This window comes from Gouania willdenowi, chromosome 16 (genome assembly GCF_900634775.1).
Source record: "Gouania willdenowi chromosome 16, fGouWil2.1, whole genome shotgun sequence".
NCBI classification, from domain to species: Eukaryota; Metazoa; Chordata; class Actinopteri; order Blenniiformes; family Gobiesocidae; genus Gouania; species Gouania willdenowi.
This window is the reverse complement of record NC_041059.1, coordinates 17,919,486-17,971,586: the sequence shown is the minus strand read 5'-3', so window position 1 is coordinate 17,971,586 and position 52,101 is coordinate 17,919,486. Positions and strand designations below refer to the sequence as shown.

General features: G+C 37.8%; 4 protein-coding genes across 5 annotated transcripts; all 4 read left to right on the top strand.

Moving 5' to 3' along the window:
- Window positions 1-1,137: 1,137 nt before the first annotated feature.
- LOC114477698 (maternal B9.15 protein) lies at window positions 1,138-7,624 on the top strand. The gene is made up of 5 exons (XM_028470191.1): window positions 1,138-1,274; window positions 4,112-4,299; window positions 4,402-4,539; window positions 5,260-5,563; window positions 6,432-7,624. The coding sequence occupies exons 2-5, from the start codon at window positions 4,127-4,129 to the stop codon at window positions 6,636-6,638; spliced, it is 822 nt and encodes a 273-aa protein (XP_028325992.1). The 5' UTR covers window positions 1,138-1,274; window positions 4,112-4,126; the 3' UTR covers window positions 6,639-7,624.
- A 5,235-nt stretch (window positions 7,625-12,859) lies between these two features.
- On the top strand, window positions 12,860-31,527 carry kcnn4 (potassium intermediate/small conductance calcium-activated channel, subfamily N, member 4). 2 transcript variants are annotated; one of them, XM_028470159.1, is made up of 9 exons: window positions 12,860-13,451; window positions 19,501-19,596; window positions 20,285-20,727; window positions 23,731-23,866; window positions 25,662-25,772; window positions 27,703-27,824; window positions 28,897-28,966; window positions 30,962-31,131; window positions 31,387-31,527. In XM_028470159.1, exons 1-9 carry the CDS (start codon window positions 13,059-13,061, stop codon window positions 31,388-31,390), a joined length of 1,545 nt encoding a protein of 514 aa, XP_028325960.1. In that variant the 5' UTR covers window positions 12,860-13,058; the 3' UTR covers window positions 31,391-31,527. The 2 variants fall into 2 exon arrangements, with proteins under 2 accessions (XP_028325960.1, XP_028325961.1); XM_028470160.1 differs by lacking the exon at window positions 30,962-31,131 and having other exon boundaries at window positions 31,387-31,482.
- A 4,220-nt stretch (window positions 31,528-35,747) lies between these two features.
- On the top strand, window positions 35,748-44,390 carry smg9 (SMG9 nonsense mediated mRNA decay factor). Its single transcript, XM_028470165.1, has 13 exons — window positions 35,748-36,086; window positions 36,184-36,258; window positions 37,339-37,573; window positions 37,675-37,772; window positions 37,855-37,967; window positions 39,085-39,196; window positions 39,289-39,384; window positions 39,560-39,645; window positions 40,697-40,803; window positions 40,896-41,003; window positions 41,320-41,445; window positions 41,540-41,684; window positions 43,535-44,390. Exons 1-13 carry the CDS (start codon window positions 35,940-35,942, stop codon window positions 43,611-43,613), a joined length of 1,527 nt encoding a protein of 508 aa, XP_028325966.1. The 5' UTR covers window positions 35,748-35,939; the 3' UTR covers window positions 43,614-44,390.
- A 3,821-nt stretch (window positions 44,391-48,211) lies between these two features.
- On the top strand, window positions 48,212-50,753 carry LOC114477705 (phospholipase A2 inhibitor and Ly6/PLAUR domain-containing protein-like). Its single transcript, XM_028470201.1, has 5 exons — window positions 48,212-48,303; window positions 48,523-48,585; window positions 48,694-48,840; window positions 49,087-49,197; window positions 50,471-50,753. The coding sequence occupies exons 1-5, from the start codon at window positions 48,258-48,260 to the stop codon at window positions 50,677-50,679; spliced, it is 576 nt and encodes a 191-aa protein (XP_028326002.1). The 5' UTR covers window positions 48,212-48,257; the 3' UTR covers window positions 50,680-50,753.
- The last annotated feature ends 1,348 nt before the right edge of the window (window positions 50,754-52,101 follow it).

Genomic DNA, 52,101 nt, shown 5'->3' with positions numbered 1-52,101 from the left:
CACTTTTTTTTTCTTATCTTGACACATATTTACACATTGTAACTATTATAAGTGCTAAATTCTCCAGGTGTTCAAATGTAACAGACTTAACTTGTTTCCATGTACCAGTATTTCTACAAGTTCTTAGAAAAATATAGAAAGTGTCTATTTGTACGGTTGTCGTTCGGACAATCCTCGGTGCTAATGGTAGGGTTACTGATGTACAGCGTTTTGGGGTTAGGGTTAGGTTTAGGGCTAGAATTAGGATTAGGTTTAGGTTTAGGGTTAGGTTATTACCCAATATCGCAACAATTTTTAGGGTTAGGGTTAGGTTTAAGGTAAGGTTTAGTCGTAGTCACGCAACCTAATCTGGCCAATGACTGACCTATCACGTGACCTAAACTGGCCAACATGCGTCCAGATAAAATGTCGGTATATTTATACGCAACCGTACGGATTGCCACTGACAAAAATTTAAGATACGGAAATATGCTGGTTTAAAAACCCTGTCTTATTACTGAAGGGACATTTGTTTTACTTTTTTACTTAAGTACATTTAGCAGCATGCACTTTTTTTTTTCTACTTTTACTCAAGTCAGGGAGCAACTTCAATACTGTGATTTTTTTTTATTCAAGTATCTATACTTTTGCTTGAGTACTGTGAACATTTTTAAATCAAAGTTAAAGGCACTCTTTTTTACTGCATATGATTGAGAGGGAGATTTTTTGCTCATGTTGTTGATGTAATGTGTTTGTTGATCATTTCAAATGTTTTTACTGATGATTTTAAATGTTCTTGTTGGATTTTAAGCTGTTGAATGTTTTCTGTTGCACTTTTTGATCATGTAAAGCACATTGAGTTGCCTTGAGTATGAAAACAAGTACTTTTGCCACCTCTTCCATCTTTTCTTTTTGTTTGTCTTTATTGTTTTTACACACGGGTGACAGTATTTTGTCTATGATGACTATCCCTTTTTTTTTTTACATGGTCGGAAAAATAAAGAAAACTCCTTTGTCATTCAAATGGTGAACTCGGTTGTTGCAACTCGGTGAAATCTTGCTTTCAGCCGCTCACCTTGAATGACCATATATGGCGATGACGGGGCGGGGCCTGTTGTGACTAAACAGCGTTGTCTCATCGCGCTGATGAAGGAAATGAGTCACGCTGACGGTAAAGCAACGTTTCGCTCACGGCAGCAGCAGCAACAGAAGAACTCACAGAGAACAAGGAAACAGCGAGAGCTGCTGACCACAGGCACTGAAGACTCTCTAAACAAAGAAACACGCTGGAAGCTGTGAGTACAACGGTTTAAACTCACCTGGCAACATCCACACTTTTGACTTTTTTTTTTTTTGGTTCATTGTTTCTTTACGTCTCACTTTTGTCTTGAAGTTATATCAGTGTTTTTGTTTTGTTTTTTTCCCCCTGTTTGACTCTAAACTTCCAAACTTTGGCCGAAAGGGGAACTTAAAAAAAAAAAAAAAAAAACCCACAATAATTTAAACATTTGTTTGAAACAAATGTTTAAATGAAATTAAAGCGTGTTTGTGTGCGCGTGTGTAGGCTAGACGTTGTCTTCACTTTCCACGTTTACCCCTGAGGGGGTTTCCCTTCCCTTTTTTTTTTTTTTTTAAATTTTCCTTTTTGTCAACAACGCGTCTTTATTTCCGTAAAACCAACAGGAAACTTTTCTATTTCATTATTTAACTGTTTCGTGACGGCAGCAGAAACACACGATCAGAGACTAACTGGCACACGTGCACTATCCCCCCCACAGTCACGTTGTGACCCCGCGATTTGTTGTTTTGTTCTTGATACAAAAACAAAAGTTGAGCTTCGATCCAAAGGCGATGAGGACGCGACCACAATCATTAGGAAACATTCACCCGTGAAATGACCGACTTTATTATGGCACATTCAGGGTAAAAGTTTTGGCGAATGTAGAGGCAGACAATAAAACAACAACAGATGCAATACTAATGCTAACCTGTAGTTTTATTACAGTGAGGGCCACATAATCAACAGTCATGTCAGTATTAACAGTAAAAAACTATTTCTGTTATTTGATATATTTTTAATTTATTAAACAATTTCAGATTTATTTAAACTTTAACTGTGAAATTTTAAAGCACAGATTACAACAATAACGCAAACAAATCTGTGGCTTTACCTATTCAACATGTCTGACAAACTTCACGTTTCATCAAACATGTGGACTGCACTCCTAAAACAGTTTCTGATCTCAACAGGACAAGAAAATGTAAAATTGCAGCCTTTTGCGATTAGAAAATCACGTTTAATGATATCACAATAATATTCCAAATGGAATTAATCATTCAGCCATAGCTGTGAGTCAATTTGTGTGTTTTTTTTTTTCCTCCAGTTTTTGTGTATTTTTTAAGAGTTTGTTCTAGTGTGTACTGTATTTTTATTTTGTGTTTACTTTGGGGGCCGCAAAAAAATGCAACTAAAATCTGCATGTGGCCCCCGAGCCACCAGTTGCCCCTGTTTGCTGTAGTTAGTTTGTCAATAATGTCCTAGATTCAAATTACCTACACAATATTTGTAGATGGCTTATTACTACACAAGTGCAACGAACACTACAAAAGAGCATTATTATGGCGCAACTAATTTAACATTTTAAGTTTATTGCTGCAGATTTATCTGACGCGTGTATGCAGTGCTTACACTAGGGAGATGCATTATGGACTTTCTGCTGACTCAGAAAGATAAATAAGTAAAACAAATACACACTTAAATCCTTTTAGAATATGCAAAGCGATTTTACCCAGAAAGATGTGACACATTGTTTTTGTCAGCAATGCAGTAGTAAATGAATAAAAAATGAAAGATGGGTTATGCTGCAATATTTTTATTCACGCTTGGTTCAATAACTTTTTTTTAGATGGGTTGCGTTGTTTTTGATATTTCTTTTTAGCTGTAGGTTACCACTCCTCCAACATGAGTTTGGTACCCCTGGCTCAAACATCTAATTTTATGTTTTTCAGACTCATTTCAGTAAATCCATTATGTGTGTTTTCTAGAATTTCTCAATACGAGCAAATGTGTGATGCAGTATTTCTGCTGTAAATTAGCAGAGTTTCACAGATGTCATAACAAAACAGCAATCTTAGCCAATTTTATTCAGTTTCACTTCATATGAACTATACCAAAGTCATCTATTTAGCATGAAAACACGAACGCGACTATCGGCGAGCAACAGACGAGTTGTGGCAAATGAGTCAAGTTGTTTTGTTCTCATGTAAAATACCGACAGTATCAGCAGAGGTTCTGATAATGGGAACGGGCCATTATCAGCAACTATATACCCACAACAAACACAGGGAGAAGATACAGAAACCGTGGCTCAGCTTCTAAGAGCTGAGTGTGCTTGGGAGTCTTTAAATAGTCTTTCATCCTTTGATTAAATCAAAACTTAGTCCTTTCATTTCATTCTGCATTCTGATTCAACTTGAGGATATCAAGGAGAGTGAAATAAATAAATATATATATATATATAAGCAAATAACCTGAAATAGGTGTGATTTCACTGTAATTTGCACATACACAAATAACCCTCCACCAGAGTTAACAACACTATAATAGTTCAGCAAAAATATTTTTCAAAGATATGAAGTTACATCTTGTTGTGTCCTCGCCACTGTGGCTTCATCCTCTTTGTAAATACCAATTTTCTGTCACAACACATTACACAGTCCAAGGTAGTTATGGTGAGTCTAAAAACCGCATCAACAAATGAACGTTTGTGCCTCACGGTGCAAGAACTTCCAGTCAGGGACAGCAGCTGGATGTTAGCATGCTCAGCGTCTGCTCACTCAGCTGCAGACTTTAAATTGCCTTGGGCTTTGCTGAAAACTCTTTTCTCTGGTCAGGTTGACACTGGCGCCCAGCCCAAATAGACATGCTATCTGAAGATAAACAACTGTGGGCATCAGGGAAATTTGCATGTGCCGATGCTTGTTTACGGACGCTACGTTTGCATCCTTTTTTACATGTGTATAGACTTTAGTTTGTTTGTTGGGAGACACCTGTAGAATGCCTTGTTCAAAAAAAATACACACAGAAACAAGAACGTTGTCTGAAAATAGGTTGATGTTTGTGTTTTTTCAGATTTCTACAGACACCATGAAAAGGGAGGTGAGAGCTGGTGTTGACTTTCTGAAACGCCTGGCTGTGACGCGAGGGGAAATCAACCAAGCAAAAGCAGAAGTGTTTGCCGAGAAGCTGCTCACACTTTTATGTGATAAATTTAAAGACCACTGGTACCCAGAATGTCCCAGCAAAGGCCAGGCATATAGGTAAACATCCATATAAACAACGGTAGTTAATCCAAAGTGTTTGTTTTTGTGTTTTTCTCTGTTGGAGCATGTTGTAACATCTTAAAATGTGAACTTTTGCAGATGCATTCGTATAAACGTCGACACCCCCTGTGACGCAGTGGTCCAGAAAGCATGTGATGAGAGTGAAGTCACTATCATCAACCTGGGACTTCCACCTGAGATCACCCTGTGGATTGACCCACAGGAAGTGTGTGTGAGGTGAGTCACTGAAACACTCATTGATGCATACAATGATGGAAAGGGGGGGGACTTCATTAATTTTGCCAATCGTGAATGCACCATTACAGGTTAAAGCTGCTTGAGACACATTTTTTTATCAAAGAAATGTATAGTGTATCCCTCATAAATCAAAATTGCCACTGAAAAGTTTTCATCTCCACTGTAAACACTGTTTATTGTGCTACGAGATGACTATTGTTGTAATTAGCGCTATATAAATAAAGTGGAATTGAATTATTGACTTTTTTTTGGAAAACGTGTCATGCATTGTGGGATGTGGAGTCTAGTAGACGGATTCAAAGAAGTGTTTTTTACTTTGATCCTGCTGTGATTTCTTGTGTTTGCCCACAAAAAACTGCCAAAGTGACTTCCCAACATTTTTTTGAGGTTTTTAGACTGAAAGTTGTGGCGTAAGGGACTCCAGATCCCACAACGCAATGTGCAAAACGTTTCCGACAATGTTAATAAGAGTGTTTGAGTGAGGTAGAGATTAAAACAATCTTTCGAGAAGAAAAATGTCTACCTTTTTACGTCAATTATTCGAGAAAACAATTTTAGATTTATTGTAGAGGCCGACCGATATATCGGCAGGCTGATATATGGACTTTCTTCAAGATCGGCCAAAAAAAATTAATCTCCAGCATCTTTTATAATAATAATAATACATTTTCTAACATGATGTCCTCTATGTCTTCACAGATCTGGAGAGAACTGCAGGCCCTTCACTGTGGCCCGTTTTGACGACAAAGATATCCAAAGCTCAGAGGGAGGGCAGCAGGACACGTCAGATTATCATTCCGCTACATCCTCAGATTGTGGCTCCACGTCCTCGAGCGACACAGAAGAAGAAGCAAAAGATGGAGAGATGGATGCAAATAATGAAAATAAGAAGAACATCACGAGGGAGAATGTAGAAGGCTTTCCCTACAGAATAACTACGGTGCCGCGGATTAAGACACAAAATGGAGAAAAGACAAACGGGGTTAAATACGTCAAAAAACTGGTAATTTTTCCTTTTCTTGTTTCTCGGATAATATTTGGTTTCTTTTGACCAGGAGTTCTCAACCTTGCAGTCAGGACTCCATTTGGGGTTGCGAGATTAATAATTTGAGTCCGTTTTTGCTTATTTTTACAATTTTTTGCAACTACACCAAACTTGTAATATTTTAAACTATTTTCATCACTTCTTCTGGCTTTATTTGTGCTCCTTTTGTGCTTACTTTTTCAGTAACTAGCACAACACTGATTATATACCACATTCATGATTTGTCATACCCATTATTTGCCAGTTTAAACTAATTTTCTCCTTTTTTTGCCACTTAATGCCAAGCCAATATTAACAATTTGAACCCCTTTTACCTCTTTTTCTGTTTCTGTCCACTATAATTTGCAATTTTTAACCAATTTCTGTTTTTTTTTTTTAAATTTTTGGTCATTTTTAACCCTTTTTTTTTATTAAAACAAGGATTTACTTCTTTAAAATGACCATATATTATGGCCTTGATAATACTAAACTTTAGTGGATATTATTCAGATAAATAAATAAATATGGTTGTCACAGATTCATAGAACAATGGACCCTCATTTTACTGACTTTATGGATGGGCCCCAAAAAGCTCTGCCCTTTACTCCCTTTTATAGACGTATGTGTTCAACTACCTTCAGGTACAATGGGGGGCCCCAGTCTTTGGCACCTTTATTTTGGGGGGTCGCAGGTTGAAAAGGTTGAGAACCACTGCTTTAGAGGATTGCATTAGTTTTATTATAGTCTGCATCACAATCATTTACATTAATACTATTTCCTGTTTTGTCATTTTTTATTGACTGTTTACTCTTAACTTAATGTTATTTTCTTGTCCCCTCTTGTTTAGGTCCCTGCAGCCTCCCAGTACTTCCACCACCCTCCAGCTCTCTGGTCTCCTTACAAGAGCTCCGGGCCAGTATTCGTCACCCCTGTGTGTACGCCTGTAGCCCCTCCCCCGCCACCAGTTTTTGGCTACTATCTCCTTCATCAGCCTTCTCCACAGTTCATTGTGCCCCAGGCCAACATGCAGCCGTGGGGAATCGTCAGGAGTTAGACTGACCCCAAATCTCCTCCTTATCTGAGCCATTTAACCTCAGGTTTCTTGGGCTAAAAAGAAACTAATTTTATTTTGTTAATTTTTATCATCCATTTTCCTCCATATATTGTAGCATCTGTACAGCGGTTTCCTATATGTGGTTTATGGTGCCTTTATTTGGGTATTTTAATGTTTTATACTAGGAGCAGAGGTTCCATTAAACCTGAGTGATCATTATTAATGTGTCAGTGTAAGTCCTGCTGATTTTCCAATGAAGTGGACACTGTAAAAAGGACTTTATTAACTGGGTGTATGGACTAACTCAGGAACTTTTACCATATATGCCAGTTTGTCTTTTTATATTTCTTTATGCCAATATTTGCCAGATCTTTTACCTAAAGTGGTTTGCTGTATATAATCCCTGTCATTGTAAAATTGTATTCAGGGTTTTAGTATATTGTGTAGCTGGACTGACAATATTTGTATATTAAAAAGACCCTTTTTACTGTTTTACAAAATGTAGGCCGACCAGCAGTTCTTCCACTGTATTGTTGTTGCATTCTGCCTCAACTAATTAGTAAGATTAGGTTTTAGAGAAAAAAATGTTTTTTAGCTAATGTATTTTTGCAAGACATAACCACATTTTTTTTAAAAAAAACAACTTATGTATCAGTATTTATCTTCTTTTTTTTAATTTTTTTTTTTTTTTTACATATCAAGCCTCTTGCTCACAGCTGCTGTTTTAATTTGCATTTTGTATTTCACTGTTAAATAACTGATCTTAGAAAAATCATGTAAATCTTTTACTTGCTCAATCATGTAATTATTTGGGATGATATTTATTCGCTGTTGATGTTTGCATGCTTGCCTGTTTGTATTCCTGAGGAACCCCTTGAAAACGAGATGACTCGTCTCATGGGGTTGAGATGCTTCATAATAATTGTTTGTTTTTTAAGTCAAGCATTTGCTTCATTGCGGCAGATTAAATCAACTTTATGAAGTTATATGTTTACTATTGTGAGTTTACTATTGTATGCTTAGGTATATATTATATAATAACAGGCATCATCTCTTCACTGCCCCAACAACCACTCAACACCAATCTGCATGAGTCAATCAATACAGGGACCTTTTCTAACGTGTGTAATAATTCAAATTGTTCACTTTCTCCCGATCACATTCTCATTCTGATTCTTAACTTTAATGTAAAAAAAAAAAGGTATCAGCTCCTCTTGATGGAACCATTGGTGTTTTATAGGGAATGCCTTGCATGTCTCTCCTCCATCCACTTATATTAGACCTAACTTATTTAAGTAGCCTTTTTAGAAAATATATTGCACTTTAGAAATAAATAAAATTTGGGAAGAGGGATAGAGGCAAAGCTATCACAGTTATTGGTCCATTGTTATAGATATAGAATAAGGGGGGAGGTCGATTACAAAGACACAATAAGGAGGTGAGAACGATGTCTGCAAATTGAGGAGTGAAAAATCATCTCCCCAAAGAGATCTTATTTACATCTCTTAACTATGAGGAAAGGAACCATTAATGCCCCAAACCGGAAAATCTTGCTGGGTTGCACCTCCTTTGACCCCTGTCGAATCAACAAAAGGTTAGTCTTACTGTAATCTGTTAAAGCAGACCAAAGAGAAAATAGATATCTGACAGTAAAGTTTCTCCTGTTTGCACTCATTCCCACACTCTGTCTTCACCCTGGGCATTTTGATGAAATCTGAATTGCTTATATATAGTAATGTATTTATGAATGCTTATTGGCCTGTAAACAAATGCCCAAACAGAATATTGAATCAAATAACAGGTTTTGTAAACTTGGTATCTGGCCTATTGACTGTGATAAGAAGTGTTGTATGGGTTTTACACAGAGGTACATTTCCTCTTCTAAGTTGGTTCAAATTTAGTGTATTCTTCTTGTTGCTTTTAGACTAAATTATGAAACAAATATGTACACCTAGCAAAAAACTGTAAGACTTACAAAAGATGTCTTAAGATCTTTTTGGTTGCACATAACTAGCTCCATAATATATTTTATTTTTGTTCAATCTCAGCTTTTATAGTTGGATGAGTATTCTGTTGAATTATTTGAGACTGAGGTATTCACAAATCTTTTACAATCACTTGGGTTTTTGATGACATAATTGTGTTTTATGTTTTGTATGTGTAGTAATTTTAACTATTTATCTTAGGTTATATGTATATTTCTTTTTTTTAAGTTCTGTTGTTTTTGTCTAGCTGTTCTTTACTGTTCTTTACTATTTAGGTAAAGGCTGCAATTCATGCTTTCTGCCTTTTCCTGCACTGTTTATCCATCTCGTTTGTGATAATGTGTATTATTCTGTAATTGCGCGCAAAATAAATACAATAAATAAAATAATAAAAGTTAGACCAATTATTAAGAAATTATCAGAGCAAATAGTGTCTCTGGATGGCATTACTCTGTCACCCAGCACCACAGTAAAAAAAAACTTAGGCGTTATCTTTGATAATGACTTATCCTTTAATTTTCACATTAAGCAAATCTCAAGGACAGCGTTCTTTCACCTCCGTAATATCTCTAAATTCAAGATTTTTCTGAAAAACCAATCCATGCATTTGTTACATCTAGACTAGATAATTGTAACTCTCGTGTCAGGATGTCCCAGTAACTCACTAAAAAGTATCCAGTTACAGTAACTCAGAATGCTGATGCCAGAATACTAACTGGAACAAACAAGAGAGATCATATTTCTCCAGTATTGGCTTCCCTTCATTGACTTCCTGTAAAATCTAGAATAGAGTTTAAAATCCTCCTGTGAGCATACAAAACTCTGCATGATCGAGCGCCTGTATATCTTGAAGACCTATTAGTGCCCTATCGTACGGGCAGATCAGTTTGCTGAACTGCTGGAAGTTCCAGTTCCAGTTCTAGTAGTAGAACAGGAGGAAGAGCTTTCAGCTACCAGGCTCCTCGCCTTTGGATCCAGTTCCCAGTTTACAAATTTACAGACCATATAGTTGCTGTTAGCTCACCAATAAATGGGAAGAGACTTGCCACCTTTATAATAAGTGTTGACTAGGCCACTTGAGGCCCAAGGCAGGCTGACTTGATAATGCAGGGCGACCGTGGCTCAGGTGGTAGAGGGTCGTCTTCTGATCGAGAGGTTGGGGGTTCGATCCCAGTACCTGACTATGTGTCGAAGTGTCCTTGGGCAAGACACTGAGCCCTAAGTTGCTCCCAGTGGTCGACTAGCGCCTTGCATGGCAGTCCTTTCCCACTGGTGTGTGAGAGTGATTGGGTGAATGAGCTGATATGTAAAGCGCTTTGGGACTGCTTCAGTGTGGTTATAAAGCGCTACATAAATCAAGTCCATTTACCAATACTGTATCATATATTTCTGCAGTCAGTGCCATCTCTCTCTGCTCTGTTTCAGGTCTCGAGAAGCTGATGATGGCAGTTCCTGATCTGTGGTTCACGGCTCAACGAGTCTGGGACACTCTGATGTTCTATCACTCTATCCTGTCCACTAACCCCAACCAGGCGACGCAGATGGCTGCCACCTCTGAATCTGGTTCTGCTGGAGATTTCGTCCTGTTAAAAGGAGTTGTTTGATTTGAATAGCCCAAACCAAATCAAGGTTAACACACAGCTTGCCTTTTGTGCTGTTATGTCAATATCAATACGGTGAATCCTTTATCTTAAGAAATCTGATGTCAAGTATAACCACACTTAAGGCAAAATAGAACTTTAATATCGATCTTTGAATAAAGTTTTATATACCTATAGTTTTGATATACTTAAAAGTAAACCAAGATGAGAGCAGTCCAATAGCATGCTCATGACATGATCATACTTGTAATATAGCACGCTGCTATTTATTAGTTAAAAAAACAGTTAAACAGTTCATGTGCAGAGTGCTGATGTGTTTGATTGTGTGCAATTGGCTGACCTTGACTGCCTTCCTTGTACGTCAGTGTGTGGACTCCAGTAGAACCATGTCTCCCCTGAGTAGGATGAGAACATGAATGAATACATTTAAAAATAAGGCCTTATCTCTGTGTATCTTCGTACTTGTTCTATGTGTAATCAGTTCTGCGTTTGTTGCTCAGAGTTCAAAATGTTTCTTGATTTAAATGTTATTAGTCTGATAGACTATTTTGGCTTTTGTGAGTTACTAATCGTCTGTGTACCTCCAGGTTATACGGTATATAGTATGCAGCTCTATACCAAGGATATCTATCATATGGTATGCTGCTCATACTGATCTAAAACACATATCTGCATACATTTTAGGTCCTTCTTTAAAGCTACTTTCCCCAGTTTCTGTTTTTCTCTCTGTCTCAGTTTAAAATTTTCTCCCTCTATCAGTGTGTTTCTGCATCAATCGTTGGTTGTTGTGATCCCTGGGTGACTGACTTAGCTATTTTTTTTTTTATTATTTTTGCCTTGAAATATCTTTTGGCTGCATTTGCTTTGCTGTAAATATTGAATCACATCTGTAGTTGGTCTAATGCAAGGTTTTGTATCTGTTTATTAATCAATTTGAGTGTTAATAAAATGGTAAATGGTAAAAATTGTGGATTACATTTTTTTTTTAATATGCTTGTTGTAGATTAAAAACAGTGACCTAGACAAAAAAAATTTAAATTAACAAAGCAGATATTTTAAGCAGTTTGGGATAGGTCGTGAATCTCATCCAAACAGGGTCTATAAAGAATACCTGTTTGTCCAAAGTCCAAACACGACTCCAAAGAGCTGGAAAGTTCTTGGTGTCAGCAAAAGGCTGGAGCGGAAATAAGTACTGCTGTGTGCTGGAGCCTCTCAGTTAAAGGTCATGACGCGGTTCCTCCTTAAACAAAGCGGACAAAGGGAGAGTTTAATTTTTGTCGTATACATAATTATAAAATCTATGAATACTGTAGTCCATGTTGAAACAAATGGGCTTTTGTACCAACCTTAGAAACATCTTAGAAACAAACATTTGACAATCAGGGGTGTCAAACCTAAGGGCCTAGGCCAAAGCAAGGACGCCAGATGGATCCAATCAGGCCTAAATGCTGGCCAAGGAAAAAAGATGATATTTTAAATGTGGGATGAACATGTACAACTTTGTATTCCTTTATATCAGTGGTTTCCAAACTTTTCACAGTCCCGTACTCCTTCAGACATTTAACCTAAAGTCGTATACCCTCTACCAGAGGTGAAAGTAATGGATTACAATTACTCATGTTACTGTAATTCAGTTGCTTTTGTGGGTATTTGTACTTTTTTGAATACATTTCAAAATCACTAATTTTACTTGTACTTCAATATGTTTTAAAAGAGGTAAATTAATTCATTACATTTCTACACTGAACCATTACTTAGTAAATTCTTATTTTTTGTGATTATTTGCATGGAGGCTCCAGACTACGGGTCCTTCTATATTCAGTTTCCAATGTCAAACCGTTTTTCATTTTCCTTCACATACCTCCTATGACAATTTGTGTGCCCCCAGGGGGTACCCATACCCTACGTTGGGAACCTCGGCTTTATATAATCATTGGACCTGCAAAATAAGTTAGTTCAGGGGCTGATTTATCACAACTGGGATCATAAATAGCTTCTAAATTATTTGAAAAATATGATGTCAATTCAGTCTCTTACATTTTTAAATAGCTACTGAATGATCACAGAATTAATAGACTATGGTGCAAAGTATTTACCGTAGTCACAGATATCTGAAATGTTTGAGTTTACCTGAAGCTGGATTTGGTCTACAGTTCTTCCCTTGGGTTAATATTTAAAATTTCATTATTATCCTGCAGGATTTTCATCAATTTGACACATTCAGGATGAGATTCTTATGTGGTCTTTGAGTTTATAGTTTGACCCCCTGAGGTGAAGAAGCTTCTCCACAAGATGTCACTATGTAGCTTGTGCATGATCCACCACCCAGAACCAGAACGGGATCAACGTCATTACGCACGAATATTTGAAATAGTAACAGCTACTTTGGTATGATTTAGTGAGAAAAATAAAGAATATTAAACAATTCCCTCGTTGATTTGTCTAATCTATCTTTCGGTTGCCCCACTATGATGTAGTTTACTGTTGTCAAAGATGTTTATATTGTGGAGAGCATGTTGGCCCGTGCACGCAGAGGTGCTATAATTCCCTGTGCCAAGCTTTATGACGAGTGCGCGCACACACACACACACACACACACACACACACACACACACACACACACACACAGCACAAGTCCAGTAGCCTAGTAAGAGGCGAACGCACACACTCTTTACTAAAGGTCATGTAGGCAGCAGGACTGGACCAAACTGGGATTATGTGAGCTTGGTCAATGCGCATCACATCACTCTGCTCCTGTTCATGAGGAGAATGAGAACCTGAGCTGATTATTCCAGGAAACCAGACTTCCATGAGCCACAAACAGGAGATAGACAATGTTCTCCCCAGAACCAAAGGAAGGCACAGGAGGGGACACTGGACGGTGCTACAGCGGAGAGGCCAACACCAGGGTCGGGGACGCGCGGCTGGTGTGCGCCCTGGACATAGAGATGACAAACCTTCACAGCGAGCCCCAGGTGGACTGTGTGAACTGCGATGGGTTGATAGGTGGTGGAAGCTGTGGGGGATCTGCGGAGGTCTCTGTGCCGCTGTCTGTGCCAGGGAGGCGGACAGCTCACATGGAGGGAGAGAACCTGTACAGACTGCGGGACAGAAAGCTTCTGATAGAGGACAGAAAGCGGATCTCTGCGCTGGCGTTGGGTGCAGCTCTGCTGGGAATCCTGTTTATGATCATCCACGCCGAAATATGTCCATTTGTGTATAAAAAGGTAGGCAACAACAAAACTCATGAAATGAGCTAAAACAGGGCTCTCAGACTCGTTTTAGTTCAGGGTCCAAATATGGAGCAGACGCAGATTATATAGGAGGGGAAAACCAGCAATGTCATTATGATTGTGCCCTAGTTTGCACTTTAAATGATTTAAAAGTATAGTGCAGTGTTTTTCAACCTTGTGGGGTCGCCTGGAATTAGTGATTAAAATATATATATTAATGTTTTTTATTTTATTATTATTATTATTTTTCCTACAATATTAAACAACTGTATTCTGTACGTTCACTTTCTCAAATATAAATCTAGTTAAAATAACATGCAGTATAAAAAAAGGGGAAGAGGAAGGAATAATTACAAAATATACAGTATAAAAATATCTGAGCTGGTGCATCTTGTCACTTGGTGCACTAATCCTCTGTATTTGTTACAAAGTAGGACACACTTCAACAAAAACTGATAATAGACATTTGGGATCAAGATCCAAAAAAAGGTTTGGAACCACTGGTATAGTGTGTAAAGTATAAGGCACTGAAAATAATTCCTGCAATAAGTGACAGATATCAGTCAAAGCAGGACCTTCACTTACATGTCCTTGATTTTAAATTTTTAAATTGATAGATTTTATAAAAAAAATTAAAAAATTTAATTTGGCGAAATCGTTTGCACATTAAAAAAAAAAATCAAGGATCGAGCAAGGTTTTCTCAACAATTTCAGAATAAAAAGGACTGTGATGTAATGTGATATAAGCATGGGAAAACTGTGAGGCTCTGCAAATATTGTGGACTTTCATTGAATTTCTTTATTCTTTATTATTGGCTAATTTACGCCATGAGTCATGTTTTCCACTTTGTTTTTACTTTCTGCCGAGGGCTGAAATTGATGCTCTAAAGGGCTGGATTTGGCCCCCGCGCCTTGAGTTTGACACATGTGATCGAAGACAGCAAACTTTTAAAAACTCACTCACAGGTTGTCTATATCTATCATGTAGGGTTTCCATGATGTTATCCTCACTGAACAGCCTGCATGTCCACTTGTAAATCATTATCATTATCTCATTTTACATCATCTTTTTTTATACAAAATATACAAGGGGTTGCCAAAGTGTTGAGCACAGCAGTTTTTTCGAGTACTTAAAATTAGAGGATATATTGATAAACTCTAAATTCCATTAGTTAACTCAGACTCGGTCAAAGGAAACATAAAAAAAAAAAACGACTTAATGCATTATTTTAACTATAGGCAACCATCCAAATAAAAATGGTAGTTTTTGGAAAAAGGTTTCTGAAAAAGCTGCTTAGTTATGTCCCCTAAAACAGCCACAACTATTGTCAACTTTAGAAATAGGGTTATATAATGACACTACTTCCTTCTTGACTAGTCTGTTATCAAATGGAAGTGATGATTAATCTAAAGTAGCTAGGGATTTGAGCTGAATAAACATGGAATTTTATTCTGTCACTTTGATTACTTTTGGCCAACAAAGTGTTTTTTTTTTTTTTTTTTGAGAATCCAGGACTGGAAACCACAGAATCTGGCAACACTGTCCAGGATTTGGACGTGTCTAAAAAGCATCTCTAAAATGACATGTCATCGTCTCTTCTTCATCACTTTGTATTGATCATAAACATTAACAATCTTTTCCTTTTTGGTGACAACTGTACAATGTCACATATGGACATTTAGTCATCGGAACTAAGAGTTGACAGATAAAGCACCTGTTAGAATTTGCCCATGTGAGGATTTAGCTGCAGATTTGCAACATGAAACAAGCCCACATCACTCAATGAATGGACAAACAAAAGTAATGACTTTTTTGTTATAAATTTTGACTTTTTTTTCTATTGCACAGCCTGGTATTCTTTGGCATTCATGTTTGAAGCAATACCATTTATTGCAACATGTTGCAAAGGTAGTAAGACATGTTGTTTAAGCCGAGCACACAGTATATGGGGTTTGATTTAGGATTTTCCCTGGTTCAAACATAGTGATACAAACTTGAACCACAGTGAGAGTAAGGGGAATACAGCCTTCTTTTAGGATAATGACACCGCCAAGGATATAATATTTTCACTGGTGTTTATTTGTTTGTTAGTTTGTTAGCAAAATTACTTCACCAGTATTAAACAGATTTTGACACAATTTTAACCAAAAATAGACCTTACACCGTAGAAGATTCCATAATATTTTGTAGGAGATCCAGGTCAACATACTGATCCTAGATCTGTTTAAAAAAAAAAAAAATCTATCTCTCATCATTGGCAGAATTTCATAAATTAATATTAGCTTGATCTTTATGGGGAGAACAATTTTGACATCATTGCGCCCTAGTTTTCAATATAGGGTTAAATTCACTTGAAATTTTTTTGACTTTGTTACCAATTTTTGTGTAATTTAGAGGAATTTTGTGGAATTGTTTGTGAACAATTGCAAGATTTGTGAGAGAAAACATTTATTTCTACAGTTTGCAATTAAAAACGACTGTTCATGTGATGTGAACAAAGGGAAAATGCAATCATTAAATTGGTGAATTTGAGATATCTACAACTGGATTATTTGGTAATTTACACAATAATTCATGTTTTCTCTTTCATTTCTACTCTCTCCTGTGGGCCGAAATGGATGTTTTAAAGGGCCGGATTTGGCCCCCGGGCCTGCCCTTGAGTGTGACATGTGCTTTAAAGTGTGAATGATTACGGGACCATGATCCAGATAACTTCCAATATCTGGCAAAGAAGATATTTGGAGCTTGGCAGAGGTTTGTTGTTGTTGCTCTTGTTTCAAATCCTTTTATAGTTCAACACTCTCTTTCATCATTGTACAGCAGCCGTTCATCTTTTTTGAAAAAGCCCAGAGTTTTAACTTTGACATGAAGAAGATAATTCGACCTTTTGCATAAATAATACATGCTCGTCATAATTTGGTTTATTTTCCCAAAAAACTTAGTAAGTGGTTAAAATCAGTGGAGGAAAATCACATTCAAATGCCTGTCTGCTGCCACAACAATCTTCTTGATTAGCTCGGAGTGCAGACACATTCCCCACGTCGCACTATAACAATGTCTGCACCTGGGCTCTGAACCCCCTGACCCACTGATTACTTTTTCCACTTGAAGATTCACTGTTCCTTCGCTCAGCCTCATGGCATTGACATGCAGATCTCAACGGATAACAATCCCACTGCACACAATCCAAAATCTATTAACTTTCCCCTTGTTTCAATCAGTAAAACGCCTTTCCACATGTGGAAAAAGTTCTCATGCATGCCCCAAAACATTGGACCACCTCCGCGCAGAAAGTCACTGATTGATTACAGTGTCTAAAAGCTCTACACTCACAAACCACATTGGCCCTATACTGCTATGACAATGTAGCTGCTTTACTGTAAATTTGTAAAAGAGAAAAAGCACAATATTCCAGTGTGGAAATGTGAACCAAGAGCAGGTGTTGCCTCACTGCTCCTCACAACAGGCACCAGGTTTGGTGCCATGGAAATGCTGATGCCCTGGAAAAGCTTCTGCTGTAAAAGTGTACTATTTTTTGGAGAGACTGCGTTGCCACTTTCATGTATTCACTTCGAGCGTTCAAGTATTCTGTCAAATATTTGCAAGCCGTGATTTTTAACCGGGATGTTTTGACCTTCAGTATTTATTTACACACTTGTGTGGTTTTTGTGTGTTTTTCAAAACTATTTTAAGTGCAGTGCTGCATGTTTTACAGTTCTTCCCTGAAAGTTACTACTTGTCCACCAAGTTGTATACATGCATACCTTTTCAACCGTAATGCACAAAAACAAGCCGAGTTATGGAGCCTTTTTCCACATTCACCTCTTCCTCTACAGCGAGATTGTTAACAGTACTGGAGGCTATCTTTCCACACCATTTAGTGTATAATTGTAGTGTTTGCATGACCACTCTTTAAGTCTCAGTGTCCTGATTCGAATGTGCCACTGCCTGTTTAGTTTTTTTATTCTTTGTGCATAGTATTGGAATTTGTGAACCAGAAGTGAAACAGAAGAAAGTAAAACCACAGTGGCTGGCATGTAAAGACTCTTAGTAAATTTCATGACATGAAGTTTGAAACGTGGTCATTCATTTGTTACAGAAACTGTAAACCAAAGTATCTTTTTTTGCTTTGGGTTTGGTTCGTTGCCTTTTAATTTGTTAGCAAAGTCTCAGATGGCTCGTTCTGCTGACATAGCTCATTGTTCAAGACCAACATATGAAAATGGATCCACGCTAAGGTTAACCCACATTACGTTGAGCAAGTTAAACAGATGTTTCCAACAGGATAATGTTACCCAAACTGTCTTTTAATGACCTTGGGAATTATGTTTGTGTGGTGAAATACTGAGCTTTTGAAATAATCCTCAATGCAACGCAGACGTAATGTGAATATTACGACAGAAACTGTGGGAATACAAAAAAGTGTCCAGACAACGCACTCTACAGCAGAGATGGGCAACTTCTATCAGAGCGAGGGCCACAAAAATGTGATTGTCTGATCTGAGGGACACATTATCAACATTCATGTCAGCATTTAGAACAAAGACCAATCTGACCATTAACACTTCATAGTATTGAGTTTTTAGACATTTTGTGTGTTTTTAATTTATTTTGTCTATTTTCTTGTCAATATGGCAATTTTTTTTGTCCTTTTGGGTGTTTTTTGGATCATTATGTATTATTTCTTGCATTATTGTTGTCATTTTTTTGTAGTTTTCTGTCTTTTTGGGCAATTTTGTTAGAATTTTGTGTGTCTTAGAAGTCTTTGTGTATATGTTGTTGTTTTTGTAGTCATTTTATGTTGAAGTGGTTGTTTAGTGTGTCTTTGTTATCATTTTGTGTACTTTAGTAGACATTTTGCTGTTGTTTTCTGTGTTTTCTGGAGTTTTGTGTGTTATGTTGGGCTTCATATAGCTTCCAAACTCATGAATTACAATTTTGTTTTGGGGGCCGCACAAAATTAGACCGAAGTTTGTAAAACTACTTTAAACTACTTTTTACTTGAATTATTTTAGTTTTTTAAATGAATGGAAGTGCTTGAATCTTGGCAAAATAGGTATCATCAAATTTCATGTCAAGGATCAAACTATCACAAAGTGTGCTCATGTGTTTTAACTGTCACTTCCTCATGTTTACAAAAAGAGACACATTTTTCCCTTTGGTGATGAAAAATAATCATTATTTTTAAACATTGATACCTCAATCTAAAATAGGACTTTTCCCTCAAAACACACTTCATTGTTCTTGTGGAAATCACATGAAATGACCTCCTGCATCAGCGCAATATTCACTCAAACTCACTATATTAAACAGGCGAAAAAAGAAAAACAACTTCATTCCTGATTTTGATGCTCATTCACATGTTTGGATTTTAACGAATTCCAATGTAACTGCCTATGAAATTTAATCTATATTTTAATGTCTGAACTTGAATTCCTTTTTTTATCAAATAAAAACTAGAGTGGAAAATGTGGGTATATGTTGGTGGATGCTTTGGAGTTCAGGGATAAAACTTAAAGGCCTGATATAGTTGCAGACCATTTGGTTTTTAATGAAGAACGAGAAGCAGGTATGTTAATACAAGAGGTGCAAAAACAAACAAATCTAAACTGAAACTAAAGTAGCCACTACTTTTATCTGGATCAGTGATCCTGATTCTGGTACTATGATCATTCACACTTTAGTATCAATACTATAGGTCCAGATGTATGGGAAGGGGCCATTTTTTTTAGAAAAAGTGCAATGAAATATGCATCCTGGATCCGATCCGGATGAACCTTGGTGGGATGAATTGGGAGCCAACTAACTGAGTCAAATTTCATATATTGATTAATTTTGCCAATGATGAGAGACAGGGATTTTTCAATTTTTCAATCTAATCCAAAATCACTATTTTGATCGGGATCCCCTCCAAAATGTTCTGAAATCTTCCAAAGCGCAAGGTATATCCTTGGTTAAAATGTTGTCAAAATCCGTTCTAATATGAAAAATAATAATAAAAAAGTTTTTTTTAAACCATCTCTTTCCTCTTGTTTTTCCCAGGGCTCACACATTGCTTTAATCCTCAACTGTCTCATCAGCCTGTCCACTGGATGTCTCCTCATTCTTATTATAGCTTTCCATTATAAAGACATCAGGGTGAGTTTTTCCTTAAAGATGAATTTGTGTGTTTATAGTGTATATATTAATTACCCAAAAGGCTGTTTGTTTCCATCATGTTTGTAACTCAGTGTTTGTTTGAAGTGTTTGTGGATGAAGTGATCAATGACTTTTGATCATGTTGTTACTGTATATTTAAACACCCCTGGGTTTGAAGTCTCCCCCTTTAGGTTGTATGCGTGTGATACGATACAGTCGACTCCAAGTGTGCAGAGGAGATAAGTGAAGGAAAGTTCAGGGTGGAGATGAAAACAGAGTCAATATGCAAGGACGGCAATAGAGCTTTAAAAGCTGACTACAGATGACAGTCGAAACATCCCTTTTCCTTTGTGTGTGCCTTTTTCACTTTGCCATAAAAGTCAGAAGAAATGTGCCCATGAAAAGGAACAGAAACAAGAGGGTTTGAAAATGAAAATGAATGAATGAATTATAATAGAGTTTCTTGGAGAGAATGGGAAGAAGAACATGAACACAAATGGGGAAGTTTCTGACTTTGATGACTTAATGAAAAGATGATGGAACATCAAAAAATGTTTTGGATGAGTGATGATTGTTAACTGTTTAATGTGAGTGTTGTACCATTTCACCCTGTGCTGTTTTGATCTGTTTTCATTTGAGCTTCCTAACTGTCGTCTCCATTTCTAAATATGGTTCTTGTATTTTCCAGCTGTTCATTATCGATCACAACCAGGTGGACTGGCACATCGCCATGACCAGCCACAGGATCCTTATAATCACCCTGGAGCTGTTGGTGTGTGTCATCCATCCTGTGGGCTCATACTGGGAAATGGCCATCCATGTCAACTCTTCTTCTTTTTCTTCTTCTCCGCTTTGTGCCTCCCATCATGACAGCAAGCCCTTGCAGAACTTGGAGCTGCTGTTATCAATGCTGATGTTCCTCCGCTTGTACTTGGTGCACAGAACCATCCTGCTGCACAGCAAAGTGCTGCTGAGCGCCTCCTACAGGAGCATTGGCTCGCTCAACAACATCAACTTCACCTTTCGCTTTGTTCTCAAGGTACTGATGAACAAACACCCGGCACGCACGCTGCTGGTCTTCATCCTCTTCTTCTGGCTCACAGCGTCCTGGATGCTAACTCTGTGTGAAAGGTAGGAATGTGGCAATAAATGGCTGACAGGTTATAGCTGCACAGGTTGTTGGGACTAGACCAATGGGACTACCTGTATAAATAAAATATCACTTCCATACAAGTCATACAAGGAATAACTAAGCACAGAAATGAAAAGACTGAGCTTCAAATTTAAACTGTACAGACTCTGGCTGCGTCCCAATAGTCCCTCCTATCTCCTTTCCTATCCACTTTTATTTAATCCTAGGAAGTGTTTAAGTGGCGGCCATGATAAGGAGTGTTCCAATTTTCTAAAAGCTAAGGAAAGGAGGCTCAATGCTTCCTTTATAACCTCCTTTAGCCTAGGAATCACTGATGCATCCTTTACCAAAAGGGTACAGATAATGCTGACCCACAATTTTTTGCAACAACAATTTTTTGCAACAACAACATTTAGCGCTCACGGAAACTCACAAAGGCTGAAAAAGGATAAAGATTATGTAAATTACCAATGCAATAATATGCCTTGAACAACTTTAAAATCATCTAAAACCCATATTTTACAATATGCAAGCCACATTATCAGATTATAAATGACGTAAAACAGAGCACTCTGTTGTTCAAGAGACATTTTTAGCCACATGATGTTTTATTCAACATATTTCATTCACTTAGGAATGATTTGTGTGTATGCATGCAACGTTATGTGGGTCAATATCTTGCATGAATGTAACAATTTCATAAAATCATACTTATTTTGGATTAATGTTGATTTCTGAGTGGAAGGTGAGTGTGAGCAACCATTCTCAATGTGGCATTCTTTTAGTTTCACTTTTGTTCCTTGTAGCCTGGTAGCCTCTTTTCCTTTGATTTCCATTCAAACCTTGTGATATTTGAGATTATATAAGCGGAAAGTGTTACAAATCGCTTTAAGTAGTCCATTTTCGGAAATTTGTAGTTTTTTCATCACAGCAGACGTCACTAACCTTTCCCTTCTTCGGATTATTACGTCACCTAGTGGAAGTGTGTCTGATTGTCAAAACAACGTGATGGACTTTCCTTAACTTCATTTGGAAGCTTCCTAACACCTTTCCTTAATCCTGCGATGTCATCCACGGGGTTACGGAAAAGTGTATGGGAAAGGAGATAGGAGGGACTATTCGGACACAGCCAGAGTCTTTTATTACCTCTCTAATGACAATCCAAAAAAGAGTAGTAAAGAAAAATAGAAAGAATCATGAATAAAGTCATTCTGTACTACTGTAAATTACCTTGTTTTTCACTATATACAGTAGGGCATTATGGGATACTTCTCCAGAATATTTACATTTTAAGCAGCTTTTTATGACAAATATATTTCTCATAATTACTTCATCACTCCTATATTAGCAACTAATTTGTCAGATTGCAAAGGAATAAGAAGGATTACTTGTGTGATGGAATGCGGTCGTTCGTTGAAGCATTTCTTTACATGTTTACCCCAAACATTTCCAGCATTGCTTGTTCTTACTACATTAAATGTTGATGCGTCACTATAGTGTTTAAACCACTTCATAAAATGGTAAAACAATATAACATTTTTAAACTAAAGCTGCACATGTGTTGAACACAGCAGTGAGGGGATTAATGGGACAGTAACTATGTGTGTGTGTGTGTGTGTGTGTGTGTGTGAGGATATTTTGAGTCCTGGCTCCGAGACATTACCTGAACTTTTTATTGGAATGCTGTATGTTTACTTTCCACAGCAATCACGCACTCATTAGTCTCCGGTCATTCACATTTTCTTTTGTCATTTTTTGTCTTGACCTTTACCCACAGTTGCTTATCATGAACTGAGCAAATACGTGACTGCCAAAGTCACATCCATCATTTTTTCCAGTCAAGTAGAAATTAGGAGAACATCTGCGTTGCTACAAATACCAGTACTCGTATTTCCCAGGTTTCTAACTCATGCTGCCTTGTTTCTTCAATCCTCCGCTCGCCTCTTCATCCATGTGTATTGTTAAACCAGAGATTTGTTCTGTGTATAACATTTCCACTTAAACTTTGATGGTCAATTTGACTTTGCTTTTCAAAATGAATTTCCAATCGCTGATTTCACAAGTGTGAGCCAAATGTTCACCTGAGCCTCTACAGTCTGATTTACTGTTTGGATAGTTCGAGATCGTTAGTTCATCTCACTCGTAATGAGTTTCTACCGTTCCATTTCTTTATAATGTGTGTTTTGACTTGTTGGAGTTGATGGTGGTCTAATGGTTAAGGCAAAACAAGCAAGGCAAATGTATTTGTACAGCGCCTCACGTACACACGGTAATTCAATGTGCTTTACATGATTGAAAAGTGCAAAAGAAAAGATTGAACAGTTTAAAAATAATAAGAGCATTGAAATCAGCTGAAAAACATTAATATCAGCAGTAAAACATGAAATCAACAATAATATGATTATTTAATCTCCCTCTCAGTCATACGCAGTAGAGAAAGAGGGTGTCATCAATGCCAAAAACAAACTGTTCTTATGATTTATCCTGTTACATAAGTGTAAATATAATAAAAATATCAGTGACAGTGAAGAACACTAATGACACATGTGGGTCGAAGCAGGTGCACACCTGTTTGTAATATTTCCATGATGCGACAGCTGAAAATGATGCAGTTATAAGGTACAAAATTAAAAAATAATTGTCTACCAGAGTGGATGGTTAATTTTGTGGTGGGGCAGGCAATGTTGAAACGTACCTTTACATAAGCATAAATATACTTTTTTATTTAGCCAAATTTACAGTTGATCGATAACCCATTAAAAATAGATGAACTGCAAGAATAATTAAAATTTTAAAATCTGTAATAGTTTTTTTACAACTTTAAAGAAAATCCACCTCAGAATAAGCACAAATGTATGTGCAAAACACTGCCTCCTAAATAGAGACACAGCTGCTGCCTGCCCACATATGGGATATTAAATGTCAGATCAGCCAATGCTGAAAACATACACACACAAAAAAATAATCATGAGATAATTTGAGTTCTGCCCCTCTTCCCACAGGAAGACCCAGGCCTCCACAGGCTACATGGACACAGCCCTGTGGCTCATAGCCATCACCTTCCTGACTGTAGGCTATGGCGACGTGGCACCAAACACCAGCTGTGGGAAGGGGGTGTGCCTCTTCACCGGAGTCATGGTAAATCAGTGAATTTCCTTCTTTAGAAAATTAAATGCAACAGAAATGCAAACGTTGTGAAGGACTTAACACATTGTGCACATTGAGACATACAAAACACATGCTCTGTTTGTTAGGCACAGGGACGTCTTATCTTCTCTATCTTTGTGTAACTCATGTATTTGTTACAACCGAAACCACCATGAGCAAATTCAGCCTGTTCCCTCAGCAAATCAAACAGGACGTTCTGTTGAAGCTGTAACTTTGTGTCAGTTACTTTAGTCCATGCTCAGGTTATAATTGTTGCTACTTTACTTTGACCCAATGATCTCACAGATAAGCTAAGTATCTTTTCCTCTGCTGGGCTGTATTTTCTTCTGTTGTAATGATTTTCCTTTGCCTGCACACTGTCCATAGCAACCCATGTTCTTACCCTACAGATATTTTCCAATTCCATCCATTTGTATTTCGAGCCATGAACTTTGACATGGCGCAGTTCTTTTACTTCACTATTTGCTGTTGTCTTTAGCTAATATGGGATGGTCTGTGCTAGCCAAAGTGTCCCAAATGCCTTTTTTTTTTGGTTTTTTAACACATGGTGGAGTTCAATCACAGCCGAATGTTGACGTTTGGTGGGACCTGGTTGTTATATCAGGTGACAACATTAAAAGCTTTGAGGGAAGAGACCTGTCAACATAATGTCAATGCACAAAATGTATGAAGTACAGTTTTTCAGTTAATTTCTTTTCCGATCAAAGCATGCCAGACAGAAAGTCGAGTCAGATTTAGAAGCTTCACATTTATGACATAGTGTGGTGATATTGTGTTGGCAGGGGAGGTTTGCTACAGTTGGAAATGACATTGGAGATAAAAGAGAAAGGGTCGAAAAAAACCAACAATTAGTCACTGAAACTGAGGAGTGGCTGCATGTCTCATAAGCTGAAATGAGATAAGAGTTAGTGGCATAGTTTGAGATGTAGGCACATGTCCTGCTCAGACACCTTTGTGACAGACTGGAAAACAGTCATTCCAACCCCCACCACCCACACCCCTCCCCCCATTCTTTCTATCCATCTTGTTTTCATAAAAAAAAAAAAATCCCCCTTTTATGGGAAAACTTTCCACCATATCCATTTTTAGGTGGTTTATTGCCTTTGGCACCACTACAACACACGGGTGTGCCAACCTGTGCTGATGGTTTGGAAAAAAGGCAAATTTCCTACTCCCATCAGAGCAGCTCTGGGAGCGTGTGACTGAGGGATGCTCACACCTGTGAAAAGAGAAAATGCTAACATTGTTAGCCCTTTTTCCTGAAGTTACAGCCGTGTTTAGGGTTTGATGTATTCTATCATTGTGTGTGAAAAGAATTCCTCATAGACGATGTGATAGTATATATTTGGTAGCATCAGATGTGAGAGATAAATATGTACTGAACAACAGTCTATAAATGTTCTTCTGTCCATGCTTGAACTTTTCTCTCTCTCTTTTTATCTTTTTAATGCAAGTCGTAAAGAGGAAAACAGGTAAACTGGTCAACTATTCAAATTGCTATGAGGCTCAGTTTCTCTTTGTGTGGTTAAGGTTATCTCTGTATCCTATTTGAATATTCATCCTGATTCTGCAGCTCACAGTCCATAAAGTTATTCTCAAAGGGGAAAAAAACATCTAAAAATAACTTTGTGTTGGTAGATGAAACCCATTTAAGGAATAATGTTAAATTTGGAGTTTTCTGAATAACTTGGTGCCTTCCCTGGGACTCTCTCAGTTTATGCATTGGACACTTTGCTAACAGCAGTGTGTATGTGTTGGCTTTCAGGGTGTAGCCTGCACAGCCATGCTAGTTGCAATCGTTACAGAGAAGCTGGCTCTGAACAAAGGAGAGAAGCACGTGCACTTCTTCATGCTTGACATCCAGATTTCTAAACGGGTAAGAGCTTTTCAATATCATCAACATAACAGCATGAACTTTATATATTTTGCAGCAGTTGCATGGCATGCATCGCAAATATGACAATGAAATGTGTGGCCTTGTCTTAAAATATATATTTTTAAGTCTCCATTATCCTTAAATAGGTTGTAATGCTTCAGAAACACAATTGAGTGGGTAGATGTTTGACAACGTTGAATTTGTTTAACTGTGATAACTTCTCAAACGCACTTTTATATTTCTGGTTTTATTCTGTAAACATTCCTTGCCTACACCTTAGGCATGGTGTAAAATGTTACACTTATATGTAATATAAACCATTTGATATTCATGTCCATGCGTGGAAAACACATAAAACAATACTATTCCGTTCTTTTGTCCCTCTCCTCACATGAATGATATAATTGGCTGTTTTGATACAGCATTTAAGAGCCCAAAATGGTTATTTTTTATTACCGTAATAGGTGGAGTGGAAATAACATGCAAATCTATTGTATACATTGTTTCTGCTTCTACATCATTGCAAGACCAAAAAAAATTGCAATAAAGCTCCTCAAAGCAGATTTTTAAACCCATTTAAAGGATTTAAGATGACCTAATCCTGCCCAAAGTCTCCATTACGTGACTTTGCATCAGACCCAGTGGTGGATATAACCACAAAAAGTAATATACGGTTGCACTTTGCTGTCAACCCACACACATCTAGTCCAATTTTTGGGGGGATTTGTCATATCTATCTGTTTCTTTTGTATTTTACAACAAACCACATCTCTTTAATGCTGTTGGGACTGCAACCTTTTTAGATGGACCACAGAAAGAAAAACCATCTCCCTTTGGCAGTAGAGTCGTGAGAAATCCCATTTTTACATTTGAGAGCTAACTATTTTTGAGAAGATTGGTCTTAATATTGTACGCTCTTTTTTGTTGAACAGTTGTAAATTAAGTTGATTCATATAAGATCAGGATTTTATGCAATTTTACATGAAGGTTTGGCTTTTATTTAATTGATAATACTTATGTTGCTTTAGAAAAATAAACATCTGCTTATAGTGTGGGAAAAGTTAAATGTGATATGGAAAACTTCTTAGTGCATGGCCTTCTGAAGGCACAAAGGAAATAATCTTATCTCTGTCAGGAAAGAAGCTTGTGTCAGTGCAGGACGGTGCAGTGAGCGACAGGAAGTGGCTCAAACTTACACGTGTGTTTGTGAGTGTGTGTGTGTGTAAAAGGTGCTCTTAATTCAATATCAGCGTATAAGCTTTAGCAGCTTTTGAGGCTTTGCTTGGAATAAGAATTAAGCCTATTGAATAATAGCCAACAATGTTTGTTTTTGAAATTTTTTTGTTTCCACGCTGATGAGCCAAACTGGAAGCCAAGGTGTGAGCTCGGGAGCGGAGCTGGAGCTGCTTCGGAGGATACAACCGTTTCCTTTCTCCTGGTGGCTGCATCCTGTTGCATGTTGCGTTTTTACGCCTTGAAAGTGCTTGTTTTAGTTTGTGTGCGTGTGTGTGCACGTGTCCTCCAGAGCTATCTGCAGGAGTCCTGGTTTACACTGATGGGAACAAGGGAAGAGACGTGGATGCAAACACTGACAGCTTCTATTAATAACTCTCACAACAGGGCCAAAGTGACTTATGGTTATTTGGGCAGGAAGACAACAGATAGGAATAGAATCAAAGAGAAATGTGTGAAAAGGTGATACTGGGGAGTATTTATGAAACTCTGGTAACACTCTCTGAGACAGTTTGGCCCAATAACTCCTTATCTGAAATCAGCTCTATAGAGTTAAGGTTTAGACTAAGTGGACTTGATCATTTAATCATAGAGTTTCTCTTCTTGGATTTCACTATTTAAAACACAAACAGTTGATTATCGTCATTTGATGGACAATACCTTGAAGGGTTTTTTTTGTTTTTGTTTTGCCAATCAGATTCGCCACGCTGCTGCCAACGTCCTCAGAGAGTGTTGGCTTCTGCACCGCACGAGTCTGACGAAGGCACATCGCGGTGAACACCGACGACACCAAAGATGCCTCCTGGAGGCCATCAGAGTGTGAGTGATAGTGATCACAGAGGACATCAGTGTGTTTGAGGAGTGGTTGAACGTTGCTTAACTTTTACAGACTTAATATCTATTTCCGAACAGTGGTGGTTCTAGACCAGTTTCACTCTTGACAAAAGAGTGCATTTGATTTAAGAATGACCAAGTAAGTATATTTTGTCTTAAGAATAACAATGAAACTTCACTCGTTTGAAAAGAGACAATGCTGTACAACACAAAATAAATCCCCTTTGGAAATTAAACACAAGTGCACATTTTGTTTCATTTTTACACATCTCTAGTTAAACAACATGTCAAATTATACACAACCTGTTGTATCACTTCTGATCACACTGATGCCTGCATGGTAGCAGCTAGCGAACTAAAGTTTTCTTGTTTGGTGTGGAGGGGGCCACATGTTTACACCTGACCCTGGCCCCTACCCAGAACCACCACCGTTTCTGAATAACATCAAATGCATCTTTTTATTCAAGGCTTACATGTTGTCAAGCAACTTAAAAGCATATATTTTTAATGATGTTTTGTAAAACCTCTCAAATATAGACTATTTTCCTTTTTTGAATGCTGTATTTTTATTCAAAGTGAGGCCCTCATCAGAGCACTAGTTGTTAGAAAAGGTGTAATTGTATGTGCAGCTATCTAACAACAGCATCACTGTGTGGAAGGGTTTCTCTTCCTGCTTTGAAATGGGCTGAACAATTATAAATACATATTGTGGAAACTATATGAGAAGGGGAACTTCCACACTTAAGACAAAGGAACAGTACATTAAAAATCTTCACATATATGTTTAAATAAACACATTAACGTTTTATAGCTCTTTAATAAAGTCAGCAGGCCTCCCCTTCAGTTTTGTACCAAAACCGTGATATTTACTCCATCTGCTAATGTGGAATTCAAACTTCTGACTAGAACATTTCACTCACTAAACCATCAGAGAAACTTCATTTTCCTTAAAAAAGGATTAACGTTTTATAATTTGTCTCAGCGTGACATTTTGCTCAAAGATCGTTTAACCTCAGTTTTGTTGAAGTAATTCACCCTGCATGTCTGTTTCCTGCAGATTCCGGCATTTGCGCCTCAAACAAAGAAAGCTGAGGGATTACGTCAGTGAAATGGTGGACCTGCCAAAGGTAAATGAAACCATGGATGGAAGATTTCAAGCTACATCATTAAACATATTTCAGTGTTAATGTGTCAATTAAGAGCTGGATTATACATAATAAGTTTCCAAAAGGTTTTATTTCCTCAAATGCTTCTTGATATAAGTTATTCGTTGGCTTAAGAATGTTTTCTTTAAAGCTAAATATCCCCAAAAGAAAACAGAGAAAATGAAAAAAAAAATGGGTTCATTGTGCAAACTGCATAGAAATAAATATGAACTTTGAAATAAATTTAGTGGAAAAGAAGGAGGGAAGGGAACAGAATAGGGAAAATTAGTGGCTATATTTCACAAGCTGGTTATACTGGGAATCATAGATCAGGAACCAAAGTGAAAAAGCCTTTATTTAAGAGAAGAGAGAGAACAAAAAGAGGGGGGAGGAAGCAGAATACAAAAGTAAGAAGAATTGAGTATTCTTTATTCATCCCGCAGTGGGGAAATTTACTGACATGACCGCTCAATAAAAAGTGCAATAAAAAGACAACAGAAGGCAACACACAGAAAAACCAGAAAGACACGCGAAAAATAGTGCAATGAAGACAAATTGAAATGAACAATAAAATAAAAAAGCTATACATAAATATAAATAGAAAATATAATCCAAATGGAATATAGGATACAGATGGGGCAAGGAGATATATATACATATTTACAGACAGTACAATGCCCTAGACTGTTTTAGCAGTGGGGATGAATGACCTGCAGTAGCGCTCAGTCCTACACTGTGGGTGTTTGAGTCTAGGCAATGGCTATCCGCACAGTTGCCATATCAATATACCGACATACAATGCAGAGCCCCTCATTGACCATTTTACGTCACATGACAAAGACTAAACCTAACCCTAACCCTAACCCTATGACTCTACGTACGTGTACTTCGGTAAACGTACCAATAGCACTGGGGGTTGTCCGTACGGCAATCGTTCTAATAGACACTTTCTTGAGTCTACCACAAGAAGCATTTAACGCAGTGACGATAGTGACAGTGCAGTTGAAAATTTTCCCCAGGAATAAATATAAATATATAGCAGCAAAACTGGGACGAAAAGGTAAAAAAGGTTCAGGTGTTGTAACCATAGCCTACACTTTCTCAAATAGGAACGAAGCCTTTAGCAGGGTTTTAAAAGTAGAACCAGTTGTTGGCCTCCAATACTGAACCTGTGAGCTGGTGAGAGTAACAGATTACACGTACTCACGTTACTGTAATTGAGTTGCTTTTATGGGTACTTGTACTTTTTTGAGTATATTTCTAAATCAGTAATTTTACTTGTACTGAAGTATGTTTTAAAAGACGTAAAGTGATTTATTACATTTCTACACCGAACCGTTATTAAGTAAATTAATTGTTTTTTGTTTTAAAATGATCAACCGACATTGTGAAACTACAAGAAATGAAATGACCAGACAACAATCAAATGCATCACATCATAGCGCATCATTATAAATGTAGCTCGGAGCCTCGGATTTTTTTTTTTTTAAATTTTCATTGGTGTTATTTCATTTAAAAAATAATTTTATTTTATACAGATGCCTTTGTGTTGTGCAAGATATTGCTTCTTCCTTTTTAAGTGTATACATGAGACGTTGACTGTATGCAAGGAAATAAATCGTGGCAAGATTTATTACCAAAAATAAATGTGGGGGGTGTAAGTAACTACTAACTTTTACTTTAAGTACCATTTAATTGAGCTACTTTTTACTTGTACTTAAGTATTTCAATGTATGACTTACTTGTACTTGAATACAGTTTAAATCAGGTGACAGTACATCTACTTGAGTAGGATATATCATTTACAACTCTGCTCATAGCTGAATGGTCTGCCTTCCATTGGAGATTGTGCTTCTTACCTAATGCATCACACCCAGGAATAAAGTTAATTTAAGTTAATATTGTGCGATTTTTGCCTCCCTAACAATGGATACACAAATAAAATGTGTGTTTGTGTTGCATTGTGGTTTAAAACAGATGCAGATGATCATGTGTGACCTTAGTGCCAACTGGAATAACTCCTATAGGGAGCTGGAGCAGCGTATTCTCTCCATGGAGCAGAAGTTAGACGAGCTGACTCTCTGTTTCCAACAAACGTCCGAGCTGCTGTCAGAAGCACTGGCCCACCGTCACCACGCAGAGAACAGGTGAACGGCTACCAGTCGTAATGATGGGCTGGCTTTTAAGGAGACAGAAAATTGCTACTGTTATGAATCAATTTTAGTTCCAGCGATGTTCATTCTGTCTTCTCTTTGAACAGTATGTTAAGTTGAGGTTTGGATAATTCAGACAAGGTTTTTCAGGATTTTTTAATCTCCTGACATGTTTCGCCTGTCAACTGCCAGTCTTCGTCTTCAAATGAACTTGACCTTTTTAAATAAAGTCTTGTCCCTTTTCCGTAGGTGACATGGCAGCCAGCAGGAGTTGAGTGTTGCATTGACAGCAAGTGTTCATCTTCTCCACCCTGAGATAAAGGGCTCCTCTTGGATGACACACCCACACATTAAACATCTCCTCTCAGTGATTAGTGCAATAAACTCGAGCTCATTTCATGTAAAAAAAAAAAATCACTCTTAAAGAATATCCATTTGCTTTGGGAACAATCATAGTATTTGTGATAGTAAACAAGAACTATCGTCAATGGAAACATTATTTAACTTCCTTGTTCCTGTGGAATAAGATTTGTGCTAATTACAATAATAGAATGTTTGTTTTAGTTTGTAACTAAAATGTTGGGAGGATGAATAAAATGTAATACTTTAAAAGGTTAATAAAATTTCTAAAAACCATTAGATGCTTTGCTTTCATATGTTTTCTATCTCCAATTCATTTCTTGAGATTGACTAAACAGTCCACTAAAAGATTTAATTTCACCATAGATCTCAGATTGTGTAACTTTGTGATGTAACTGCCATTAGTAATGTCTTTTTGATACTTTTGAGAGAATTGTCTTATTCTCTAAACTTTGAAGTTGCTAATTTTAACCCCCATCCCCACCTGTGTCTGTGCATGTTGAGCTTATGCTGTTAGTTTAAAACTCCATCTAGTGGACACTGATATTTAGGTTATCTCCCTGCAGTTAGAAGGCTTTCTCTTCCCACAGTCCAAGTCCATCCATCCTTCTACACCCCCTGATGCATTTCAGGGTCACATGGCACTAGAGCCCATTCTAGCTTTCTCAGGACACACCTTAGTTTCTACTGTATGTGTACAAAATGCAGTTAAACTATAACAACCATTTCAGACTACGGAAAGAATAAGAAACTGCTATGGGCTGATCTAATGTTGATTTAAAAACAAAAAACCAACACTTTGAAAAAGCATGCCAGCTAGCAGCTTTGTTATAGATCTAGAAATAAATTTCTTACCCAGTGTAATATCACACATACTGGGAAAAAAGTGACAAAATGTGAATTTGCTGCAGTCAAGAAGCACTGATTTTTTATGTGGTTGTGCTTTAACATTATCTCCCATGAACTGAAAGCAGCAACAACCAATGAGACGTCTGAAACACATTAGATTTATTTCAATGCTGTTTTTTCTTCTTAGCACATTAGTGTTTTCTTATAGTGTCTAAATTGATTTGTGTCTCTTCTGTTTTTTTTTCCATGTGTGAGTAGAATTAGCTTTTTGGCATAACTTGCCATTCAGGTGCTGGGCAATGAGTTGGGTCTCAGCAAAAAAAAAATTTGGTGGAGTTAGCAGTGGCCACACCATTAAAGCACCACGATGCTTGCAGGTGTAAAGCCAGTTTGTGTTTTCAGGTTTTGTCAAAGCCACATTATTGCTGCTGGTACACACTGCTTTAATAATGGGGAAAAGGTAAATAGACTGGTATGGAGCCCACAGTGAGTAAGTCAATGAGGGAAGTATTTCAATGTGAAGAACTTGAAGACCGAATTGTTGAATAATCTGGGGTTTCCACTTTGACCTGTGCAGGGGAAGAACTCAAACTTTCAGTCAAAGGTGGAGAATTTGAAGACTGAATTGCGGAATAATCTGGGTTCTTCACTTTAACTTGAGCAGCTGAGGAGATCCAACAACCACGGATTGCAGGTTCACCTTGCTAGAAGATGGAAAGGTTCAGCCAGTAGGCCTGAATCTACCAACCTTGCCTGCAAGATGGAGTCCCCTGGTGTCCACAAACACCAGAATCGAACTCGAACTAACTCAAGTTAGAGGGAGGGCTACACATCAATCTGGATCTTGCCACGTTATAAATCTACATCTTCATTGCCAAAGTTAAGTACTCCTGTAATAGTTGGCTTTCGGATATTGGAATTAGATTGTTTGGCTGATTCATCTTTGACAACTGTTGTAATGTTTCAGTTGGTCGTGACTGATAGACAGTGTGGGTGTATTGGACTCTGAAGGATTCACCCTCGCCTTGTGAACTCTAATGATGTGTTCAAGGCCAGTTCTCTCAGATGTGAAAAGGCAATGGCAAACATTTCCCCTCTCACAGCATGGGTGATCTTGGAACAAGGACCTGTGGGAGAAAACTTGACTGCAGACGCCACAGTTGGACAAAGCCATTTAATGTGCTTTGATCGTCTCTCCAAGTAGAAAAACTTTGTTGCACAAAGAACTCTGATATTTGACTGGATTGGATTTAGGGCAGTGAGCCTGATTGTACTTCAGAGAGATAAATGGGCCATGACCACATACAGCACACATTCTACCTTCAGAAATGGGTGTGATGGGAGTTTTAAAGGAAACAGTGTTAGAGAAATAACTGAGAAAGTCACTTGAGCTTGACTTAGAATCTTTCTTTAAAGGTCCAGTATTATGCCTTTTTTCACCCATCTCCATTTGTTCTAAGAACCCCAACCACATAGTATTTGAGGTTGATTTTCCCAAACTCACCTGTTTTCTGGAGTTTTAGCCCTCTAAAAAGTGACTTTCTGAGTGATTTTGAGTCAGACAAACACTGATTCAGGATGTGTGTGAGCCATGCGGCACACACATCAATGCCCTTACTACAAAACTGCACCTTGATAGTGATGTGCCCCAGATTACACCATCTATCATTCACAAACACAGCCAGACCCCCTCCTTTCCGCTTACCGCTCTCCGTCGTCCTGTCACCACGTAAAAGTTGGAAGCCTTCCAATTCCACAACCGAATCCGGTGTTAACGCTGTGAGCCACGACTCCGTAAACATCAGCAGGCTTGCCTCCCTGGAGTCCTTCTCATGCCGAGTTAGCACTGCTAGCTCGGTGATAGAGCTAACATTCCCCATGATGACGGACGGCTCGGCGCTTTGCCCCCGCGCAACATCCCCATCGTTTCCTCCTCAGTTCACGAGGAATGTCGGGTCTTGCTGCATAGCATTATCACCGAGTACTAACAGCTGATCTTGGGTGTTAACAATGTGGCCGTGGCTCCGAGCAGTAACTCGCGACATGATCGCAAAGATTGCAGACACAAGCAGCAGAAAAAGTAGTGCAGTTTTGGGCAATAAAGTATAATATATATTCTATATTAAATTGCAGTTTGTTTTTGCTGTAAGATAGTTTGAGAGGGGGGAGCTCACATTCTTATAGGGTATGGTAGGAGGAGAGAGGATTGTCAGGAGGAGGAGGAGCTTCCTGTAGGTGATGTCAGGTACCGGGAAAATCCAACTCTCCCATTTGGAGCTAACTTTTTACAAAATGTGGAATAACAACTTTAGAAGGAATAACATGTCAAAACCGCTGTGCCAGTGTAATGACCTTAATGGAGAGAGTATTAGAGGGAGAACAACCCACTACTCAGACACTATGAAGACAGAAGTGAGCAGAAGGGGTGAGTGTGTGCTCACAGGTGTGACACAGCCAATTATGGCTATATCAATTCATTCAACTTTATTTATATAGCACTAATTACAATAGTCATCTCGTAGCGCTCATCAAATGAAAAATTCTGAAGAAATCACAGTGAAAGCTATCCTAAACACATTGGTCAAAAGCAGTGAAGCCACCCATGGTCAAATTGGTATACTGAAAATATCCTGTAGGCTTATAAGTTCATCATGCCAATCTATGTCACATTTGGATGCTCAAAGTCATTATTTTCGGCCTTTAAAATACAGGTAAAACACAATTTATTTATTTATTTTTCATGAATAAAATTGACATTGTTATCTAAAAAAACTTAAATTGGCTTTTTATAATTTATTATTTAAAAATTAAAAATACTGACACATACAACACTGATGCAATCACATTATTTTTGGTTAATAGTGGGTTTTAAATTAAAAACTTGGCCAAAGAATATTTTTTGGATAACTCCGTTTTATTTTTTGCCAACATTATATATATATATATATATATATATACAAATATTTAAAATGCAGATATTTAAAAAAAAAAAAAAAAAAGAAAACATTTTTCCACATTTTTGAATGAGTTAAAAAAAAATATATGCAAAGATTTCCCAAATTATTGGAAATTTGTCTTTTGAGTGACCTTTAAAAAATTTTTTTTATTGTCAATTTGTTCTTGATTGACAATGTTGTGTATCGTGTTTTGATCAGTGTTTGTATATTTTGTTAATGTGGTTGTACATTTTTCAAAAATAAAAATAGTTGAATAGGCGGAACTAAAGAAAAGTCACCGATGTTCACGACGGCTTTATTTTAAAGCCGGACGTTATGCGTTTGTTTTTCTCAAAAATATTTTTTAAATGGGCGGAGTTTCACTTTGGGTTTTGGCAGGCGCCATTGTTCTATGCCTTATAAACGGGCGGCGCTGGTGAACACATCAAACACTTCTAAATAAAATTAAAAAAAAAAAACTCACCCTTAATGTTTATGTTTGCAGTCCGTCGGTAAAGCTCGATGTGATGACAAGTCCCAAACGCTAATAGCCATTAGATTCTAAACTAGCTCATTTTATGCTTTAGTAAACCTAACATTTTCTTATTGGACCAGTTTGGTTCGGTTTTTTTTGCTGCCGGTTTATAAATCTTAGGGATGTCAGAGTCTGGCCACAGTCAACCCGGCCTGTACGGCCAGGTTCGCCGGAGGAGGAGACGCAGAGGGGAGAGAGATGTTGGAGCTCCAGGACAGAACCTGTCCGGTCCCAGTCGAGATCGTGATTATCAACCGAGAGAACGGAGGGTAATGAAGAATAAAACCCGACGTGCTGCTTTTACTGCTGTTCCAACGGTGTGATGAAAAGTCAATTGTTTTAGTAATAATGATTATTTTTGTTCAGGATGGCAGTGAAGATCCACCTGGTCCACTGATCCAGAAGACGCCCATTATTCTCGCTAAACCGCCTGGAGAAAGGGTAGGTGAGGCCCGATTATCTCGTGTTAAACCATTTACAGGATATATATAAATATATATAAACCAACTGAACTATAAACTCATACCTGTGCGTTGTATTGCCAGTATTCTATAAAAAAATACAATGTGTTTGTGTAAAGCTATGCCTAAAGTAAAAATGTTTTATCTATAACTATATTTAAAAAAGTATGCTGGGAAAAAAGCAAAAATAAATAAAACAAGAGCAGTCAGAGTGCAAACCTTCACCAAACACCAAATATCCTCTTTACCAGATATTGGCAGTGATGTGGATCAGTGATTCTGATCATGGTACCATGATTGTTCACACTTTAAAGAATTGTAAGACAATTCATTTCCCCAGTTAAAAAAAAAAAAAAAAATATTGAAAAATCACAACGAAATATGCAATCCTGATCCGATCCAGATGAAACTTTTGAAAAATGAGGAACAAGCTGACATAACAGTCAAATGTCATAAAGTGTCACAGTGGCTCCAACAAAATTATTTAACTTTGAACCATAGGAAAACTGTATTGATGTGCTTTTCAGTACAAAGTACGAAATATTTAAAGTAAAGTTCAATGAAACAGAGATAGAGGAAGTGGCAGCATATAAATGGTTGGGTGTTATTTTGGATTTTCTACAATTCAGCATTTTAAGCTGCTGTGCAAAACTGTCAAATATAATCTGCATGTGTTTAATAAGATAAGAGCTTATATACATCATAAGACAGCACAGCAGTTCATATATCATGCCATGGTATTTTCCCACTTGTCCCACTGTATAACAGTCTGTGGCCAGTCCAAACAAACAAGAGCCTCCGTAAGGCCATCAATATATAAACAAACTCTGAAAATAATGGATCGGAAATCAAACACTGACAGAGAAGCTACAACATTAGCATTTCACTGCTAAATCCCACTCAATCACAAGACGACAATGCAAGCTCCAGGCCAGGATTGTTGTCATCAATCATACTGTAGATCACAGCTCCACTCATTTGAACACTAATGTATTCATCAGTTCTGCATGAATTTGCTCTTCTTTAGATTGATTGATGGATGTGTTTGTGCCTCTTTAAGTCAAAGCCTACACAAAATGCTCCCGTGGTTGGACCCTCAGTCCTGGAGAAGCCCATCATGCTGATGAAAGCCAGGGATGAAGGAGGGAAGCCAGGGACTCCTCCAGAGGTGGCAGTACAAGCATCTGGACCCGGACCCACTAAGATGGAGAGAGAAGGCCAGCGACCCACACAGCCTGTGTACCAGATTCAGAACAGAGGAATGGGCGGCTCTGGCTCCAGTGGCGCTGTGGACCGTATGTTGTTTTTTTTTCTTTCTTTCATTACCTTAAAAATATGTGTGTCTGTATGCGTAGAAGTAGAAACAACTGGAATGTTTGCTCATTGCTCATTACAGCCATGGTTGGCCAATCTAAGCTGCTTCCTCCAGACAAGATGAAGCACAGCATCAAACTTGTGGATGATCAGATGAATTGGTGCGACAGTGCTATGGAAGTAAGTTTAACTTTTAATGGCTTCACTGAAAGGAGAATCCGTCTGCTTAAGGAAAATTGTCATTTTTGTTGTTGCTGAGCAGTATTTGAGGGACCAGACTGACATGCTGGTGGTGGGAGTCATCGGCCAACAGGGAAGTGGTAAATCCACAGTCATGTCTCTGTTATCTGCCAACACTCCAGAGGAAGATCAGAGGTAAGTGTGCAAAAGAGGAAGTTTACAGATTAATTATTGAGACTTTGTCAGCAAATGATGTCTGTGTTATTACTGGAATGTGTCTCCACTAGAAAGTAACACATGAATGTTTATTTAAAGATGCTGGAGACATTATTTTTGTCAAATAAAGACATGGGCTGTGTTCGAAATGTCATACTAACGTACGACTCATACTAAGTCTGAAGTCATGAAAAAGATTGAGTACTTGAGAAATACCCTGATTTATACTATATAGGGATCTTTTTTAAGTATGCACGCTATTCATACTCAACCGTCCCATGATGCATTGCGAGCGGAACGAAAAATCGTCCTGGGACCGGCTTCAAGCTAAAAATCAAACATTAGCTTTTCAAAACAAAAGCTCATTTTCTTGTCTTCCATTAGTTTTTTAACACTTTTGTAGGTGGGGCTCTTGTTTTGAAGTTAACCGAAAGTTTTGTCAGTAGCACAATGGCGGGTCTCCGACAATCTTTTTAATGTTTGCATGAAATGTGTTTTCCGCGAGTTTTATGGATCAAATGAGCACATGTTGATATTCTACTTGGTCACTTTTTCACTTAAAATGTTTTCAAAACCTTCAAAGGTGGAGAATCAACAGAGATATTTATCCTGAGTGTGCTTCAGGTTTTTGTCGTTGTAGGTTCGAAATGCATCTTGGGAAACTTTGAAGTATATTTTGGTGGGAACGGTCACCATCCTAATCATACTTATAGTAAATAGGAGACAGTATATACTCATTTGAGTTTGTAGTGTATAGTACAGAGTGTACCATTTCAAACACAGTCATAGTGTAGCTGAAAAAAGATGTAAAAGTTTGAAATTGCTGTTTGAAAGTTTGTTTTACTCTCCACAGGTAACACTTTGTTTATGGAAAAGTTTCGTGCATTGCATTGTGGGATGTGGAGTCCCGTAAATGGATGTATAGATGTGTTTTTACTTCATTCATTCATTCAAACACACCGTACAATGTACATGACTTGACCTAAATACTGTTTAATAAATGTGCTCATTTACATCTGCAGGAAATCCCTGTCTTTTCACATGACGATTGACATGTTCCATCCTTTAAATGATCCATGCATTTGTGTTTCAACAGGAGTTATGTATTCAGAGCCCAGACTCCAGAGATCAAAGAGAGAGGAGGAAATCAGACCACAGGCATTGATTTCTTCATCACACAGGAAAGAGTCATCTTCTTAGACACCCAGGTAAAAAAAATAGGATCCATCGAACTGCTTTATTTAGCTTTAACATTTATAAACCTTTTATTTTGTAATCGTGTCCTCTCTTGTAATTCCAGCCAATCCTCAGCCCGTCTATTCTGGACCATCTCATCAACAACGATCGGAAACTACCTCCAGAATACAACCTACCTCATACTTATGTAGAAATGCAGGTATGTAGTTGGCCAGCAGGTGGCGTAGCAGTGTATAATCCAAGCACTGGTTGGAAACCTCAACAGTCAACAATACATTTTGACGAGTTGTTTTTAAGCCCTTATTTGTTTTTTTTGCATATAAAATTTGATTTAATGGGAAAATAATTGTACCCGTGTATAATCTGTTTTACAGTCTCTTCAGATCGCTGCCTTCCTCTTCACTGTGTGTCATGCTGTGATTGTGGTCCAAGACTGGTTCACTGACATAAATGTTTTCAGGTAGGCATTTTATCCACTGTGGCTCTCTGCTGCTCACTGCTAATGTCATCGAGCACAAGTGTAGTGGAGTTTTTAAATGTCCTGAGCAGGACTTTGTCGACTTCATGAAGAATGTTAGGCATTAAAAGCAGAAAAAGGTGTGTACATCTTTCTGTTGTTACTGCAAAGGTAACCACATACAGCACATAGAATAATTGTGGAATAACATCCACATATAAGCAGTCATGGCTTTCTTCAGCAGTGATGTCACAAATACAAGCTTTTCTCTCATTTTTATTTAGTTTTTGTTTTGTTTCCTTTTGTTTTCTTTAAATTTGATGAATAACCCAAACAAATAAACAAACAAAAACAAAAAAAAGTTAAACTAAACACTAACCTTCTCCTTTCGATAGATTAGCTTTTTGCTGATATCCGATATACCGATATTGTGCAAAACGTATTGTCCAGTATTAACTGATATTGATCTACATAGATCCTTCAATCTAATTTTCGGTACACAGCTGTGTGAACTTCACAAAAAACAAGGAGTCTTTCATGTTTAGTTTGAAACTGTAACAATATAGAATAAAATAACCTCAATATTGTGCAAAAAACCTTACACATATATAACATTTCTTAATTCTTATATAGCTTGTACATGAGGTGCAGATTGATTAAGATAGCTCGTGAGTTAGCATTAGCTTAGCTGTTAGCCTGTGAGCTAGTTAAACATGTACAAAATGGGGGAAAGCAATCTATATTACTGTGTAAATGGAATGGAGTCGTTTCTATACTCCTGCATCGCGGGAGTACGTTCTTGTACTTCCTGTTTTGACAGGAAATGACCCGTATGGAAAGGTCTGGTCGGGAAACCCAAACAAAGTGAATTCAGTAACACAAGGTTACATCAGATATCGACCAGTAGTACATTTTCTGGCAAATATCGGCCAATAATATTGCCCATCCCCAGTGCATTTATTGTCCACAATATCCCTGACTTTACACTGTTGTTCATGAATGCAGATGTTTATCCTACCATTAGGGTTTAGTCACATTACACTATCCTCTACAGGTTTCTTCAGACCGCTGAGATGCTGAAACCTTCAACGCCATCGGCAAGCCACGACAGCACGGGCTCAACGGGCAACGATGACGGAGCTGAGTACTACCCTCACATAGGTGCTTGGTTTCCCTCAGGGAAACAAAATCTTTACACATTAATCAGATTTGATTAAAATTGACGCTCAAGATCATGTTTCTGGTTCGTTCAGTGTTCCTGCAGAATAAGTCCAGACGGGAGGACTTTTGTCCCGGAAATCTAAAGAACATGCACATGATGGTGGACAAACTAATGGGTCACTCTCATCTCAAATACAAAGGTGTGTTCAACGTGTTTATTTTCTTCATTCATTTTGACTGAAAAGGTTGAGTATTTACTGCAATGGATGTAAATTAAAAGTTAATTAAGCTCTTGTGGTTTTAATGGGGCTTCATTCACGTTTTTAAGCCTTTTGAAGGCGAGGATCTCACATGCTTCTATAAAGTCATGATGGATTTACACAATAATTTATCACTATATTGTAACAAATAGTTTTAGTTTTAGAAGATAAATACTAAGGAGCTGGTTTATGCCTACCACTTTAAAAGTGTTAAGTAAATGGTTCTTTTATCCTGGAATCTGTGCTTTGTTTTCAGGTACGCTGTCCATGTTGGACTGCAATGTCTTTCCAGGTTTGAAGCAAGACTATCTGACCACTGAGGTCAACATGTTCTTGTTGCCTGTTCAGGAGAGTGACGGGGAGGATACCCTCACTAAAGTTGGTGAGGAGATTCATTTTATTTATAAAGCAGCCCCATGAGTATCTTTTATAAAATGTGCATTAAGTAAACATTGGATATTTTGACGGTTGTCTAGGATCAGGAACGTACCCGCTCTTCTCTCTGCTGCCTGGCTACAGAGGACACCCTTCCTACTCAAACATGGTTTCTAAATTCCGCAGCCAGATACTGGCCATGCCTCGCTGTCAGCTGTCCCACACCATCCTGACTGAGAAGAACTGGTAATGTTTTCCTCGCTTTAAAAAAAAAAAAAAATCACTAACTTTATGGGAACGGGAACATTTGTGGTGGTCATGAATTTACAGCACCAGGAAGGAGGAAATGTTTACCATTTTATTTTCATTTACAATAATCTATTGTTTAGCCATGTAACCCCTTTCGCAATTAGATGGTTTTCAAATCAGAAAAAAACCCAAAATGCATATAGCACAGCCTTTAAATGTATGTATGTGCATATTTTAACTCTAAGAGCACTGAAGATCTTTACCCAAACCCTGATGGGCAAGTGGGATTCAGTCATTATTTAAATTATCCTACCGGGGCTGGACTCGGGTGCTGTGCAGTAAATGAACCATCAGGTGATGTTAAAAAACTTAAACGACTCATTCTTGACAAAAGGCAAAGGAATTGTGGGTTCACAGATTTGTGTAATATCAAGCTGTAACGGGTTCAGGCATGAAAAAAAATCTGCTTTCAGGTAATTCCGGTTTGAACGGCTTTGGGACGGATTCCGTTGCACTCAAGCCATGTCAAGTCTGACTTTTAGAGCCTGGACTGTGAAAGCTGGAATAGTATATCTGGGATATCTCTCCGTTCGCGTGCTTCACCTAACCAAACTTTCTCCACCAGAGAGCAGCATAAGCAGGAAGAAAGGAATGCAGGCAGATAATTGATGACTGTTAATGATTCCGTGTGTCATTTGTTCATTCGTTTTTCATTATGTAACAAAAACATGAAAAACGGAAAAAAAACACTCATTATTTGATATTTGTTTCCAAAATCAAAATGAAAAAACGGAAAACACCTGGTTTTTCAAATTCAAGCTCTTTTGCTTCGGTACAGAAAACGAAAAACGGAAAACTAACACCTTTATGCATTTTCTCCATTACCGATTTGCCAAAGTACGCGGATACACGGATTTTAATGCTTAAATTAGTGAGATTATACTATATTAATTAATGGGAGAATAAATAGACACTCTGATCAGTATCACTTTACTAAGGCACAGACCTTGTCTGTGGCTCTTATGCTGTACAATAATTGTATTTTATACAGCCTGTATTATCTCAAAGGACGGAGGCTTTCTACTTCACCATAGAATACATGATTGAATGAATTAATTGCTCTGAAAGCGCCCGATTCACACACAGGCTTTATCAGCTGACTAATGTATGTCAGTCCATCAGATAAAAAGCTGTTTCCTGTAGGATGTCATCGGCAAATGAAAGTATTGCATCAATGCCTAATTATTCTCTCTCCTGTCAGCTGTCATATCAGACCCACGCAGTAATGTGTTCACACAATGATCCACCTTTGCTTGGGCAGGTTTTTTTCCAAGAGAACTGATTGGTCAGGAGGCGGGGCTTTCATGCTTGCTCAGATCTTATCCAGAACAAAACCTAATCCCGACCAGGTTAAATGTTCAACATAAGTTACCATGGTGATTTAGCCCCGTAAGAAGTTAACCAGCGTTGTAGTACAGGACACAAGGAAAAAATCCCAGAAGTTAGCGCAATAAGGGGAAATCCAGTTTCGTAATACAGGCCCTTAAGGCTCTACTCAGTGGTGCAGATTTAAAGCTCAGATAACCATAGACTGCAGAATAAGGCTGCAGCTATCAAATTCCTTTAGTATTTTTAGTCTATTTCTGAGCCTTAGTCTGTCGCTGACCATCGTTGTTCTGTTTTTCACGGAAGGAGGTTGCTCCAAAAACTCTAGTGAGAGCAAGTAGTCTGCACACAGTGGTTAGGGGGTTTGAATAACACTGCAGGTGTCAGACCAGGTCCATGTCTCTGTGTGTGTGTTTTTTGTGAGGCTTATTCTCCATCTCACTCTTCATCTGTTGTTCCAGGTTTCATTACGCAGCTCGTATCTGGGATGGAGTGAAGAAGTCCTCGGCCCTCTCTGAATACAGCCGTTTGCTCTGTTAAAACATGGATCCATCTTCATTGTCATCAGACTGTTTAGATAAATATATTCATGAGAGTGGAAGTTATAGTTTTTAGGCCAAAATAATTGAAACTGGGTGTTTTCTCCACCTTTCACATTGGCCTGTGTTACTGGCATCCTTTCAGATTGTCTAAGCTGAAAATGTCACCTTTAAATTCTCTGTAAAAATGTGTCGTTTACAGATACAGGCCCAATCTGTGCAGGATTGGGGAGGATAAAAGAGAGCGACTTCTCTTACTGGTCGTTCTTGGTCACCTGTCACTGCTCTTTTGTGGTGTTGAGGCTGCATGTACTGTTTTCAATGAAAAAGAAGAACTGCCTTTTGTAATTTATATTTGTATTTCCTTTTAAACATCCTTTAACGGGTGGAAAGAAATTAATAAATGAAAATACAAATAATTTTATGTGTTGTCTACTTAATCATGTTTTTAGGAGTCATGTTTTATTTCATAATTATATATATTGTATTTTGTGTTTATCTGAACCTGATATGGGCGGGTGTTTGAACAGGTGTTGTGCATTCAGTAGGAGAAGCAAACAGCTTTTTACTGTGCTTGCTTTGTAGTTGGATTGTCTGTAAAAAAAAAATATATATATATATATACTGTATATCCTGGATTATGTGAATAAAATAAGATAATCTGTCAAAAGAAGCTAATCTATCAAAAGAAGCAGCATCAAAGCATGCTGCTTTGATGATGGAGAAAGAAGAATAAAGAACACTTGAAAGGCTACAAATTCACAATGTAAGCTCAGAGCAGGTTTCTTTGAAACTCATACCGTCTCAATGCTTCGGTTTGCTTTTAATGCGTAATTCCATATTTTGTGATTCTAAAAAAAATATGTATTTGTAATAATAAATCTCTTAACAGGTTGGTTGGTTTTGTTATGGCAATTTTTATATTCATCATCATATCGTCAAATGTGTGTTCATGTGTACAATTTGTCATGTTTTAACACATGATGACTCCATTACTCTTCGCACTTTTGAACAGCTGAATCATGTTAGATTAAACAGTACAGATCGTATTGTACTCAGTGCAACACAGAGTCTCTGCTGAAGGCCAAAACTCAAACTCACATGCAGATATACACGAACGCACACACTATCAAGGATAGATAAGAGTGGCGCCCAATCTTCCTCATAATATACACGTCTTCATCATCCTCAAATGTTTCAACTGTTGGGCATCCTTCTCCTCACCTCAGGGTGGAACTTTTTCTGTTATCTGTATAAAAGCTTAAGCTGTGAAACTGTTAGTTAGAGTGGGTCTTGCCTTTTTGCTCTGCCACGAGCCTTTTGCCTTTGATTCTTTCAGGATGGAAGCTTCTTTTTTACTCCTTTTTTATTTAATTTTATAATAAATCTTTTTGATAAAATCATCAATGCCTCGCCTGGACTCCATCATTCAACCAGAGCAATAAATCATGTCTCCAAATGAGGTCAACCGCAAATTTGCCATAACAGTTTTCACATTCTCTGCTGGCTTCATTCAGCGCCACATAATCTTCCTTTTGAAGCCAGGTCTCAGTGAAGCATAATAAACCTAATTGATCATTGATTATTTATAAGATTACTCACTTAGAGAGCTTTAGATGAGAGGGATCATATATTTATTATTCCACATTTAACAGTTTTTTTTCCATTGTTCTGTTATGTTTTCCAGTTTTAATTTTGATGAAATGTTTATGGTTAACTCGTCTCCTGTGGGCTTTAGTTTGCACTGTGTGCTACTTTCTTTGTGGTAAAATGTGGTTTTATGCATTGATCACACCAAATCTGCCTGTGTCTAATTACAAACAGTAATAACATCCCATATCAAATTGATAAATGTTAATTACGGTAAATATGTTTAAAAAAATAATAAACTCTTGTGCTTTATATTTTAGTCAACTATATATGTAATTTAGTTGACTAAAACTAGACTATAACTGAAATAATCCTGATGAATACATTTTGACTAAAACCAAGTGGCATTTTAGTTAAAAGACTGGCTAAAACTAAATAAATATTTGCTGTCAAACTTCCAAGTTACCAATCAAGCCTCCATCACTATATAGCTGAGTAGGAAACACTTTACTTGAAGTTTTATACATAAAGGCTGACATTACATGACACCTGTTATTAGCATGAATAATCTGTCATGAAGGCTGTCATTAAGTGTCATTCATTACCCTAGACCCTTTGAGTCGATCAGTCTGTGGCACTGCTCAGGTGTTATGAGAGCCCAGGTTGCTCTGATAGTGGCCTTCAGCTCTTCTGCATTGTTGGGTCTGGCGTCTCGCATCTTCCTCTTCACAATAGCCCATAGATTTTCTGAGGTTAAGGTCAGGTGAGTTTCCTGGCCAATCAAGAACAGGGATACCTTGGTCCTTAAACCAGGTACTGGTAGCTTTGGCACCAGTACCTGGTACCTTTTTGCTTATTTTTATCCTTTTTTTGCAACTACACCAAACTTGCCATATTTTAACCTATTTTCATCACTTTTTCTTGCCATATTTTTGCTCCTTTTAATGCATTTTTGCTACATTACTCCCATTTCTGCCACTTCATCAAATGTCAATGCTTTTTCTGCACATTGTTTCCACTTTCAAGACATTTTCTGCACTAATAAACTCTTTTCACCACTTTTCCCATCTAATGCCGCATATGTTGACCCATTATTGTCACTTTTAACCTCTTCACCATATTTCATGCTTATTTTTTGTCATATTCATGATAGCTCATGTGCAGTATTTGCCAGTTTAAACTAATTGTTCCTACTTTTTTTCTGCGACTTTTAGGCCAATATTGACTCCTTACACCCCTTTTTTTTACCAATTTTTCTGTCCGTTTTTGCCGATTCTAGTTAAATAATATTCCATTTCACTACATTTTCCACCATTTTTGGTCACTTTCAACCCATTTTGTTTCTAAATAAAACACTGATTTACATCTTTAAGATGGCTATATTATGGTGCAAATAATAATACACGGGACCCAAAAAGCTCTTACCTTTATCTCCCCTTATAGATGGCCCTGTTTCCACATTACTAATCTTTAATGTTCATGTTTGTGTTTAACAGCCTTCAGATACAGTGGGGCACCCCGGTCTCTGGAACCTTTATTTTGGGGTTCACGCGCTGAAAAGGTTGAGAACCATTGGTCTATTCTAGTTATCCTGGGGTGTGTCTTTCCTGCATGCTACCAGTGCACGTGCTTTCTGTTGTCTTGCTCAGCACTCCTTCTGCCTCCCTCTCAATCTGCATCTTGGTCCACCACACCCTCTGTTCTTGAGAGCTTTGATAAGCAAATATTTATTTGTGTTAAGAAATTTGCATTAGGCCTATTCAAACATATTAAAAACTAATTGCATGTCCTTATGTAAATAGTCTCATTCCTGGAGCAGCAACTCTAAAACCATTATACACAAACCATCACTGAAAACTCTGGATTAAAAATCAAGCAACTACCACCACTGTAACAGAAATATAACTTAATGACTTTTGACAGTTTTATTTGTCATGCAGATGTGATGTATACAATAATTAATGATTAGGCCCCATTACCGCTGAAACAATGTGTGTTACTCTGCATGGACAATTATGGAGACTACAGCATCAGCGAGAGGAGACTGTTGAGTTAAATTTTGGAAAACTGTGTTCGGACAGTCAGCATTTTCAGTCGGAGATGCAGAAAAGTGGAACTCAATTCCTTTCCATATCAGAGACTGTACAAGCCTCTGTGTTTTTAAAAAGTAAAATAAAAACATGGCTCATGGAAAAACAATCATGTAGTTACTGATTAATCCTCTGAAAGAATCAATCATAGGGACAATGAGCTGTAATTGTAATTACATTTAATTATGTGTTGTTTTTAGTGTTAGGGACTACAGATGAAAATGTAGTTTATAGCTAACTCTAGTTTGACAGTTTTGTTTAGCAAATAAATGAAAAATAACCTTGAGGGATCAAATCCGTTTACACTTTGGCATGACCGGAAAATTTGGCACTCACTGGCGCAGTGAAATGTCCTGAACACGCCAGTGCAAACCGATGGGTTCTGTTGAGACTCCAAAGCAGCCTTGGAATGGGTTCTGTACCTGTACTTACTGCTGTGGCTATGAAGCACATGTTGCATCTGGTGGTGTGGATGGTGAAGACAAATACACTTCACACACTGAGTCTTGAAATGGGGTTTTGGTGATTTAATAAAACAGCGGCTTTCACAGTTAACACACACTGGATGGGTTCGTGTCCACTTTATGACATGTAGCAGCATGTGATTGAGACCAAGCAAGGTGAACAAAGCAAAGCGGTCAACAAAAAATATGGCTACCCAGCTCTCCTTTCTCTTTCTGACAGCTGGAAATACACACCTTTTGCAATAGCCGCCCTCGACCACCTGTCATGTGACTCTGCCGCCCGTACGTTACCACAGCAACCTAACACTGTGTCACACATACACAAATATTCTACATTATGGCTCCTACAGGTACCTTTCTTTTTTTTGTTGGCAGGGATTTATTTAGCTTTTTTTGCCTAAGCAAAGGCGTGGCCTGAAAGGGAAAACAGCCTGATTCTCTCAGACAATATCCATAACCAAACAGAAGCATTCACAGCTCAGTGTATCTAATTATCACAAAATGCACATCGCCACACTTTTCTTTGGGTTTGTGCTCTTTCCCAGAGGTAAGCTCCTATTTTGTTGACTTTCTATTGGATTATTTCTTCAAGCGAAGTATTTATAATTTGTAAATTCAGCTCTTTGCTTTAAATCACACGTTTATGTACAGAAGTTCTCTCACAACGTAATTCCTTTTGAAGTTTTTGTCGTTCACTTGCTTGGCAGACACAGAAATGGTGTGACTTCTTTTCATATTTTGTTATTATTGTTTTGTGTTGTTTTAGTTCCCGCTCTACAATGTCACGAGTGTGATAGTGAGTCCTGTCAAACAAAAGAATGTCTCCAGGGTGAGATGTGTGGAGCTCTGACATTTGTCTCATTTGCAGGTATATTTCTGTTTTTTACTTTCTTGTATGGCTTAGGATCAATTTACAAAAGCTTTCCTTTTACTTCAGGGTCTTTGAATGTCTATAATGTCACCACTAAATCATGCATTTTGCGTGAACACTGCACGGACGCCTCGGTCAACTTTGGAATTGCCAGAACTGTGTTGACAAGTCAATGCTGCTCCACCGACCTCTGCAATGCTCAACTCGCTTATGGTAATGTACACAGTAAACTTTTTTTCAATATACTTTTGGTGGTGTTTTGTTACACTGTGCTATAGGACATAATAACAATCTGTCGTAGCTGATTTTTTTTATGTAACAGGGTGTGGGCTGGATTCAAGCCATGCCACCTGAATTATGGAAAAAACACAGAATATCATTAACATTATTTGATGAATATCATCATCAAATTATGTTAATGTCTTCTTACTTAGGTCTGATGTCTTCTTTGTTTCACAGTTCCCATCCAAAATAGTCTAAATGGCAGACAATGCACTTCATGTGATGGGCTAACATGTGGTAAAACTCTACAATGCATTGGAAATGAAGACCAATGCATCACAGCAAAAGGTAACAGGCCCTTGATAAAGTTGCCTTCACCTCTGAATTGTTCAATTTATACTTTAGTCAGAATCTTCTTTGAAAAGTGAACAGGCTCCATCACACTGTATCTATTCAGGAAAAAGTAGGTGGACAACTTGAGGCAATGTTTTCCTTCCAGACTTTGTTACAGTTAAGACAGTGTTTGTTAGATAAACTGGATTTGGCAGTCGCTTTACTTTCTGATAGTAGAAGAGCTCGAATCAATGAGTGCCTAAAAGATGGATAATTAGAGGGAAATGTATTTGCCCAAAGGTTCTGGAAAACATAGACAAACTGAGTGTAATGAAGCAGCTTTAGTGGCCTATGTTTGCTGGACCTTTGCTGCTATACATTTTTAAAACAGATCCAAGGGACATGATTTATATGACAAAGTCTACTAGTAAATGGCTTTGACAACATCTATAGTTAAAAGTTAAAAAAACAAAATAACCTTTACATTACTAACAGATAGAGATATCTAAGAGCAAGTAACAAATATAAGTTATTAAAGACAAAATACAAAGCAAGAATGAAATATGGACAGAAAGAAAATAAAAACTTGAAACAGGTATACGCTGTAATCTGTGCGTACGACTAGATCCGTGCACTTATTCTTTGAACATCCAAATCTGCGTGGATGTGAGCGCACATGTGCCCCTTTCCTGTCCATGCCACCATTTACATATGTAAATCACATTCAAATGAAATTGGCAGCGGGATTCCCCTTAGCGTGATCAGAAAACTGCGGCTCTTATCACAGGTAACACAGGAAAGAAGACATTTTTAAATTATTATAAGGACAGCAACGACAGCAATATTTATGACAAAGATGCTTCAACAGTGAAGATACTTAAATTAATATAGACACACAGTTCAGTGTGTGTGTGTTAAAAAGTGGGAAGCAGATTAAGGAAGAGAGGGAAAGGGTTAATAAATCCTTCATATTTAAAGCATCAATAGATGTATAAAGGTACGAGACTTGACTTGAAGCACCGCACATTTCCACGCTCACTCCAGTTTTGATACATCTAGATTTTGCCGTACAAACTTTTTAGGGTGTACGTATACCTTTTGTACACGAGGCCTTGGTTTGAACCAACAGCTTCAGATCATAACCAGATAAACTACTGTGATAAGTATTTAAATACACCCTTGGATGCCCAATGCTTCTACTGCTACAGTCTTTTTTTAACTTACTGACCTTTACACAGGCTAACACTATGTTAACAGCACATTAAACTGATCTTTTCATATTTTGTAGTGACAATGGGAGAGCAAGCGATCACCATGAAAGGATGCAGCTCCAAGCTGTTCTGCTCACTGCCTGATGTTTCATCCTTTCATAGTGTTGCACAGTTTGGACAAGACATCCAGTGCTGCGAGGGTAACTTGTGCAACAGCGCCAGCAGCACAAACACTGGCCTTCTGCTCCTTGTGGTGTCCCTAACCTCTTATGTTTTGCTTTACTAATACAGTAGATTCCAAATGTCACAAATAAGTTGTGCCCACCCAGAAGAGAAATGTTATCCCGTCTTTCACCTAATAGCTGCACCTTTGATTATACAAACCTGGCTCTGTGTTTAATGCATTCATTTTCCATTTTCTACAATAAAGATGTTCTAACCTTTCACTTCCTCAGTCCTTGATTTATTTAAAATTGCTCACTTCATCTATCCATCTGTCCTTTGTGTCTCAATTGGTTTTGTCCCATTACCTGTAATATCATCAACCCAAGGGTAAATAAGTCCTACAGATGACACAAACTTTTCTAACCAGATATTGGACAGAGTGGATTGGATAGATTCGCCAACAAAGCTATTCTTGCAACTGACATCTGCTCGTTTTTACTGGCAGAAATTGATGAGGCAACATTTATACCCACATCATTAGCAGCATTATCGACAAACATGGAGGGACAGATGCTGATTTAAAGGCAAGAATTGGTAGAGCAAGGGCAGCGTATATACAACTCAAAAACATCTGGAGCTCAACCACCATTTCAACCAGCACTCATTTCAGACTGTTCAACTCCAATGTCAAGTGTCCCATTTATATGGAGCAGAGACATGGAGGACTACAAAGCCTACCATCCGAAGAGTGCAGACATTCATCAACAACTGTCTCCAAAGAATCCTGAAGATCCGCTGGCCAGATATCATTAGCAACCTCACACTTTAGCAGTAAACTTGTCAGCTACCAGCGGAGGAAGAACTTCGGAAACGACGATGGGGATGGATCGGTCACCCTCTAAGAAAACCGGAAACTAACATCACCAGGCAAGCTCTACCTTGGAACCCACAGGCGAGAAGGAAGAGAGGCAGACCTAGGAACACCTGGAGAAGGGATCCAGAAGCTGACATCAAGAAGATTAGTACCACCTGGCATCAACTGGAGAAAAGGGTCCAGGATAGGGGAACATGGAGGACTGTAGTCGACAGCCTAGGGGTGCAAGGCCTAAGTACGTAATTAGCAGAAACGGTGTTAACTGCAGTTCTATGCAGATTTGACTTTTCATGAGTTTAAAATCTCTCCAGTGCTTGGCCCAGCTTGAAAATCCATCCTATACAAAAGATCTCAAAGACTCTTAGTCATGTGTTGTAGATGGGAGGCCATGTTTTTTATATATAAAATATCTTGTTTTTTGCAGCATCGTGGATTATTCATGAGTATTGTCAACAGGATACTTTGGTGAGTTGTCACTTGAGTAGATTTTGTGTGAATGTTTAAACAGGAAGAAAGAAACCACAATGTCTGCCAAATATATGAGTACCCTTTATACATGGACTGAAATATTGCTATTTGTTTTATGAAATAAACACTCACTAACATTAGATTTTTTTTTTTTTTTTTTTAGAGCAGCTTGTTTTAACCCTCCTTTTATCCTTTGGGTCA

Excerpts from the sequence above, each read along its gene's own strand:
- LOC114477698 (XM_028470191.1), top strand. The coding sequence starts at position 4,127 with ATGAAAAGGGAGGTGAGAGCTGGTGTTGACTTTCTGAAACGCCTGGCT. Across the intron at positions 4,540-5,259 it reads CCACAGGAAGTGTGTGTGAG|ATCTGGAGAGAACTGCAGGC; the intron begins GTGAGTCACTGA and ends ATGTCTTCACAG. Across the intron at positions 5,564-6,431 it reads TTAAATACGTCAAAAAACTG|GTCCCTGCAGCCTCCCAGTA; the intron begins GTAATTTTTCCT and ends CCTCTTGTTTAG.
- kcnn4 (XM_028470159.1), top strand. The coding sequence starts at position 13,059 with ATGTTCTCCCCAGAACCAAAGGAAGGCACAGGAGGGGACACTGGACGG. Across the intron at positions 13,452-19,500 it reads GTCCATTTGTGTATAAAAAG|GGCTCACACATTGCTTTAAT; the intron begins GTAGGCAACAAC and ends TGTTTTTCCCAG. Across the intron at positions 25,773-27,702 it reads ACATCCAGATTTCTAAACGG|ATTCGCCACGCTGCTGCCAA; the intron begins GTAAGAGCTTTT and ends TTTGCCAATCAG.
- smg9 (XM_028470165.1), top strand. The coding sequence starts at position 35,940 with ATGTCAGAGTCTGGCCACAGTCAACCCGGCCTGTACGGCCAGGTTCGC. Across the intron at positions 37,968-39,084 it reads ACTCCAGAGGAAGATCAGAG|GAGTTATGTATTCAGAGCCC; the intron begins GTAAGTGTGCAA and ends GTGTTTCAACAG. Across the intron at positions 39,197-39,288 it reads TCATCTTCTTAGACACCCAG|CCAATCCTCAGCCCGTCTAT; the intron begins GTAAAAAAAATA and ends TTGTAATTCCAG.
- LOC114477705 (XM_028470201.1), top strand. The coding sequence starts at position 48,258 with ATGCACATCGCCACACTTTTCTTTGGGTTTGTGCTCTTTCCCAGAG. Across the intron at positions 48,304-48,522 it reads GTTTGTGCTCTTTCCCAGAG|TTCCCGCTCTACAATGTCAC; the intron begins GTAAGCTCCTAT and ends GTGTTGTTTTAG. Across the intron at positions 48,841-49,086 it reads CAATGCTCAACTCGCTTATG|TTCCCATCCAAAATAGTCTA; the intron begins GTAATGTACACA and ends TTTGTTTCACAG.